This window comes from Dromaius novaehollandiae, chromosome 16, assembly GCF_036370855.1.
Source record: "Dromaius novaehollandiae isolate bDroNov1 chromosome 16, bDroNov1.hap1, whole genome shotgun sequence".
In the NCBI taxonomy this organism is placed as follows: Eukaryota; Metazoa; Chordata; class Aves; order Casuariiformes; family Dromaiidae; genus Dromaius; species Dromaius novaehollandiae.
The window spans coordinates 508,795-578,031 of NC_088113.1; positions in this window are offsets into that span (position 1 = coordinate 508,795).

A 69,237-nucleotide genomic window follows, 5' to 3' on the forward strand; every position below is an offset into this window, starting at 1 on the left:
GCCTGCTGGCTGTGCTTGTGAGGTACAGCAGACTTATTGCCTGATAGGTTAGTGGCAGGCCCTTGGCTGCTTGGTGTGCTTGTGAGGTCACAGCAGCCTCAGTGCCTGATAGGCCCGTGGGAGGCCAATGGCTGCTTGGTGTGCTTTTGAGGTCACAGCAGCCTCCGTGCCTCCTAGGCCAGTGGAGGCCCGTAGCTGCTGGCTGTGCTTGTAAGGTCACAGCAGTCCTATTTCCTGATAGGCCTGTGGCAGGCCTCTGTCTGCTGGCTGCCTTTTGAGGTCATATTTGTCTCTGTATCTTATAGGGCAGTGGCAGGATCCTGGCTGCTGGCTGTGCTTGTGAGGTCACAGCAGACTCAGTGCCTCCGAGGCCAGTGGCAGGCTCATGGTTGCTGGCTGTGCTGGTGAGGTCACAGCAGCCTCAGTGCCTCCTAGGCCAGTGGCAGGCTCCTGGCTGCTGGCTGTGTTTGTGAGGTCACAGCAGCCTCCGTGTCTCATAGGGCAGTGTCAGGCTCATGGTTGCTGGCTGTGCTTATGAGTTTACAGCAGCCTGAGTGCCTCCTAGGTCACTGGCTAGCTCATGGCTGCTGGCCGAGCTTGTGAGGTCACAGCAACCTCAGTGCCTTATAAGCCAGTGGCAGGCCCCTGACTGCTGGCTGTGCTTGTGAGGTCACAGCAGCCTCAGTGCCCCTGAGGCCAGTGTCAGGCTCATGGCTGCTTTCTGTGCTTGTGAGGTCACAGCAGCCTCCGTGCCTCAAAGGCCAGTGGCAGGCTCATGGCTGCTTTCTGTGCTTGTCAGGTCACAGCAGCCTCAGTGCTTCTCAGGGCAGTGGCAGGCTCCTGGCTGCTGGCTGTGCTTGTCAGGTGACAGCAGCCTCATTGCCTCCGAGGCCAGTGGCATGCTCCTGGCTGCTCCTGTGCTTGTGAGGTCACAGCAGCCTCCATGCCTCCTTGGCCACTGGCTAGCTTATGGCTGCTGGCGGTGCTTGTGAGGTCACAGCAACCTCAGTGCCTCCTAAGCCAGTGGCAGGCCCCTGACTGCTGGCTGTGCTGGTGAGGTCACAGCAGCCTCAGTGCCTCCTAAGCCAGTGGCAGGCTCATGGCTGCTGGCTGTGCTTGTGAGGTCACAGCAGCCTCAGTGCCTCCTAGGCCAGTGGCAGGCTCTTGGCTGCTGGCTGTGCTTGTGAGGTCACAGCAGCCTCAGGGCCTCATAGGTTAGGGGCAAGCGCCCCCTTCTGTTTGTGCTTGTCAGGTCACAGCTGCCTCCGTGCCTCGTAGGCTAGTGGCAGTCCCCTGGCTGCTGGTTGTGCTTGTGAGGTCACAGCAGCCTCAGTGCCTCCTAGGCCAGTGGCAGGCTCCCGGCTGCTGGCTGTGCTTGTGAGGTCACAGCAGCCTCAGTGCCTCCTATGGCAGTGGCAGGCTCGTGGCTGCTGGCTGTGCTTGTGAGGTCTCAGCAGCCTCATTGCCTCCGAGGCCAGCGGCAGGCTCATGGCTGCTGGCTGTGCTTGTGAGGTCACAGCACCCTCAGTGCCTCCTAGGCCAGTGGCAGGCTCCTGGCTGCTGGCTGTGCTTGTGAGGTCACAGTAGCCTGAGTGCCTCCTAGGCCGGTAGCAGGCTCACAGCTGCTGGCTGTGCTTGTGAGGTCACAGCAGCCTCCGTGCCTCGTAGGCCAGTGGCAGTCCCCTGGCTGCTGGTTGTGCTTTTGAGGTCACAGCAGCCTCAGTGCCTCCAATGGCAATGGCAGGCTCCTGGCTGCTGGCTGTGCTGGTGAGGTCACAGCGGCCTGAGTGCCTCATAAGTTAGTCTACAGCGCCTCCTGCTGGCTGTTACTGTGAGGTCACAGCAGCCTCAGTGCCTCCTAGGCCAGTGGCAGGCTCATGGCTGCTGGCTGAGCTTGGGAGGTCCCAGCAGTCTGAGTGCCTCCTAGGCCAGTAGCAGGCTCCTGGCTGCTAGCTGTGCTTGTGAGGTCACAGCAGCCTCAGTGCCTCCTAGGCCAGTGGCAGGCTCATGGCTGCTGGCTGTGCTTGTGAGGTCACAGCAGCCTCAGTACCTCCTAGGCCAGTCGCAGGCTCCTGGCTGCTGGCTGTGCTTGTGAGGTCACAGCAGCCTCAGTGCCTCCTATGGCAGTGGCAGGCTCGTGGCTGCTGGCTGTGCTGGTGATGTCACAGCAGCCTCAGTGAATCATAAGTTAGTCTACAGTGCCTCCTGCTGGCTGCGCTTGTGAGGTCACAGCAGCCTCAGTGCCTCCGAGGCCAGTGTCAGGCTCATGGCTGCTGGCCGAGCTTGGGAGGTCACAGCAGCCTGAGTGCCTCCTAGGCCAGCGGCAGGCTCCTGGCTGCTGGCTGTGCTTGTGAGGTCACAGCAGCCTCAGTGCCTCCTAGGCCAGTGGCAGGCTCCTGGCTGCTGGCTGTGCTTGGAAGGTCACAGCAGCCTCATTGCCTCCGAGGCCAGCGGCAGGCTCATGGCTGTTGGATGTGCTTGTGAGGTCTCAGCAGCCTCAGTGCCTCCGAGGCCAGCGGCAGGCTCATGGCTGCTGGCTGTGCTTGTGAGGTCACAGCAGCCTCAGTGCCTCCTAGGCCAGTGGCAGGCTCATGGCTGCTGGCTGTGCTTGTGAGGTCACAGTAGCCTGAGTGCCTCCTAGGCCGGTAGCAGGCTCACAGCTGCTGGCTGTGCTTGTGAGGTCACAGCAGCCTCAGTGCCTCCTAGGCCAGTGGCAGGCTCATGGCTGCTGGATGTGCTTGTGAGGTCACAGCAGCCTGAGTGCCTCCTAGGCCAGTGGCAGGCTCCTGGCTGCTGGCTGTGACTGTGAGGTCACAGCACCCTCACTGCCTCCTACGCCAGTGTCAGGCTCCTGGCTGCTGGCTGTGCTTGTGAGGTCACAGCAGCCTCACTGCCTCCTAGGCCAGTGGCAGGCCCATAGCTGCTGGCTGTGCTTGTCAGGTCACAGCAGTCCTATTCCTGATAGGCCCGTGGGAGGCCTCTGTCTGCTGGCTGCCTTTTGAGGTCACATTTGTCTCTGTACCTTATAGGGCAGTGGGAGGCCGCTGGCTACTCGCTGTGCTTGTGAGGTCACATCAGCCTCCTTTTCCTGTAGGCCAGTGGCAGACCCACAGCTGCTGGCTTTGCTTGTGACGTCACAGCAGCCTCAGTGTCTTACAGGCAGTGGCAGGCTCATGGCTGCTGGCTGTGCTTGTGAGGTCACAGCAGCCTGAGTGCCTCCTAGGCCAGTGGCAGGCTCCTGGCTGCTGGCTGTGACTGTGAGGTCAGATCAGTGTCAGCGCCTCATCGGGCAGTGGAAGGCCAATGGCTGCTGGCTGTGTTTGTGAGGTCACATCAGCCTCCGTTCCCTATAGGCCAGTGGCAGGCCCTTCACTGCTGGCTGTGCTTGTGAGCTCACAGCAGTGTCAGCGCCTCATCAGGCAGTGGAAGGCCCCTGGCTGCTGGCTGTGCTTGTGAGCTCACAGCAGTCCTATTGCCTGATAGGTCTGTGGCAGGCCAATGGCTGCTGGCTGTGCTTGGGAGGTCACAGCAGTCTGAGTGACTGATAGGCCAGTGGCAGGCCTCTGGGTGCTGGCTGATTTTGTGAGGTCACAGCAGCCTCAGTGCCTCATATGCCAGTGCGATGCCCTGGCTGCTGGCTGCTGGCTGTGCTTGTGAGGTCACAGCAGTCCTGTTGCCTGATAGGCCAGTGGCAGGCCCATGGCTGCTGGCTGCGTTTTGAGGTCACCTTTGTCTTAGTGCCTCATTGGCCAGTGGGATGCCCATGGCTGCTGGCTGTACTTGTGATGTCACGGAAGTACCAGTGCCTGATAGGGCAGTGACAGCTCCATGCCTGCTGGCTGCGTTATGAGGTCACTTTTGTCTCGGGGCCTCATAGGGCAGTTGGATGCCCATGCCTGCTGGCCGTGCTTGTGAGGTCACAGCAGTCCTGTTGCCTGATAGGCCAGTTCAAGGCCAATGACTGCTGTGAGGTCAGAGAAGCCTCAGTGCCCTATAGGCCAGTGGGAGGCCCATAGCTGCTGGCTGTGCTTGTAAGGTCACAGCAGCCTCCGTGCCCTTTATGGCAGTGGCTGGCCCGTGACAATGTGCTGTGCTTGTGAATAATTTGTAGTACAGAGGATCTGACAATGAAGGATAATCCTCTTTTTGCGAATCTGAAGGGCTATAAAGCCCTGCTCTCTCTTGGCATGGCTCGGGCAACAGTTTGTGGTGTTTTAGGGGCGGCACTAATTGCTGCCCGGTGGGGGAGGCAAGGTGATAAAAAGACCATTGAGTCCTTGGGAGAACACATAAGAAACTCCCAGAGTCGAGCCAAAGAGACAATCGAGTTCTTGCAAGACTCCCGGAGTCGAGCCAAAGAGACAGTTGAGTCTTTGCAAGAACAGGTAAGAAACTTGCAAAGTCAACTCACTGCGGAGCGCAACCATACTCAGCGGCTTCACATAATCTTATCGGACTCACTAGACCGAGAGAGAATCCTGCGGTCTGAATTGGAAGAAAACAGGCGGGGGGTTAATGAGGGTGAACCGGGATTCTCGAATTTGGCCGAACTAGACGGAAAACAGGCATCTGATCTAAAATCCATATATCCAATTAAAGAATTAGAAGACAGCAGGAACTGCTTTTATCCTGGAGATGGGAATGTAGTAATGAGACCCTTGATTAAAACGGAAACCACTGATAATGGTCAGGGGGGTATTCAACGACGTACCACGCGTATTATCCCCTATTCCCCTCAGGACTTGGCTAAAATACAGGAAAAATACTCCCGGGGCTCCCGGGAAACTGAAACTGAGTATGTGTGGAGAGTCTCCCTCACCGGGGGGGATCGCATTCTGCTGAGCGAAGATGAAGCTAGAGGATATTGGGGACCCAGAGTCTTTCTAACCGCAAATGATAACAGGGAACCATGGTCCTTGACCCAGAGGGTAGCCTACTGGGCAGGAGGATTAGACCCAATGGAAAGAGGAGACCCTTTTTCTATTAAAACACCCACAGCGGGCCACATTCTGGAAAGCGTGCAGAAAACTGCTTGCCTCCAATTGATGCATGACCGTTTGCTGCTTCCGCAGCAGCCCTCCCCCATGCAGTGTGTGGCAGACCCCGAGAGGTTACATCCTCTGATCAGGGGACTTCCTGATGCTGTTCAGCTGCAAGACCGATTACGAACTCCCCGACCAAGACGAAGGGGAGGCCCCCCCGACATGACTTGGGGGGAGGTGGCACAGGAGCTAATTAATTACGGAAGGCGTATGGGATTCACTGGCCAGGGGGAAACAAAGCATAAAGCAAAAATAAGAAGAGTTGAGGAAAGTGGGAGGCAATATAAATCACTGCAACACCCACATCCTGGGAAACCGGTACGGGTGTTGGATAGCAGGAGACAATTATTATGGGCAGAAGGCATTTCAAAGGGAATTCCCAGAGAAGTCATGGATAGGTTACCAACTCCCAACCTGGAAGGTTTGGTAAGAAGTTGGGACAGGATAAGGGGAACCCCATCTTCCTCAAACCCCAAAGTTCCTCCTCCCTTATCCCAAGACCCCGTCTGCACCCCAGGACTCTTAAAACGAACCCTGAGACCGCACAATCCCGGATGGGCGCGACGAATATCTGATGCAGTAACTAAAGTCAATGGACGATGGGGAGTAAATGGCTGCCCCAGACTCGCTGCTTTTTGCCCTAATCCTCCATCCCTCTTACCTGGGACTGGGGAGAATAAGAAACCGAGGAATCCCTTGTATTACCCGGGACAACCGGTTCTAGTGGACTTACCCACTGTGGGACAAATACCTCTAGTACTAAAAGCTTCAAAAAATCTGTATGCATGGGTAGCTACTGATGCCCATGGGAAAGATCATAGAATCCATGCCAGGTGGATCCTCCCTTCCTTTTAGGTCAACAATGTAAAAGGAAGAGGGCACTGGGGAAGAAGACTTGTCTTATGTTGAGCTTGAGTGTCCTCAACGATACTACCTGTGGTAGTTATAACAGTTATTTTTATCATTTTTTGTAATTGTGTGCTGCGATCATAATTAGCTTTATTGTTGAAAACACAACAGCCAAGAATGGCATTCTTAACCTGTGTTGGAAAGATACTTCTTGTCTTAATGTGCTTATATGTGCTATGGCAAACCTACCACCAGAATACACTTCTGGGGCTTGGTATTGTACCGGCCGAATAGGTGATGGGGCAACCACCTTCTTCAGCCCTCTGGGCAACAGAGGTGCAACTTACTTTCAATTCCCACCAGGGATAAACGGGCCATTTGCTCAGGGCATTGGAGCTAAGAAGGGGCATTACTGGATATGCAGGCACACAGCATATACATTTTTACCCACGGGGTGGTTGGGAATTTGTTATATAGGGATTATCAGACCTTTGTTTTTCCTTTTGCCAGAAACAAGTGGACCTCGGTTAGGCATAAAGGTATATGATAACCTTGGAGACAGAAGTGTTGCCTGTAAGACGCGATCCATTAAGGGAAATTTGGGCGGGACGCAAAAATGGGGAAATAATCAGACTACAAGCGGCTCTAGAAATTATTACCAACAAAACCGCTGACACGATAGATCTTCTAACTTGGCAATCCCAACAGATGCGCACGGCAATCCTTCAGCACCACATGGTTTTTAGATTACCTGTTAGCTGAAGAGGGAGAAGTGTGTGGGAAATTAAATATTCCTAACTGTTGTTTGGAAATAGATGATGTAGGCGAAGTAGTTCTCCAGTTAACCAAAGATATCAGAAAAATAGCCCACGTCCTCGTCCAAACCTGGAATGGCTGGAGTGGCGATTTGTAGTCCTGGTTACTGGGGGCACCGTGGGTGAAACAGTTAATATTGTATTTGTTAGGTGCAGTTGCCGCCTTAATGTTCTTGTATAATTCCTTGCTTTGTTCAATTAATCGGACATGTTGTGTCAAATATGCAATTTGTTCCTACCACCTTGCTGGACGGCATAAAGAAAATCCGTGCCATCCATTGGCCGTGGCCAACCACAGTACCCATCATTTCCCAGTTTCTCCTGAAGGAGGAAATTGCATATTGACATCCACAGCGCATTTGCCAGCTGTTTTATGCCTATTGTAACAATCCTACCTCATTAACTCAGTTTTGATGTCTGTTTTGTAAAGTTAAATGTTGTTGAAGTTGTTAAAGAATAAGCTTGCATTGAGCAAGACCTCTGTTTAATCACTGTTAAGCACTTTATTTTTTACCCAAACCCATGTTGTTCCCACGACTTCCCCCCCGTCCCTAATTCTCTCTCCTTTCCTTGCTTGCTTGCTTGCTTTCTTTCTCTCTCTCTCTCTCCTGCTGCCAAGCTGCAATGTTGAGACACGGGGTGGTGTAGAGGACCGGTACTAAATGCGGTTTTGTCTTGACATTGCTGCTGCTGCTGCAAAGCTGCTGCTGCCAAGGTGTGTCGGGCAATGCCGCGCTGGCGCCCCCGGGAGCCGTCTGCGAAGTAAACAACCTCGTGCACCTGCACAGGGTAAAAAGGGTGCGAAAAGGGCAGAAGGGCGTCTCTAGGGCACGAACCGCACGTACTCATTTGCCATCTGCGCATGAGCAGGAGACCCCCAGATACCCCAGCCCATTTCTGGAAGGTTCCGAGAGGGCGGACTGCGCATGACGGTTAATCTGCATGGGAAGCGAGGAAGCACCTCCCAGAGGCCGGGCAAGAACCTATAAAAACTGCAGACTGTGTGAATGGGGGGGCTTGCTTGCGACGACTGAAGAACTCGAGCAGAGTCAGCGGAACCAGACGGGAGCTTCCCCCCTCTGCCCCCCCGCCCCGCCGCAAGGACTCCCAAAAGAAGAGGACCAACGGGACGCCGCTGGATCCACGGGTGGTGATATCTTTCTCTCTCTCTCTTCCCCTTTTCCTCTCTTTTTCCCTAAACGTGTGACGCGGGACATGTCTCGTTAGTTGATTCCATTTTGCCTTAATAAATCTTAAACTGGTTGGCTGGTGTCGTTTTCACCTTAATTGAGTGCAAGGGCATCACGAACTTGGTCGTTGGTCCTAAGGGGAGGGAGGTCGTCCTGAACGACTCCTTTCGGGCCGCGACACGTGTCTGATAGGTCACTGGCAGGCCCATAGCTGCTGGCTGTGCTTGTGAGGTCACAGCAGTCCTACAGCCTGATAGGCCAGTGGCAGACCCACAGCTGCTGGCTTTGCTTGTGAGGTCACAGCAGCCTCAGTGTCTTATAGGGCAGTGGCAGGCCCCTGTCTGCTGGCTGTGCTTGTGAGGTCACAGCAGCCTCAGTGTCTCATAGGGCAGTGGCAGGCACGTGGCTGCTGGCTGTGCTTTTCAGGTTACAGAAGCTTCAGTGCCAGGTATGCCAGTTCGAGGCCAATGACTGCTGGGTGGACTTGTGAGGTCAGAGAAGCCTCAGTGCCCTATAGGGCAGTGGCAGGCCCATAGCTGCTCACTGGGCTTCTGAGGTCACAGCAGCCTCCATGCCCTTTAGGGCAGTGGCAGGCCCCTGACTATTTACTGTGCTTCTGAGTTGACAGCAGCGTCAGCGCCTCATCAGGCAGTTGGAGGCCAATGGCTGCTGGCTGTGCTTGTGAGGTCACAGCAGCCTCAGTGCCTGACAGGCCCATGGGAGGCCAATGTCTGCTTGGTGTGCTTTTGAGGTCACAGCAGCCTCCGTGCCTCCTAGGCCAGTGGCAGGCCCGAAGCTGCTGGCTGTGCTTGTAACGTCACAGCAGTCCTATTTCCTGATAGGCTTGTGGCAGGCCTCTGTCTGCTGGCTGCCTTTTGAGGTCACATTTGTCTCTGTACCTTATGGGGCAGTGGGAGGCCTCTGGCTCCTCGCTGTGCTTGTGAGGTCCCATCAGCCTCCTTTTCCTGTAGGCCAGAGGGAGGCCAATGGCTGCTTGGTGTGCTGGTGAGGTCAGAGCAAACTCAGTGCCTGTTTGGACAGTGGCAGGCCAATGGCTGCTGGCTGTGCTTGTGAGGTCACAGCAGCCTCCGTTCCCTATAGGCCAGTGGCAGGCCCATAGCTGCTGGCTGTGCTTGTGAGGTCACAGCAGTCCTATTTCCTGATGGGGCCGTGGAAGGCCCCTGTGTGCTGGATGCCTTTTGAGGTCACATTTGTCTCTGTACCTTATAGGTCAGTGGGAGGCCCCTGGCTACTCGCTGTGCTTGTGAGGTCACATCAGCCTCCTTTTCTTGTAGGCCAGTGGCAGACCAATTGCTGCTGGCTGTGCTTGTCAGGTCACAACACTCCTACAGCCTGATTGGCCAGCAGCAGGCCCCTGGCTGCTGGCTGTGCTTGTGAGGTCACAGCAGCCTCAGTGCCTCATAGCACAGTGGCAGGCCCATAGCTGCTGGCTGTGCTTGTGAGGTCACAGCAGCCTCAGTGCCCTATAGGGCAGTGGCAGGCCCTTGGCTGCTGCCTGGGCTCGTGAGGTCACAGCAGCCTCCGTTCCCTTTAGGCCAGTGGCAGGCCCCTGGCTACTGGCTGTGCTTGTCAGGTCACAGCAGTCCTATTGCCTGATAGGCAAGTGGCAGAACCACAGCTGCTGGCTTTGCTTGTGAGGTCACAGCAGCCTCAGTGTCTTATAGGGCAGTGGTAGGCCCCTGTCTGCTGTCTGTGCTTGTGAGGTCACAGCAGCCTCCATGCCTCCTAGGCCAGTGACAGACCCACAGCTCAGTGCTCCTGAGGCCAGTTGTAGGCTCCTAGCTGCTGGCTGTGCTGGTGAGGTCACAGCAGCCTCAATGCCTCCTAGGCCAGTGTCAGGCTCATGGCTGCTTTCTGTGCTTGTGAGGTCACAGCAGCCTCCGTGCCTCAAAGGCCAGTGGCAGGCTCATGGCTGCTTTCTGTGCTTGTCAGGTCACAGCAGCCTCAGTGCTTCTCAGGGCAGTGGCAGGCTCCTGGCTGCTGGCTGTGCTTGTCAGGTGACAGCAGCCTGAGTGCCTCCTAGGCCAGTGGCATGCTCCTGGCTGCTCCTGTGCTTGTGAGGTCACAGCAGCCTCCATGCCTCCTTGGCCACTGGCTAGCTCATGGCTGCTGGCGGTGCTTGTGAGGTCACAGCAACCTCAGTGCCTCCTAAGCCAGTGGCAGGCCCCTGACTGCTGGCTGTGCTGGTGAGGTCACAGCAGCCTCAGTGCCTCCGAGGCCAGTGGCAGGCTCATGGCTGCTGGCTGTGTTTGTGAGGTCACAGCAGCCTCAGTGCCTCCTAGGCCAGTGGCAGGCTCTTGGCTGCTGGCTGTGCTTGTGAGGTCACAGCACCCTCAGTGCCCCATAGGGCAGTGGCAGGCTCATGGCTGCTGGCTGTGCTTGTGAGGTCACAGCAGCCTCAGGGCCTCATAGGTTAGGGGCAAGCGCCCCCTTCTATTTGTGCTTGTGAGGTCACAGCAGCCTCCGTGCCTCGTAGGCCAGTGGCAGTCCCCTGGCTGCTGGTTGTGCTTTTGAGGTCACAGCAGCCTCAGTGCCTCCTAGGCCAGTGGCAGGCTCCTGGCTGCTGGCTGTGCTTGGAAGGTCACAGCAGCCTCATTGCCTCCGAGGCCAGCGGCAGGCTCATGGCTGTTGGATGTGCTTGTGAGGTCTCAGCAGCCTCAGTGCCTCCGAGGCCAGCGGCAGGCTCATGGCTGCTGGCTGTGCTTGTGAGGTCACAGCAGCCTCAGTGCCTCCTAGGCCAGTGGCAGGCTCATGGCTGCTGGCTGTGCTTGTGAGGTCACAGTAGCCTGAGTGCCTCCTAGGCCGGTAGCAGGCTCACAGCTGCTGGCTGTGCTTGTGAGGTCACAGCAGCCTCAGTGCCTCCTAGGCCAGTGGCAGGCTCCTGGCTGCTGGATGTGCTTGTGAGGTCACAGCAGCCTGAGTGCCTCCTAGGCCAGTGGCAGGCTCCTGGCTGCTGGCTGTGACTGTGAGGTCACAGCACCCTCACTGCCTCCTACGCCAGTGTCAGGCTCCTGGCTGCTGGCTGTGCTTGTGAGGTCACAGCAGCCTCACTGCCTCCTAGGCCAGTGGCAGGCCCATAGCTGCTGGCTGTGCTTGTCAGGTCACAGCAGTCCTATTCCTGATAGGCCCGTGGGAGGCCTCTGTCTGCTGGCTGCCTTTTGAGGTCACATTTGTCTCTGTACCTTATAGGGCAGTGGGAGGCCGCTGGCTACTCGCTGTGCTTGTGAGGTCACATCAGCCTCCTTTTCCTGTAGGCCAGTGGCAGACCCACAGCTGCTGGCTTTGCTTGTGACGTCACAGCAGCCTCAGTGTCTTACAGGCAGTGGCAGGCTCATGGCTGCTGGCTGTGCTTGTGAGGTCACAGCAGCCTGAGTGCCTCCTAGGCCAGTGGCAGGCTCCTGGCTGCTGGCTGTGACTGTGAGGTCAGATCAGTGTCAGCGCCTCATCGGGCAGTGGAAGGCCAATGGCTGCTGGCTGTGTTTGTGAGGTCACATCAGCCTCCGTTCCCTATAGGCCAGTGGCAGGCCCTTCACTGCTGGCTGTGCTTGTGAGCTCACAGCAGTGTCAGCGCCTCATCAGGCAGTGGAAGGCCCCTGGCTGCTGGCTGTGCTTGTGAGCTCACAGCAGTCCTATTGCCTGATAGGTCTGTGGCAGGCCAATGGCTGCTGGCTGTGCTTGGGAGGTCACAGCAGTCTGAGTGACTGATAGGCCAGTGGCAGGCCTCTGGGTGCTGGCTGATTTTGTGAGGTCACAGCAGCCTCAGTGCCTCATATGCCAGTGCGATGCCCTGGCTGCTGGCTGCTGGCTGTGCTTGTGAGGTCACAGCAGTCCTGTTGCCTGATAGGCCAGTGGCAGGCCCATGGCTGCTGGCTGCGTTTTGAGGTCACCTTTGTCTTAGTGCCTCATTGGCCAGTGGGATGCCCATGGCTGCTGGCTGTACTTGTGATGTCACGGAAGTACCAGTGCCTGATAGGGCAGTGACAGCTCCATGCCTGCTGGCTGCGTTATGAGGTCACTTTTGTCTCGGGGCCTCATAGGGCAGTTGGATGCCCATGCCTGCTGGCCGTGCTTGTGAGGTCACAGCAGTCCTGTTGCCTGATAGGCCAGTTCAAGGCCAATGACTGCTGTGAGGTCAGAGAAGCCTCAGTGCCCTATAGGCCAGTGGGAGGCCCATAGCTGCTGGCTGTGCTTGTAAGGTCACAGCAGCCTCCGTGCCCTTTATGGCAGTGGCTGGCCCGTGACAATGTGCTGTGCTTGTGAATAATTTGTAGTACAGAGGATCTGACAATGAAGGATAATCCTCTTTTTGCGAATCTGAAGGGCTATAAAGCCCTGCTCTCTCTTGGCATGGCTCGGGCAACAGTTTGTGGTGTTTTAGGGGCGGCACTAATTGCTGCCCGGTGGGGGAGGCAAGGTGATAAAAAGACCATTGAGTCCTTGGGAGAACACATAAGAAACTCCCAGAGTCGAGCCAAAGAGACAATCGAGTTCTTGCAAGACTCCCGGAGTCGAGCCAAAGAGACAGTTGAGTCTTTGCAAGAACAGGTAAGAAACTTGCAAAGTCAACTCACTGCGGAGCGCAACCATACTCAGCGGCTTCACATAATCTTATCGGACTCACTAGACCGAGAGAGAATCCTGCGGTCTGAATTGGAAGAAAACAGGCGGGGGGTTAATGAGGGTGAACCGGGATTCTCGAATTTGGCCGAACTAGACGGAAAACAGGCATCTGATCTAAAATCCATATATCCAATTAAAGAATTAGAAGACAGCAGGAACTGCTTTTATCCTGGAGATGGGAATGTAGTAATGAGACCCTTGATTAAAACGGAAACCACTGATAATGGTCAGGGGGGTATTCAACGACGTACCACGCGTATTATCCCCTATTCCCCTCAGGACTTGGCTAAAATACAGGAAAAATACTCCCGGGGCTCCCGGGAAACTGAAACTGAGTATGTGTGGAGAGTCTCCCTCACCGGGGGGGATCGCATTCTGCTGAGCGAAGATGAAGCTAGAGGATATTGGGGACCCAGAGTCTTTCTAACCACAAATGATAACAGGGAACCATGGTCCTTGACCCAGAGGGTAGCCTACTGGGCAGGAGGATTAGACCCAATGGAAAGAGGAGACCCTTTTTCTATTAAAACACCCACAGCGGGCCACATTCTGGAAAGCGTGCAGAAAACTGCTTGCCTCCAATTGATGCATGACCGTTTGCTGCTTCCGCAGCAGCCCTCCCCCATGCAGTGTGTGGCAGACCCCGAGAGGTTACATCCTCTGATCAGGGGACTTCCTGATGCTGTTCAGCTGCAAGACCGATTACGAACTCCCCGACCGAGACGAAGGGGAGGCCCCCCCGACATGACTTGGGGGGAGGTGGCACAGGAGCTAATTAATTACGGAAGGCGTATGGGATTCACTGGCCAGGGGGAAACAAAGCATAAAGCAAAAATAAGAAGAGTTGAGGAAAGTGGGAGGCAATATAAATCACTGCAACACCCACATCCTGGGAAACCGGTACGGGTGTTGGATAGCAGGAGACAATTATTATGGGCAGAAGGCATTTCAAAGGGAATTCCCAGAGAAGTCATGGATAGGTTACCAACTCCCAACCTGGAAGGTTTGGTAAGAAGTTGGGACAGGATAAGGGGAACCCCATCTTCCTCAAACCCCAAAGTTCCTCCTCCCTTATCCCAAGACCCCGTCTGCACCCCAGGACTCTTAAAACGAACCCTGAGACCGCACAATCCCGGATGGGCGCGACGAATATCTGATGCAGTAACTAAAGTCAATGGACGATGGGGAGTAAATGGCTGCCCCAGACTCGCTGCTTTTTGCCCTAATCCTCCATCCCTCTTACCTGGGACTGGGGAGAATAAGAAACCGAGGAATCCCTTGTATTACCCGGGACAACCGGTTCTAGTGGACTTACCCACTGTGGGACAAATACCTCTAGTACTAAAAGCTTCAAAAAATCTGTATGCATGGGTAGCTACTGATGCCCATGGGAAAGATCATAGAATCCATGCCAGGTGGATCCTCCCTTCCTTTTAGGTCAACAATGTAAAAGGAAGAGGGCACTGGGGAAGAAGACTTGTCTTATGTTGAGCTTGAGTGTCCTCAACGATACTACCTGTGGTAGTTATAACAGTTATTTTTATCATTTTTTGTAATTGTGTGCTGCGATCATAATTAGCTTTATTGTTGAAAACACAACAGCCAAGAATGGCATTCTTAACCTGTGTTGGAAAGATACTTCTTGTCTTAATGTGCTTATATGTGCTATGGCAAACCTACCACCAGAATACACTTCTGGGGCTTGGTATTGTACCGGCCGAATAGGTGATGGGGCAACCACCTTCTTCAGCCCTCTGGGCAACAGAGGTGCAACTTACTTTCAATTCCCACCAGGGATAAACGGGCCATTTGCTCAGGGCATTGGAGCTAAGAAGGGGCATTACTGGATATGCAGGCACACAGCATATACATTTTTACCCACGGGGTGGTTGGGAATTTGTTATATAGGGGTTATCAGACCTTTGTTTTTCCTTTTGCCAGAAACAAGTGGACCTCGGTTAGGCATAAAGGTATATGATAACCTTGGAGACAGAAGTGTTGCCTGTAAAACGCGATCCATTAAGGGAAATTTGGGCGGGACGCAAAAATGGGGAAATAATCAGACTACAAGCGGCTCTAGAAATTATTACCAACAAAACCGCTGACACGATAGATCTTCTAACTTGGCAATCCCAACAGATGCGCACGGCAATCCTTCAGCACCACATGGTTTTTAGATTACCTGTTAGCTGAAGAGGGAGAAGTGTGTGGGAAATTAAATATTCCTAACTGTTGTTTGGAAATAGATGATGTAGGCGAAGTAGTTCTCCAGTTAACCAAAGATATCAGAAAAATAGCCCACGTCCTCGTCCAAACCTGGAATGGCTGGAGTGGCGATTTGTAGTCCTGGTTACTGGGGGCACCGTGGGTGAAACAGTTAATATTGTATTTGTTAGGTGCAGTTGCCGCCTTAATGTTCTTGTATAATTCCTTGCTTTGTTCAATTAATCGGACATGTTGTGTCAAATATGCAATTTGTTCCTACCACCTTGCTGGACGGCATAAAGAAAATCCGTGCCATCCATTGGCCGTGGCCAACCACAGTACCCATCATTTCCCAGTTTCTCCTGAAGGAGGAAATTGCATATTGACATCCACAGCGCATTTGCCAGCTGTTTTATGCCTATTGTAACAATCCTACCTCATTAACTCAGTTTTGATGTCTGTTTTGTAAAGTTAAATGTTGTTGAAGTTGTTAAAGAATAAGCTTGCATTGAGCAAGACCTCTGTTTAATCACTGTTAAGCACTTTATTTTTTACCCAAACCCATGTTGTTCCCACGACTTCCCCCCCGTCCCTAATTCTCTCTCCTTTCCTTGCTTGCTTGCTTGCTTTCTTTCTCTCTCTCTCTCTCCTGCTGCCAAGCTGCAATGTTGAGACACGGGGTGGTGTAGAGGACCGGTACTAAATGCGGTTTTGTCTTGACATTGCTGCTGCTGCTGCAAAGCTGCCGCTGCCAAGGTGTGTCGGGCAATGCCGCGCTGGCGCCCCCGGGAGCCGTCTGCGAAGTAAACAACCTCGTGCACCTGCACGGGGTAAAAAGGGTGCGAAAAGGGCAGAAGGGCGTCTCTAGGGCACGAACCGCACGTACTCATTTGCCATCTGCGCATGAGCAGGAGACCCCCAGATACCCCAGCCCATTTCTGGAAGGTTCCGAGAGGGCGGACTGCGCATGACGGTTAATCTGCATGGGAAGCGAGGAAGCACCTCCCAGAGGCCGGGCAAGAACCTATAAAAACTGCAGACTGTGTGAATGGGGGGGCTTGCTTGCGACGACTGAAGAACTCGAGCAGAGTCAGCGGAACCAGACGGGAGCTTCCCCCCTCTGCCCCCCCGCCCCGCCGCAAGGACTCCCAAAAGAAGAGGACCAACGGGACGCCGCTGGATCCACGGGTGGTGATATCTTTCTCTCTCTCTCTTCCCCTTTTCCTCTCTTTTTCCCTAAACGTGTGACGCGGGACATGTCTCGTTAGTTGATTCCATTTTGCCTTAATAAATCTTAAACTGGTTGGCTGGTGTCGTTTTCACCTTAATTGAGTGCAAGGGCATCACGAACTTGGTCGTTGGTCCTAAGGGGAGGGAGGTCGTCCTGAACGACTCCTTTCGGGCCGCGACACGTGTCTGATAGGTCACTGGCAGGCCCATAGCTGCTGGCTGTGCTTGTGAGGTCACAGCAGTCCTACAGCCTGATAGGCCAGTGGCAGACCCACAGCTGCTGGCTTTGCTTGTGAGGTCACAGCAGCCTCAGTGTCTTATAGGGCAGTGGCAGGCCCCTGTCTGCTGGCTGTGCTTGTGAGGTCACAGCAGCCTCAGTGTCTCATAGGGCAGTGGCAGGCACGTGGCTGCTGGCTGTGCTTTTCAGGTTACAGAAGCTTCAGTGCCAGGTATGCCAGTTCGAGGCCAATGACTGCTGGGTGGACTTGTGAGGTCAGAGAAGCCTCAGTGCCCTATAGGGCAGTGGCAGGCCCATAGCTGCTCACTGGGCTTCTGAGGTCACAGCAGCCTCCATGCCCTTTAGGGCAGTGGCAGGCCCCTGACTATTTACTGTGCTTCTGAGTTGACAGCAGCGTCAGCGCCTCATCAGGCAGTTGGAGGCCAATGGCTGCTGGCTGTGCTTGTGAGGTCACAGCAGCCTCAGTGCCTGACAGGCCCATGGGAGGCCAATGTCTGCTTGGTGTGCTTTTGAGGTCACAGCAGCCTCCGTGCCTCCTAGGCCAGTGGCAGGCCCGAAGCTGCTGGCTGTGCTTGTAACGTCACAGCAGTCCTATTTCCTGATAGGCTTGTGGCAGGCCTCTGTCTGCTGGCTGCCTTTTGAGGTCACATTTGTCTCTGTACCTTATGGGGCAGTGGGAGGCCTCTGGCTCCTCGCTGTGCTTGTGAGGTCCCATCAGCCTCCTTTTCCTGTAGGCCAGAGGGAGGCCAATGGCTGCTTGGTGTGCTGGTGAGGTCAGAGCAAACTCAGTGCCTGTTTGGACAGTGGCAGGCCAATGGCTGCTGGCTGTGCTTGTGAGGTCACAGCAGCCTCCGTTCCCTATAGGCCAGTGGCAGGCCCATAGCTGCTGGCTGTGCTTGTGAGGTCACAGCAGTCCTATTTCCTGATGGGGCCGTGGAAGGCCCCTGTGTGCTGGATGCCTTTTGAGGTCACATTTGTCTCTGTACCTTATAGGTCAGTGGGAGGCCCCTGGCTACTCGCTGTGCTTGTGAGGTCACATCAGCCTCCTTTTCTTGTAGGCCAGTGGCAGACCAATTGCTGCTGGCTGTGCTTGTCAGGTCACAACACTCCTACAGCCTGATTGGCCAGCAGCAGGCCCCTGGCTGCTGGCTGTGCTTGTGAGGTCACAGCAGCCTCAGTGCCTCATAGCACAGTGGCAGGCCCATAGCTGCTGGCTGTGCTTGTGAGGTCACAGCAGCCTCAGTGCCCTATAGGGCAGTGGCAGGCCCTTGGCTGCTGCCTGGGCTCGTGAGGTCACAGCAGCCTCCGTTCCCTTTAGGCCAGTGGCAGGCCCCTGGCTACTGGCTGTGCTTGTCAGGTCACAGCAGTCCTATTGCCTGATAGGCAAGTGGCAGAACCACAGCTGCTGGCTTTGCTTGTGAGGTCACAGCAGCCTCAGTGTCTTATAGGGCAGTGGTAGGCCCCTGTCTGCTGTCTGTGCTTGTGAGGTCACAGCAGCCTCCATGCCTCCTAGGCCAGTGACAGACCCACAGCTCAGTGCTCCTGAGGCCAGTTGTAGGCTCCTAGCTGCTGGCTGTGCTGGTGAGGTCACAGCAGCCTCAATGCCTCCTAGGCCAGTGTCAGGCTCATGGCTGCTTTCTGTGCTTGTGAGGTCACAGCAGCCTCCGTGCCTCAAAGGCCAGTGGCAGGCTCATGGCTGCTTTCTGTGCTTGTCAGGTCACAGCAGCCTCAGTGCTTCTCAGGGCAGTGGCAGGCTCCTGGCTGCTGGCTGTGCTTGTCAGGTGACAGCAGCCTGAGTGCCTCCTAGGCCAGTGGCATGCTCCTGGCTGCTCCTGTGCTTGTGAGGTCACAGCAGCCTCCATGCCTCCTTGGCCACTGGCTAGCTCATGGCTGCTGGCGGTGCTTGTGAGGTCACAGCAACCTCAGTGCCTCCTAAGCCAGTGGCAGGCCCCTGACTGCTGGCTGTGCTGGTGAGGTCACAGCAGCCTCAGTGCCTCCGAGGCCAGTGGCAGGCTCATGGCTGCTGGCTGTGTTTGTGAGGTCACAGCAGCCTCAGTGCCTCCTAGGCCAGTGGCAGGCTCTTGGCTGCTGGCTGTGCTTGTGAGGTCACAGCACCCTCAGTGCCCCATAGGGCAGTGGCAGGCTCATGGCTGCTGGCTGTGCTTGTGAGGTCACAGCAGCCTCAGGGCCTCATAGGTTAGGGGCAAGCGCCCCCTTCTATTTGTGCTTGTGAGGTCACAGCAGCCTCCGTGCCTCGTAGGCCAGTGGCAGTCCCCTGGCTGCTGGTTGTGCTTTTGAGGTCACAGCAGCCTCAGTGCCTCCTATGGCAGTGGCAGGCTGCTGGCTGCTGGCTGTGCTGGTGAGGTCACAGCAGCCTGAGTGCCTCATAAGTTAGTCTACAGCGCCTCCTGCTGGCTGTGCTTGTGAGGTCACAGCAGCCTCAGTGCCTCCTAGGCCAGTGGCAGGCTCATGGCTGCTGGCTGAGCTTGGGAGGTCACAGCAGTCTGAGTGCCTCCTAGGCCAGTCGCAGGCTTCTGGCTGCTGGCTGTGCTTGTGAGGTCACAGCAGCCTCAGTGCCTCCTATGGCAGTGGCAGGCTCCTGGCTGCTGGCTGTGCTGGTGAGGTCACAGCAGCCTCAGTGCCTCATAAGTAAGTCTACAGCGCCTCCTGCTGGCTGTGCTTGTTAGGTCACAGCAGCCTCAGTGCCTCCGAGGCCAGTGTCAGGCTCATGGCTGCTGGCTGAGCTTGGGAGGTCACAGCAGTCTCAGTGCCTCCTAGGCCAGTAGCAGGCTCCTGGCTGCTGGCTGTGCTTGGGAGGTCACAGCAGCCTGAGTGCCTCCTAGGCCAGTGGCAGGCTCATGGATGTTGGATGTGCTTGTGAGGTCACAGCAGCCTCAGTGCCTCATAGCACAGTGGCATGCCCATAGCTGCTGGCTGTGCTTGTGAGGTCACAGCAGCCTCAGTGCCCTATAGGGCAGTGGCAGGCCCTTGGCTGCTGCCTGGGCTCGTGAGGTCACAGCAGCCTCCGTTCCCTTTAGGCCAGTGGCAGGCCCCTGGCTACTGGCTGTGCTTGTCAGGTCACAGCAGTCCTATTGCCTGATAGGCAAGTGGCAGAACCACAGCTGCTGGCTTTGCTTGTGAGGTCACAGCAGCCTCAGTGTCTTATAGGGCAGTGGCAGGCCCCTGTCTGCTGTCTGTGCTTGTGAGGTCACAGCAGCCTCCATGCCTCCTAGGCCAGTGACAGACCCACAGCTCAGTGCTCCTGAGGCCAGTTGTAGGCTCCTAGCTGCTGGCTGTGCTGGTGAGGTCACAGCAGCCTCAATGCCTCCTAGGCCAGTGTCAGGCTCATGGCTGCTTTCTGTGCTTGTGAGGTCACAGCAGCCTCCGTGCCTCAAAGGCCAGTGGCAGGCTCATGGCTGCTTTCTGTGCTTGTCAGGTCACAGCAGCCTGAGTGCCTCCTAGGCCAGTGGCATGCTCCTGGCTGCTCCTGTGCTTGTGAGGTCACAGCAGCCTCCATGCCTCCTTGGCCACTGGCTAGCTCATGGCTGCTGGCGGTGCTTGTGAGGTCACAGCAACCTCAGTGCCTCCTAAGCCAGTGGCAGGCCCCTGACTGCTACCTCTGCTGGTGAGGTCACAGCAGCCTCAGTGCCTCCAAGGCCAGTGGCAGGCTCTTGGCTGCTGGCTGTGCTTGTGAGGTCACAGCACCCTCAGTGCCTCATAGGGCAGTGGCAGGCTCATGGCTGCTGGCTGTGCTTGTGAGGTCACAGCAGCCTCAGTGCCTCCCAGGCGACTGGCAAGCTCATGGCTGCTGGCTGTGCTTGGGAGGTCACAGCAGCCTCCGTGCCTGATAAGCCACTGGTAGGCTAATGGTTGCTAGGTGTGCTTGTGAGGTCACAGTAGCCTCAGTACCTCCTAGGGCAGTGTCAAGCCCCTGTCTGCTGGCTGTGCTTGTGAGGTCACAGCAGCCTCAGTGCCTCCTAGGCCAGTGGCAGGCTCATGGCTGCTGGCTGTGCTTGTGAGGTCACAGCAGCCTCAGGGCCTCATAGGTTAGGGGCAAGCGCCCCCTTCTGTTTGTGCTTGTCAGGTCACAGCAGCCTGAATGCCTCCTAGGCCAGTGACAGACCCAAAGCTGCTGGCTGTGCTTGTGACGTCACAGCAGTCCTATTGCCTGATAGGTCAGTGGCAGGCCAATGGCTGCTGGCTGTCCTGTTGACGTCACAGCAGTCTGAGTGACTGATAGGCCAGTGGCAGGCCTCTGGGTGCTGGCTGTTTTTGTGACGTCACAGCAGCCTCAGTGCCTCATAGGCCAGTGGTATGCCCTTGCTGCTGGCTGCTGGCTGTGCTTGTGAGGTCATAGCAGGTCTGTTGCCTGATAGGCCACTGGCACGCCTCTGTCTGCTAGCTGCATTTTGAGGTCACCTTTGTCATAGTGCCTCACTGGGCAGTGAGAGCTCCATGCCTGCTGGCTGCGTTATGAGGTCACGTTTGTCTTGGGGCCTCATAGGGCAGTTGGATGCCCATGCCTGCTGGCTGTGCTTGTGAGGTACAGCAGCCTCAGTGCTTCACAGGCCAATGGCAGGCCCCTGTCTGCTGCCTGTGCTTGTGAGGTGACAGCAGCCTCCGTGCCCTTTATGGCAGTGGCAGGCCCGTGACAGTGTGCTGTGCTTGTGAGGTCACAGCAGTGTCAGCGCCTCATCAGGCAGTGGCAGGCCCCTGGCTGCTGGCTGTGTGTTGTGAGGTCACAGAGGCCTCCATGCCTCCTAGGCCAGTGACAGACCCACAGCTCAGTGCTCCTGAGGCCAGTTGTAGGCTCCTAGCTGCTGGCTGTGCTGGTGAGGTCACAGCAGCCTCAATGCCTCCTAGGCCAGTGTCAGGCTCATGGCTGCTTTCTGTGCTTGTGAGGTCACAGCAGCCTCCGTGCCTCAAAGGCCAGTGGCAGGCTCATGGCTGCTGGCTGTGCTGGTGAGGTCACAGCAGCCTCAGTGCCTCCTAGGCCAGTGTCAGGCTCATGACTGCTTTCTGTGCTTGTGAGGTCACAGCAGCCTCCGTGCCTCAAAGGCCAGTGGCAGGCTCATGGCTGCTTTCTGTGCTTGTGAGGTCACAGCAGCCTCAGTGCTTCTCAGGGCAGTGGCAGGCTCCTGGCTGCTGGCTGTGCTTGTCAGGTGACAGCAGCCTGAGTGCCTCCTAGGCCAGTGGCATGCTCCTGGCTGCTCCTGTGCTTGTGAGGTCACAGCAGCCTCCATGCCTCCTTGGCCACTGGCTAGCTCATGGCTGCTGGCGGTGCTTGTGAGGTCACAGCAACCTCAGTGCCTCCTAAGCCAGTGGCAGGCCCCTGACTGCTGGCTGTGCTGGTGAGGTCACAGCAGCCTCAGTGCCTCCGAGGCCAGTGGCAGGCTCATGGCTGCTGGCTGTGTTTGTGAGGTCACAGCAGCCTCAGTGCCTACAAGGCCAGTGGCAGGCTCTTGGCTGCTGGCTGTGCTTGTGAGGTCACAGCACCCTCAGTGCCTCATAGGGCAGTGGCAGGCTCATGGCTGCTGGCTGTGCTTGTGAGGTCACAGCAGCCTCAGTGCCTCCCAGGCGACTGGCAAGCTCATGGCTGCTGGCTGGGCTTGTGATGTCACAGCAGCCTCTGTGCCTGATAAGCCACTGGTAGGCTAATGGTTGCTAGGTGTGCTTGTGAGGTCACAGTAGCCTCAGTGCCTCCTAGGGCAGTGGCAGGCTCACAGCTGCTGGCTGTGCTTGTGAGGTCACAGCAGCCTCAGGGCCTCATAGGTTAGGGGCAAGCGCCCCCTTCTGTTTGTGCTTGTCAGGTCACAGCAGCCTCCGTGCCTCCTAGGCCAGTGACAGACCCACAGCTGCTGGCTGTGCTTGTGACGTCACAGCAGTCCTATTGCCTGATAGGTCAGTGGCAGGCCAATGGCTGCTGGCTGTCCTGTTGACGTCACAGCAGTCTGAGTGACTGATAGGCCAGTGGCAGGCCTCTGGGTGCTGGCTGTTTTTGTGACGTCACAGCAGCCTCAGTGCCTCATAGGCCAGTGGTATGCCCTTGCTGCTGGCTGCTGGCTGTGCTTGTGAGGTCATAGCAGGTCTGTTGCCTGATAGGCCACTGGCACGCCTCTGTCTGCTAGCTGCATTTTGAGGTCACCTTTGTCATAGTGCCTCACTGGGCAGTGAGAGCTCCATGCCTGCTGGCTGCGTTATGAGGTCACGTTTGTCTTGGGGCCTCATAGGGCAGTTGGATGCCCATGCCTGCTGGCTGTGCTTGTGAGGTACAGCAGACTTATTGCCTGATAGGTTAGTGGCAGGCCCTTGGCTGCTTGGTGTGCTTGTGAGGTCACAGCAGCCTCAGTGCCTGATAGGCCCGTGGGAGGCCAATGGCTGCTTGGTGTGCTTTTGAGGTCACAGCAGCCTCCGTGCCTCCTAGGCCAGTGGAGGCCCGTAGCTGCTGGCTGTGCTTGTAAGGTCACAGCAGTCCTATTTCCTGATAGGCCTGTGGCAGGCCTCTGTCTGCTGGCTGCCTTTTGAGGTCATATTTGTCTCTGTATCTTATAGGGCAGTGGCAGGATCCTGGCTGCTGGCTGTGCTTGTGAGGTCACAGCAGACTCAGTGCCTCCGAGGCCAGTGGCAGGCTCATGGTTGCTGGCTGTGCTGGTGAGGTCACAGCAGCCTCAGTGCCTCCTAGGCCAGTGGCAGGCTCCTGGCTGCTGGCTGTGTTTGTGAGGTCACAGCAGCCTCCGTGTCTCATAGGGCAGTGTCAGGCTCATGGTTGCTGGCTGTGCTTATGAGGTTACAGCAGCCTGAGTGCCTCCTAGGTCACTGGCTAGCTCATGGCTGCTGGCCGAGCTTGTGAGGTCACAGCAACCTCAGTGCCTTATAAGCCAGTGGCAGGCCCCTGACTGCTGGCTGTGCTTGTGAGGTCACAGCAGCCTCAGTGCCCCTGAGGCCAGTGTCAGGCTCATGGCTGCTTTCTGTGCTTGTGAGGTCACAGCAGCCTCCGTGCCTCAAAGGCCAGTGGCAGGCTCATGGCTGCTTTCTGTGCTTGTCAGGTCACAGCAGCCTCAGTGCTTCTCAGGGCAGTGGCAGGCTCCTGGCTGCTGGCTGTGCTTGTCAGGTGACAGCAGCCTCATTGCCTCCGAGGCCAGTGGCATGCTCCTGGCTGCTCCTGTGCTTGTGAGGTCACAGCAGCCTCCATGCCTCCTTGGCCACTGGCTAGCTCATGGCTGCTGGCGGTGCTTGTGAGGTCACAGCAACCTCAGTGCCTCCTAAGCCAGTGGCAGGCCCCTGACTGCTGGCTGTGCTGGTGAGGTCACAGCAGCCTCAGTGCCTCCTAAGCCAGTGGCAGGCTCATGGCTGCTGGCTGTGCTTGTGAGGTCACAGCAGCCTCAGGGCCTCATAGGTTAGGGGCAAGCGCCCCCTTCTGTTTGTGCTTGTCAGGTCACAGCAGCCTGAATGCCTCCTAGGCCAGTGACAGACCCACAGCTGCTGGCTGTGCTTGTGACGTCACAGCAGTCCAATTGCCTGATAGGTCAGTGGCAGGCCAATGGCTGCTGGCTGTCCTGTTGACGTCACAGCAGTCTGAGTGACTGATAGGCCAGTGGCAGGCCTCTGGGTGCTGGCTGTTTTTGTGACGTCACAGCAGCCTCAGTGCCTCATAGGCCAGTGGTATGCCCTTGCTGCTGGCTGCTGGCTGTGCTTGTGAGGTCATAGCAGGTCTGTTGCCTGATAGGCCACTGGCACGCCTCTGTCTGCTAGCTGCATTTTGAGGTCACCTTTGTCATAGTGCCTCACTGGGCAGTGAGAGCTCCATGCCTGCTGGCTGCGTTATGAGGTCACGTTTGTCTTGGGGCCTCATAGGGCAGTTGGATGCCCATGCCTGCTGGCTGTGCTTGTGAGGTACAGCAGCCTCAGTGCTTCACAGGCCAATGGCAGGCCCCTGTCTGCTGCCTGTGCTTGTGAGGTGACAGCAGCCTCCGTGCCCTTTATGGCAGTGGCAGGCCCGTGACAGTGTGCTGTGCTTGTGAGGTCACAGCAGTGTCAGCGCCTCATCAGGCAGTGGCAGGCCCCTGGCTGCTGGCTGTGTGTTGTGAGGTCACAGAGGCCTCCATGCCTCCTAGGCCAGTGACAGACCCACAGCTCAGTGCTCCTGAGGCCAGTTGTAGGCTCCTAGCTGCTGGCTGTGCTGGTGAGGTCACAGCAGCCTCAATGCCTCCTAGGCCAGTGTCAGGCTCATGGCTGCTTTCTGTGCTTGTGAGTTCACAGCAGCCTCCGTGCCTCAAAGGCCAGTGGCAGGCTCATGGCTGCTGGCTGTGCTGGTGAGGTCACAGCAGCCTCAGTGCCTCCTAGGCCAGTGTCAGGCTCATGACTGCTTTCTGTGCTTGTGAGGTCACAGCAGCCTCCGTGCCTCAAAGGCCAGTGGCAGGCTCATGGCTGCTTTCTGTGCTTGTGAGGTCACAGCAGCCTCAGTGCTTCTCAGGGCAGTGGCAGGCTCCTGGCTGCTGGCTGTGCTTGTCAGGTGACAGCAGCCTGAGTGCCTCCTAGGCCAGTGGCATGCTCCTGGCTGCTCCTGTGCTTGTGAGGTCACAGCAGCCTCCATGCCTCCTTGGCCACTGGCTAGCTCATGGCTGCTGGCGGTGCTTGTGAGGTCACAGCAACCTCAGTGCCTCCTAAGCCAGTGGCAGGCCCCTGACTGCTGGCTGTGTTTGTGAGGTCACAGCAGCCTCAGTGCCTACAAGGCCAGTGGCAGGCTCTTGGCTGCTGGCTGTGCTTGTGAGGTCACAGCACCCTCAGTGCCTCATAGGGCAGTGGCAGGCTCATGGCTGCTGGCTGTGCTTGTGAGGTCACAGCAGCCTCAGTGCCTCCCAGGCGACTGGCAAGCTCATGGCTGCTGGGTGGGCTTGTGATGTCACAGCAGCCTCTGTGCCTGATAAGCCACTGGTAGGCTAATGGTTGCTAGGTGTGCTTGTGAGGTCACAGTAGCCTCAGTGCCTCCTAGGGCAGTGGCAGGCTCACAGCTGCTGGCTGTGCTTGTGAGGTCACAGCAGCCTCAGGGCCTCATAGGTTAGGGGCAAGCGCCCCCTTCTATTTGTGCTTGTCAGGTCACAGCAGCCTCCGTGCCTCCTAGGCCAGTGACAGACCCACAGCTGCTGGCTGTGCTTGTGACGTCACAGCAGTCCTATTGCCTGATAGGTCAGTGGCAGGCCAATGGCTGCTGGCTGTCCTGTTGACGTCACAGCAGTCTGAGTGACTGATAGGCCAGTGGCAGGCCTCTGGGTGCTGGCTGTTTTTGTGACGTCACAGCAGCCTCAGTGCCTCATAGGCCAGTGGTATGCCCTTGCTGCTGGCTGCTGGCTGTGCTTGTGAGGTCATAGCAGGTCTGTTGCCTGATAGGCCACTGGCACGCCTCTGTCTGCTAGCTGCATTTTGAGGTCACCTTTGTCATAGTGCCTCACTGGGCAGTGAGAGCTCCATGCCTGCTGGCTGCGTTATGAGGTCACGTTTGTCTTGGGGCCTCATAGGGCAGTTGGATGCCCATGCCTGCTGGCTGTGCTTGTGAGGTACAGCAGACTTATTGCCTGATAGGTTAGTGGCAGGCCCTTGGCTGCTTGGTGTGCTTGTGAGGTCACAGCAGCCTCAGTGCCTGATAGGCCCGTGGGAGGCCAATGGCTGCTTGGTGTGCTTTTGAGGTCACAGCAGCCTCCGTGCCTCCTAGGCCAGTGGAGGCCCGTAGCTGCTGGCTGTGCTTGTAAGGTCACAGCAGTCCTATTGCCTGATAGGCCTGTGGCAGGCCTCTGTCTGCTGGCTGCCTTTTGAGGTCATATTTGTCTCTGTATCTTATAGGGCAGTGGCAGGATCCTGGCTGCTGGCTGTGCTTGTGAGGTCACAGCAGACTCAGTGCCTCCGAGGCCAGTGGCAGGCTCATGGTTGCTGGCTGTGCTGGTGAGGTCACAGCAGCCTCAGTGCCTCCTAGGCCAGTGGCAGGCTCCTGGCTGCTGGCTGTGTTTGTGAGGTCACAGCAGCCTCCGTGTCTCATAGGGCAGTGTCAGGCTCATGGTTGCTGGCTGTGCTTATGAGGTTACAGCAGCCTGAGTGCCTCCTAGGTCACTGGCTAGCTCATGGCTGCTGGCCGAGCTTGTGAGGTCACAGCAACCTCAGTGCCTTATAAGCCAGTGGCAGGCCCCTGACTGCTGGCTGTGCTTGTGAGGTCACAGCAGCCTCAGTGCCCCTGAGGCCAGTGTCAGGCTCATGGCTGCTTTCTGTGCTTGTGAGGTCACAGCAGCCTCCGTGCCTCAAAGGCCAGTGGCAGGCTCATGGCTGCTTTCTGTGCTTGTCAGGTCACAGCAGCCTCAGTGCTTCTCAGGGCAGTGGCAGGCTCCTGGCTGCTGGCTGTGCTTGTCAGGTGACAGCAGCCTCATTGCCTCCGAGGCCAGTGGCATGCTCCTGGCTGCTCCTGTGCTTGTGAGGTCACAGCAGCCTCCATGCCTCCTTGGCCACTGGCTAGCTTATGGCTGCTGGCGGTGCTTGTGAGGTCACAGCAGCCTCAGTGCCTCCTAGGCCAGTGGCAGGCTCCTGGCTGCTGGCTGTGTTTGTGAGGTCACAGCAGCCTCCGTGTCTCATAGGGCAGTGTCAGGCTCATGGTTGCTGGCTGTGCTTATGAGGTTACAGCAGCCTGAGTGCCTCCTAGGTCACTGGCTAGCTCATGGCTGCTGGCCGAGCTTGTGAGGTCACAGCAACCTCAGTGCCTTATAAGCCAGTGGCAGGCCCCTGACTGCTGGCTGTGCTTGTGAGGTCACAGCAGCCTCAGTGCCCCTGAGGCCAGTGTCAGGCTCATGGCTGCTTTCTGTGCTTGTGAGGTCACAGCAGCCTCCGTGCCTCAAAGGCCAGTGGCAGGCTCATGGCTGCTTTCTGTGCTTGTCAGGTCACAGCAGCCTCAGTGCTTCTCAGGGCAGTGGCAGGCTCCTGGCTGCTGGCTGTGCTTGTCAGGTGACAGCAGCCTCATTGCCTCCGAGGCCAGTGGCATGCTCCTGGCTGCTCCTGTGCTTGTGAGGTCACAGCAGCCTCCATGCCTCCTTGGCCACTGGCTAGCTCATGGCTGCTGGCGGTGCTTGTGAGGTCACAGCAACCTCAGTGCCTCCTAAGCCAGTGGCAGGCCCCTGACTGCTGGCTGTGCTGGTGAGGTCACAGCAGCCTCAGTGCCTCCTAAGCCAGTGGCAGGCTCATGGCTGCTGGCTGTGCTTGTGAGGTCACAGCAGCCTCAGTGCCTCCTAGGCCAGTGGCAGGCTCTTGGCTGCTGGCTGTGCTTGTGAGGTCACAGCAGCCTCAGGGCCTCATAGGTTAGGGGCAAGCGCCCCCTTCTGTTTGTGCTTGTCAGGTCACAGCTGCCTCCGTGCCTCGTAGGCTAGTGGCAGTCCCCTGGCTGCTGGTTGTGCTTTTGAGGTCACAGCAGCCTCAGTGCCTCCTATGGCAATGGCAGGCTCCTGGCTGCTGGCTGTGTTGGTGAGGTCACAGCGGCCTCAGGGCCTCATAAGTTAGTCTACAGCGCCTCCTGCTGGCTGTGCTTGTGAGGTCACAGCAGCCTCAGTGCCTCCTAGGCCAGTGGCAGGCTCATGGCTGCTGGCTGAGCTTGGGAGGTCACAGCAGTCTGAGTGCCTCCTAGGCCAGTAGCAGGCCCCTGGCTGCTAGCTGTGCTTGTGAGGTCACAGCAGCCTCAGTGCCTCCTAGGCCAGTGGCAGGCTCATGGCTGCTGGCTGTGCTTGTGAGGTCACAGCAGCCTCAGTGCCTCCTAGGCCAGTGGCAGGCTCCCGGCTGCTGGCTGTGCTTGTGAGGTCACAGCAGCCTCAGTGCCTCCTATGGCAGTGGCAGGCTCGTGGCTGCTGGCTGTGCTTGTGAGGTCTCAGCAGCCTCATTGCCTCCGAGGCCAGCGGCAGGCTCATGGCTGCTGGCTGTGCTTGTGAGGTCACAGCACCCTCAGTGCCTCCTAGGCCAGTGGCAGGCTCCTGGCTGCTGGCTGTGCTTGTGAGGTCACAGTAGCCTGAGTGCCTCCTAGGCCGGTAGCAGGCTCACAGCTGCTGGCTGTGCTTGTGAGGTCACAGCAGCCTCCGTGCCTCGTAGGCCAGTGGCAGTCCCCTGGCTGCTGGTTGTGCTTTTGAGGTCACAGCAGCCTCAGTGCCTCCTAGGCCAGTGGCAGGCTCATGGCTGCTGGCTGTGCTTGTGAGGTCACAGCAGCCTCAGTGCCTCCTAGGCCAGTGGCAGGCTCCCGGCTGCTGGCTGTGCTTGTGAGGTCACAGCAGCCTCAGTGCCTCCTATGGCAGTGGCAGGCTCGTGGCTGCTGGCTGTGCTTGTGAGGTCTCAGCAGCCTCATTGCCTCCGAGGCCAGCGGCAGGCTCATGGCTGCTGGCTGTGCTTGTGAGGTCACAGCACCCTCAGTGCCTCCTAGGCCAGTGGCAGGCTCCTGGCTGCTGGCTGTGCTTGTGAGGTCACAGTAGCCTGAGTGCCTCCTAGGCCGGTAGCAGGCTCACAGCTGCTGGCTGTGCTTGTGAGGTCACAGCAGCCTCCGTGCCTCGTAGGCCAGTGGCAGTCCCCTGGCTGCTGGTTGTGCTTTTGAGGTCACAGCAGCCTCAGTGCCTCCAATGGCAATGGCAGGCTCCTGGCTGCTGGCTGTGCTGGTGAGGTCACAGCGGCCTGAGTGCCTCATGAGTTAGTCTACAGCGCCTCCTGCTGGCTGTTACTGTGAGGTCACAGCAGCCTCAGTGCCTCCTAGGCCAGTGGCAGGCTCATGGCTGCTGGCTGAGCTTGGGAGGTCCCAGCAGTCTGAGTGCCTCCTAGGCCAGTAGCAGGCTCCTGGCTGCTAGCTGTGCTTGTGAGGTCACAGCAGCCTCAGTGCCTCCTAGGCCAGTGGCAGGCTCATGGCTGCTGGCTGTGCTTGTGAGGTCACAGCAGCCTCAGTACCTCCTAGGCCAGTCGCAGGCTCCTGGCTGCTGGCTGTGCTTGTGAGGTCACAGCAGCCTCAGTGCCTCCTATGGCAGTGGCAGGCTCGTGGCTGCTGGCTGTGCTGGTGATGTCACAGCAGCCTCAGTGAATCATAAGTTAGTCTACAGTGCCTCCTGCTGGCTGCGCTTGTGAGGTCACAGCAGCCTCAGTGCCTCCGAGGCCAGTGTCAGGCTCATGGCTGCTGGCCGAGCTTGGGAGGTCACAGCAGCCTGAGTGCCTCCTAGGCCAGTGGCAGGCTCCTGGCTGCTGGCTGTGCTTGTGAGGTCACAGCAGCCTCAGTGCCTCCTAGGCCAGTGGCAGGCTCCTGGCTGCTGGCTGTGCTTGGAAGGTCACAGCAGCCTCATTGCCTCCGAGGCCAGCGGCAGGCTCATGGCTGTTGGATGTGCTTGTGAGGTCTCAGCAGCCTCAGTGCCTCCGAGGCCAGCGGCAGGCTCATGGCTGCTGGCTGTGCTTGTGAGGTCACAGCAGCCTCAGTGCCTCCTAGGCCAGTGGCAGGCTCATGGCTGCTGGCTGTGCTTGTGAGGTCACAGTAGCCTGAGTGCCTCCTAGGCCGGTAGCAGGCTCACAGCTGCTGGCTGTGCTTGTGAGGTCACAGCAGCCTCAGTGCCTCCTAGGCCAGTGGCAGGCTCATGGCTGCTGGATGTGCTTGTGAGGTCACAGCAGCCTGAGTGCCTCCTAGGCCAGTGGCAGGCTCCTGGCTGCTGGCTGTGACTGTGAGGTCACAGCACCCTCACTGCCTCCTACGCCAGTGTCAGGCTCCTGGCTGCTGGCTGTGCTTGTGAGGTCACAGCAGCCTCAGTGCCTCCTAGGCCAGTGGCAGGCCCATAGCTGCTGGCTGTGCTTGTCAGGTCACAGCAGTCCTATTCCTGATAGGCCCGTGGGAGGCCTCTGTCTGCTGGCTGCCTTTTGAGGTCACATTTGTCTCTGTACCTTATAGGGCAGTGGGAGGCCGCTGGCTACTCGCTGTGCTTGTGAGGTCACATCAGCCTCCTTTTCCTGTAGGCCAGTGGCAGACCCACAGCTGCTGGCTTTGCTTGTGACGTCACAGCAGCCTCAGTGTCTTACAGGCAGTGGCAGGCTCATGGCTGCTGGCTGTGCTTGTGAGGTCACAGCAGCCTGAGTGCCTCCTAGGCCAGTGGCAGGCTCCTGGCTGCTGGCTGTGACTGTGAGGTCAGATCAGTGTCAGCGCCTCATCGGGCAGTGGAAGGCCAATGGCTGCTGGCTGTGTTTGTGAGGTCACATCAGCCTCCGTTCCCTATAGGCCAGTGGCAGGCCCTTCACTGCTGGCTGTGCTTGTGAGCTCACAGCAGTGTCAGCGCCTCATCAGGCAGTGGAAGGCCCCTGGCTGCTGGCTGTGCTTGTGAGCTCACAGCAGTCCTATTGCCTGATAGGTCTGTGGCAGGCCAATGGCTGCTGGCTGTGCTTGTGAGGTCACAGCAGTCTGTGTGACTGATAGGCCAGTGGCAGGCCTCTGGGTGCTGGCTGATTTTGTGAGGTCACAGCAGCCTCAGTGCCTCATATGCCAGTGCGATGCCCTGGCTGCTGGCTGCTGGCTGTGCTTGTGAGGTCACAGCAGTCCTGTTGCCTGATAGGCCAGTGGCAGGCCCATGGCTGCTGGCTGCGTTTTGAGGTCACCTTTGTCTTAGTGCCTCATTGGCCAGTGGGATGCCCATGGCTGCTGGCTGTACTTGTGATGTCACGGAAGTACCAGTGCCTTATAGGGCATTGACAGCTCCATGCCTGCTGGCTGCGTTATGAGGTCACTTTTGTCTCGGGGCCTCATAGGGCAGTTGGATGCCCATGCCTGCTGGCCGTGCTTGTGAGGTCACAGCAGTCCTGTTGCCTGATAGGCCAGTTCAAGGCCAATGACTGCTGTGAGGTCAGAGAAGCCTCCGTGCCCTATAGGCCAGTGGGAGGCCCATAGCTGCTGGCTGTGCTTGTAAGGTCACAGCAGCCTCAGTGCCCTATAGGGCAGTGGGAGGCCCATACATGCTGGCTGTGCTTGTGAGGTCACAGCAGCCTCAGTGCTTCACAGGCCAATGGCAGGCCCCTGGCTGCTGGCTGTGCTTGTGAGGTCACAGCAGCCTCCGTGCCCTTTATGGCAGTGGCAGGCCCGTGACAGTGTGCTGTGCTTGTGAATAATTTGTAGTACAGAGGATCTGACAATGAAGGATAATCCTCTTTTTGCGAATCTGAAGGGCTATAAAGCCCTGCTCTCTCTTGGCATGGCTCGGGCAACAGTTTGTGGTGTTTTAGGGGCGGCACTAATTGCTGCCCGGTGGGGGAGGCAAGGTGATAAAAAGACCATTGAGTCCTTGGGAGAACACATAAGAAACTCCCAGAGTCGAGCCAAAGAGACAATCGAGTTCTTGCAAGACTCCCGGAGTCGAGCCAAAGAGACAGTTGAGTCTTTGCAAGAACAGGTAAGAAACTTGCAAAGTCAACTCACTGCGGAGCGCCACCATACTCAGCGGCTTCACATAATCTTATCGGACTCACTAGACCGAGAGAGAATCCTGCGGTCTGAATTGGAAGAAAACAGGCGGGGGGTTAATGATAGTGAACCGGGATTCTCGAATTTGGCCGAACTAGACGGAAAACAGGCATCTGATCTAAAATCCATATATCCAATTAAAGAATTAGAAGACAGCAGGAACTGCTTTTATCCTGGAGATGGGAATGTAGTAATGAGACCCTTGATTAAAACGGAAACCACTGACAATGGTCAGGGGGGTATTCAACGACGTACCACGCGTATTATCCCCTATTCCCCTCAGGACTTGGCTAAAATACAGGAAAAATACTCCCGGGGCTCCCGGGAAACTGAAACTGAGTATGTGTGGAGAGTCTCCCTCACCGGGGGGGATCGCATTCTGCTGAGCGAAGATGAAGCTAGAGGATATTGGGGACCCAGAGTCTTTCTAACCACAAATGATAACAGGGAACCATGGTCCTTGACCCAGAGGGTAGCCTACTGGGCAGGAGGATTAGACCCAATGGAAAGAGGAGACCCTTTTTCTATTAAAACACCCACAGCGGGCCACATTCTGGAAAGCGTGCAGAAAACTGCTTGCCTCCAATTGATGCATGACCGTTTGCTGCTTCCGCAGCAGCCCTCCCCCATGCAGTGTGTGGCAGACCCCGAGAGGTTACATCCTCTGATCAGGGGACTTCCTGATGCTGTTCAGCTGCAAGACCGATTACGAACTCCCCGACCGAGACGAAGGGGAGGCCCCCCCGACATGACTTGGGGGGAGGTGGCACAGGAGCTAATTAATTACGGAAGGCGTATGGGATTCACTGGCCAGGGGGAAACAAAGCATAAAGCAAAAATAAGAAGAGTTGAGGAAAGTGGGAGGCAATATAAATCACTGCAACACCCACATCCTGGGAAACCGGTACGGGTGTTGGATAGCAGGAGACAATTATTATGGGCAGAAGGCATTTCAAAGGGAATTCCCAGAGAAGTCATGGATAGGTTACCAACTCCCAACCTGGAAGGTTTGGTAAGAAGTTGGGACAGGATAAGGGGAACCCCATCTTCCTCAAACCCCAAAGTTCCTCCTCCCTTATCCCAAGACCCCGTCTGCACCCCAGGACTCTTAAAACGAACCCTGAGACCGCACAATCCCGGATGGGCGCGACGAATATCTGATGCAGTAACTAAAGTCAATGGACGATGGGGAGTAAATGGCTGCCCCAGACTCGCTGCTTTTTGCCCTAATCCTCCATCCCTCTTACCTGGGACTGGGGAGAATAAGAAACCGAGGAATCCCTTGTATTACCCGGGACAACCGGTTCTAGTGGACTTACCCACTGTGGGACAAATACCTCTAGTACTAAAAGCTTCAAAAAATCTGTATGCATGGGTAGCTACTGATGCCCATGGGAAAGATCATAGAATCCATGCCAGGTGGATCCTCCCTTCCTTTTAGGTCAACAATGTAAAAGGAAGAGGGCACTGGGGAAGAAGACTTGTCTTATGTTGAGCTTGAGTGTCCTCAACGATACTACCTGTGGTAGTTATAACAGTTATTTTTATCATTTTTTGTAATTGTGTGCTGCGATCATAATTAGCTTTATTGTTGAAAACACAACAGCCAAGAATGGCATTCTTAACCTGTGTTGGAAAGATACTTCTTGTCTTAATGTGCTTATATGTGCTATGGCAAACCTACCACCAGAATACACTTCTGGGGCTTGGTATTGTACCGGCCAAATAGGTGATGGGGCAACCACCTTCTTCAGCCCTCTGGGCAACAGAGGTGCAACTTACTTTCAATTCCCACCAGGGATAAACGGGCCATTTGCTCAGGGCATTGGAGCTAAGAAGGGGCATTACTGGATATGCAGGCACACAGCATATACATTTTTACCCACGGGGTGGTTGGGAATTTGTTATATAGGGGTTATCAGACCTTTGTTTTTCCTTTTGCCAGAAACAAGTGGACCTCGGTTAGGCATAAAGGTATATGATAACCTTGGAGACAGAAGTGTTGCCTGTAAGACGCGATCCATTAAGGGAAATTTGGGCGGGACGCAAAAATGGGGAAATAATCAGACTACAAGCGGCTCTAGAAATTATTACCAACAAAACCGCTGACACGATAGATCTTCTAACTTGGCAATCCCAACAGATGCGCACGGCAATCCTTCAGCACCACATGGTTTTTAGATTACCTGTTAGCTGAAGAGGGAGAAGTGTGTGGGAAATTAAATATTCCTAACTGTTGTTTGGAAATAGATGATGTAGGCGAAGTAGTTCTCCAGTTAACCAAAGATATCAGAAAAATAGCCCACGTCCTCGTCCAAACCTGGAATGGCTGGAGTGGCGATTTGTAGTCCTGGTTACTGGGGGCACCGTGGGTGAAACAGTTAATATTGTATTTGTTAGGTGCAGTTGCCGCCTTAATGTTCTTGTATAATTCCTTGCTTTGTTCAATTAATCGGACATGTTGTGTCAAATATGCAATTTGTTCCTACCACCTTGCCGGACGGCATAAAGAAAATCCGTGCCATCCATTGGCCGTGGCCAACCACAGTACCCATCATTTCCCAGTTTCTCCTGAAGGAGGAAATTGCATATTGACATCCACAGCGCATTTGCCAGCTGTTTTATGCCTATTGTAACAATCCTACCTCATTAACTCAGTTTTGATGTCTGTTTTGTAAAGTTAAATGTTGTTGAAGTTGTTAAAGAATAAGCTTGCATTGAGCAAGACCTCTGTTTAATCACTGTTAAGCACTTTATTTTTTACCCAAACCCATGTTGTTCCCACGACTTCCCCCCCGTCCCTAATTCTCTCTCCTTTCCTTGCTTGCTTGCTTGCTTTCTTTCTCTCTCTCTCTCTCCTGCTGCCAAGCTGCAATGTTGAGACACGGGGTGGTGTAGAGGACCGGTACTAAATGCGGTTTTGTCTTGACATTGCTGCTGCTGCTGCAAAGCTGCCGCTGCCAAGGTGTGTCGGGCAATGCCGCGCTGGCGCCCCCGGGAGCCGTCTGCGAAGTAAACAACCTCGTGCACCTGCACGGGGTAAAAAGGGTGCGAAAAGGGCAGAAGGGCGTCTCTAGGGCACGAACCGCACGTACTCATTTGCCATCTGCGCATGAGCAGGAGACCCCCAGATACCCCAGCCCATTTCTGGAAGGTTCCGAGAGGGCGGACTGCGCATGACGGTTAATCTGCATGGGAAGCGAGGAAGCACCTCCCAGAGGCCGGGCAAGAACCTATAAAAACTGCAGACTGTGTGAATGGGGGGGCTTGCTTGCGACGACTGAAGAACTCGAGCAGAGTCAGCGGAACCAGACGGGAGCTTCCCCCCTCTGCCCCCCCGCCCCGCCGCAAGGACTCCCAAAAGAAGAGGACCAACGGGACGCCGCTGGATCCACGGGTGGTGATATCTTTCTCTCTCTCTCTTCCCCTTTTCCTCTCTTTTTCCCTAAACGTGTGACGCGGGACATGTCTCGTTAGTTGATTCCATTTTGCCTTAATAAATCTTAAACTGGTTGGCTGGTGTCGTTTTCACCTTAATTGAGTGCAAGGGCATCACGAACTTGGTCGTTGGTCCTAAGGGGAGGGAGGTCGTCCTGAACGACTCCTTTCGGGCCGCGACACGTGTCTGATAGGTCACTGGCAGGCCCATAGCTGCTGGCTGTGCTTGTGAGGTCACAGCAGTCCTACAGCCTGATAGGCCAGTGGCAGACCCACAGCTGCTGGCTTTGCTTGTGAGGTCACAGCAGCCTCAGTGTCTTATAGGGCAGTGGCAGGCCCCTGTCTGCTGGCTGTGCTTGTGAGGTCACAGCAGCCTCAGTGTCTCATAGGGCAGTGGCAGGCACGTGGCTGCTGGCTGTGCTTTTCAGGTTACAGAAGCTTCAGTGCCAGGTATGCCAGTTCGAGGCCAATGACTGCTGGGTGGACTTGTGAGGTCAGAGAAGCCTCAGTGCCCTATAGGGCAGTGGCAGGCCCATAGCTGCTCACTGGGCTTCTGAGGTCACAGCAGCCTCCATGCCCTTTAGGGCAGTGGCAGGCCCCTGACTATTTACTGTGCTTCTGAGTTGACAGCAGCGTCAGCGCCTCATCAGGCAGTTGGAGGCCAATGGCTGCTGGCTGTGCTTGTGAGGTCACAGCAGCCTCAGTGCCTGACAGGCCCATGGGAGGCCAATGTCTGCTTGGTGTGCTTTTGAGGTCACAGCAGCCTCCGTGCCTCCTAGGCCAGTGGCAGGCCCGAAGCTGCTGGCTGTGCTTGTAACGTCACAGCAGTCCTATTTCCTGATAGGCTTGTGGCAGGCCTCTGTCTGCTGGCTGCCTTTTGAGGTCACATTTGTCTCTGTACCTTATGGGGCAGTGGGAGGCCTCTGGCTCCTCGCTGTGCTTGTGAGGTCCCATCAGCCTCCTTTTCCTGTAGGCCAGAGGGAGGCCAATGGCTGCTTGGTGTGCTGGTGAGGTCAGAGCAAACTCAGTGCCTGTTTGGACAGTGGCAGGCCAATGGCTGCTGGCTGTGCTTGTGAGGTCACAGCAGCCTCCGTTCCCTATAGGCCAGTGGCAGGCCCATAGCTGCTGGCTGTGCTTGTGAGGTCACAGCAGTCCTATTTCCTGATGGGGCCGTGGAAGGCCCCTGTGTGCTGGATGCCTTTTGAGGTCACATTTGTCTCTGTACCTTATAGGTCAGTGGGAGGCCCCTGGCTACTCGCTGTGCTTGTGAGGTCACATCAGCCTCCTTTTCTTGTAGGCCAGTGGCAGACCAATTGCTGCTGGCTGTGCTTGTCAGGTCACAACACTCCTACAGCCTGATTGGCCAGCAGCAGGCCCCTGGCTGCTGGCTGTGCTTGTGAGGTCACAGCAGCCTCAGTGCCTCATAGCACAGTGGCAGGCCCATAGCTGCTGGCTGTGCTTGTGAGGTCACAGCAGCCTCAGTGCCCTATAGGGCAGTGGCAGGCCCTTGGCTGCTGCCTGGGCTCGTGAGGTCACAGCAGCCTCCGTTCCCTTTAGGCCAGTGGCAGGCCCCTGGCTACTGGCTGTGCTTGTCAGGTCACAGCAGTCCTATTGCCTGATAGGCAAGTGGCAGAACCACAGCTGCTGGCTTTGCTTGTGAGGTCACAGCAGCCTCAGTGTCTTATAGGGCAGTGGTAGGCCCCTGTCTGCTGTCTGTGCTTGTGAGGTCACAGCAGCCTCCATGCCTCCTAGGCCAGTGACAGACCCACAGCTCAGTGCTCCTGAGGCCAGTTGTAGGCTCCTAGCTGCTGGCTGTGCTGGTGAGGTCACAGCAGCCTCAATGCCTCCTAGGCCAGTGTCAGGCTCATGGCTGCTTTCTGTGCTTGTGAGGTCACAGCAGCCTCCGTGCCTCAAAGGCCAGTGGCAGGCTCATGGCTGCTTTCTGTGCTTGTCAGGTCACAGCAGCCTCAGTGCTTCTCAGGGCAGTGGCAGGCTCCTGGCTGCTGGCTGTGCTTGTCAGGTGACAGCAGCCTGAGTGCCTCCTAGGCCAGTGGCATGCTCCTGACTGCTCCTGTGCTTGTGAGGTCACAGCAGCCTCCATGCCTCCTTGGCCACTGGCTAGCTCATGGCTGCTGGCGGTGCTTGTGAGGTCACAGCAACCTCAGTGCCTCCTAAGCCAGTGGCAGGCCCCTGACTGCTGGCTGTGCTGGTGAGGTCACAGCAGCCTCAGTGCCTCCGAGGCCAGTGGCAGGCTCATGGCTGCTGGCTGTGTTTGTGAGGTCACAGCAGCCTCAGTGCCTCCTAGGCCAGTGGCAGGCTCTTGGCTGCTGGCTGTGCTTGTGAGGTCACAGCACCCTCAGTGCCCCATAGGGCAGTGGCAGGCTCATGGCTGCTGGCTGTGCTTGTGAGGTCACAGCAGCCTCAGGGCCTCATAGGTTAGGGGCAAGCGCCCCCTTCTATTTGTGCTTGTGAGGTCACAGCAGCCTCCGTGCCTCGTAGGCCAGTGGCAGTCCCCTGGCTGCTGGTTGTGCTTTTGAGGTCACAGCAGCCTCAGTGCCTCCTAGGCCAGTGGCAGGCTCCTGGCTGCTGGCTGTGCTTGGAAGGTCACAGCAGCCTCATTGCCTCCGAGGCCAGCGGCAGGCTCATGGCTGTTGGATGTGCTTGTGAGGTCTCAGCAGCCTCAGTGCCTCCGAGGCCAGCGGCAGGCTCATGGCTGCTGGCTGTGCTTGTGAGGTCACAGCAGCCTCAGTGCCTCCTAGGCCAGTGGCAGGCTCATGGCTGCTGGCTGTGCTTGTGAGGTCACAGTAGCCTGAGTGCCTCCTAGGCCGGTAGCAGGCTCACAGCTGCTGGCTGTGCTTGTGAGGTCACAGCAGCCTCAGTGCCTCCTAGGCCAGTGGCAGGCTCATGGCTGCTGGATGTGCTTGTGAGGTCACAGCAGCCTGAGTGCCTCCTAGGCCAGTGGCAGGCTCCTGGCTGCTGGCTGTGACTGTGAGGTCACAGCACCCTCACTGCCTCCTACGCCAGTGTCAGGCTCCTGGCTGCTGGCTGTGCTTGTGAGGTCACAGCAGCCTCACTGCCTCCTAGGCCAGTGGCAGGCCCATAGCTGCTGGCTGTGCTTGTCAGGTCACAGCAGTCCTATTCCTGATAGGCCCGTGGGAGGCCTCTGTCTGCTGGCTGCCTTTTGAGGTCACATTTGTCTCTGTACCTTATAGGGCAGTGGGAGGCCGCTGGCTACTCGCTGTGCTTGTGAGGTCACATCAGCCTCCTTTTCCTGTAGGCCAGTGGCAGACCCACAGCTGCTGGCTTTGCTTGTGACGTCACAGCAGCCTCAGTGTCTTACAGGCAGTGGCAGGCTCATGGCTGCTGGCTGTGCTTGTGAGGTCACAGCAGCCTGAGTGCCTCCTAGGCCAGTGGCAGGCTCCTGGCTGCTGGCTGTGACTGTGAGGTCAGATCAGTGTCAGCGCCTCATCGGGCAGTGGAAGGCCAATGGCTGCTGGCTGTGTTTGTGAGGTCACATCAGCCTCCGTTCCCTATAGGCCAGTGGCAGGCCCTTCACTGCTGGCTGTGCTTGTGAGCTCACAGCAGTGTCAGCGCCTCATCAGGCAGTGGAAGGCCCCTGGCTGCTGGCTGTGCTTGTGAGCTCACAGCAGTCCTATTGCCTGATAGGTCTGTGGCAGGCCAATGGCTGCTGGCTGTGCTTGGGAGGTCACAGCAGTCTGAGTGACTGATAGGCCAGTGGCAGGCCTCTGGGTGCTGGCTGATTTTGTGAGGTCACAGCAGCCTCAGTGCCTCATATGCCAGTGCGATGCCCTGGCTGCTGGCTGCTGGCTGTGCTTGTGAGGTCACAGCAGTCCTGTTGCCTGATAGGCCAGTGGCAGGCCCATGGCTGCTGGCTGCGTTTTGAGGTCACCTTTGTCTTAGTGCCTCATTGGCCAGTGGGATGCCCATGGCTGCTGGCTGTACTTGTGATGTCACGGAAGTACCAGTGCCTGATAGGGCAGTGACAGCTCCATGCCTGCTGGCTGCGTTATGAGGTCACTTTTGTCTCGGGGCCTCATAGGGCAGTTGGATGCCCATGCCTGCTGGCCGTGCTTGTGAGGTCACAGCAGTCCTGTTGCCTGATAGGCCAGTTCAAGGCCAATGACTGCTGTGAGGTCAGAGAAGCCTCAGTGCCCTATAGGCCAGTGGGAGGCCCATAGCTGCTGGCTGTGCTTGTAAGGTCACAGCAGCCTCCGTGCCCTTTATGGCAGTGGCTGGCCCGTGACAATGTGCTGTGCTTGTGAATAATTTGTAGTACAGAGGATCTGACAATGAAGGATAATCCTCTTTTTGCGAATCTGAAGGGCTATAAAGCCCTGCTCTCTCTTGGCATGGCTCGGGCAACAGTTTGTGGTGTTTTAGGGGCGGCACTAATTGCTGCCCGGTGGGGGAGGCAAGGTGATAAAAAGACCATTGAGTCCTTGGGAGAACACATAAGAAACTCCCAGAGTCGAGCCAAAGAGACAATCGAGTTCTTGCAAGACTCCCGGAGTCGAGCCAAAGAGACAGTTGAGTCTTTGCAAGAACAGGTAAGAAACTTGCAAAGTCAACTCACTGCGGAGCGCAACCATACTCAGCGGCTTCACATAATCTTATCGGACTCACTAGACCGAGAGAGAATCCTGCGGTCTGAATTGGAAGAAAACAGGCGGGGGGTTAATGAGGGTGAACCGGGATTCTCGAATTTGGCCGAACTAGACGGAAAACAGGCATCTGATCTAAAATCCATATATCCAATTAAAGAATTAGAAGACAGCAGGAACTGCTTTTATCCTGGAGATGGGAATGTAGTAATGAGACCCTTGATTAAAACGGAAACCACTGATAATGGTCAGGGGGGTATTCAACGACGTACCACGCGTATTATCCCCTATTCCCCTCAGGACTTGGCTAAAATACAGGAAAAATACTCCCGGGGCTCCCGGGAAACTGAAACTGAGTATGTGTGGAGAGTCTCCCTCACCGGGGGGGATCGCATTCTGCTGAGCGAAGATGAAGCTAGAGGATATTGGGGACCCAGAGTCTTTCTAACCACAAATGATAACAGGGAACCATGGTCCTTGACCCAGAGGGTAGCCTACTGGGCAGGAGGATTAGACCCAATGGAAAGAGGAGACCCTTTTTCTATTAAAACACCCACAGCGGGCCACATTCTGGAAAGCGTGCAGAAAACTGCTTGCCTCCAATTGATGCATGACCGTTTGCTGCTTCCGCAGCAGCCCTCCCCCATGCAGTGTGTGGCAGACCCCGAGAGGTTACATCCTCTGATCAGGGGACTTCCTGATGCTGTTCAGCTGCAAGACCGATTACGAACTCCCCGACCGAGACGAAGGGGAGGCCCCCCCGACATGACTTGGGGGGAGGTGGCACAGGAGCTAATTAATTACGGAAGGCGTATGGGATTCACTGGCCAGGGGGAAACAAAGCATAAAGCAAAAATAAGAAGAGTTGAGGAAAGTGGGAGGCAATATAAATCACTGCAACACCCACATCCTGGGAAACCGGTACGGGTGTTGGATAGCAGGAGACAATTATTATGGGCAGAAGGCATTTCAAAGGGAATTCCCAGAGAAGTCATGGATAGGTTACCAACTCCCAACCTGGAAGGTTTGGTAAGAAGTTGGGACAGGATAAGGGGAACCCCATCTTCCTCAAACCCCAAAGTTCCTCCTCCCTTATCCCAAGACCCCGTCTGCACCCCAGGACTCTTAAAACGAACCCTGAGACCGCACAATCCCGGATGGGCGCGACGAATATCTGATGCAGTAACTAAAGTCAATGGACGATGGGGAGTAAATGGCTGCCCCAGACTCGCTGCTTTTTGCCCTAATCCTCCATCCCTCTTACCTGGGACTGGGGAGAATAAGAAACCGAGGAATCCCTTGTATTACCCGGGACAACCGGTTCTAGTGGACTTACCCACTGTGGGACAAATACCTCTAGTACTAAAAGCTTCAAAAAATCTGTATGCATGGGTAGCTACTGATGCCCATGGGAAAGATCATAGAATCCATGCCAGGTGGATCCTCCCTTCCTTTTAGGTCAACAATGTAAAAGGAAGAGGGCACTGGGGAAGAAGACTTGTCTTATGTTGAGCTTGAGTGTCCTCAACGATACTACCTGTGGTAGTTATAACAGTTATTTTTATCATTTTTTGTAATTGTGTGCTGCGATCATAATTAGCTTTATTGTTGAAAACACAACAGCCAAGAATGGCATTCTTAACCTGTGTTGGAAAGATACTTCTTGTCTTAATGTGCTTATATGTGCTATGGCAAACCTACCACCAGAATACACTTCTGGGGCTTGGTATTGTACCGGCCGAATAGGTGATGGGGCAACCACCTTCTTCAGCCCTCTGGGCAACAGAGGTGCAACTTACTTTCAATTCCCACCAGGGATAAACGGGCCATTTGCTCAGGGCATTGGAGCTAAGAAGGGGCATTACTGGATATGCAGGCACACAGCATATACATTTTTACCCACGGGGTGGTTGGGAATTTGTTATATAGGGGTTATCAGACCTTTGTTTTTCCTTTTGCCAGAAACAAGTGGACCTCGGTTAGGCATAAAGGTATATGATAACCTTGGAGACAGAAGTGTTGCCTGTAAAACGCGATCCATTAAGGGAAATTTGGGCGGGACGCAAAAATGGGGAAATAATCAGACTACAAGCGGCTCTAGAAATTATTACCAACAAAACCGCTGACACGATAGATCTTCTAACTTGGCAATCCCAACAGATGCGCACGGCAATCCTTCAGCACCACATGGTTTTTAGATTACCTGTTAGCTGAAGAGGGAGAAGTGTGTGGGAAATTAAATATTCCTAACTGTTGTTTGGAAATAGATGATGTAGGCGAAGTAGTTCTCCAGTTAACCAAAGATATCAGAAAAATAGCCCACGTCCTCGTCCAAACCTGGAATGGCTGGAGTGGCGATTTGTAGTCCTGGTTACTGGGGGCACCGTGGGTGAAACAGTTAATATTGTATTTGTTAGGTGCAGTTGCCGCCTTAATGTTCTTGTATAATTCCTTGCTTTGTTCAATTAATCGGACATGTTGTGTCAAATATGCAATTTGTTCCTACCACCTTGCTGGACGGCATAAAGAAAATCCGTGCCATCCATTGGCCGTGGCCAACCACAGTACCCATCATTTCCCAGTTTCTCCTGAAGGAGGAAATTGCATATTGACATCCACAGCGCATTTGCCAGCTGTTTTATGCCTATTGTAACAATCCTACCTCATTAACTCAGTTTTGATGTCTGTTTTGTAAAGTTAAATGTTGTTGAAGTTGTTAAAGAATAAGCTTGCATTGAGCAAGACCTCTGTTTAATCACTGTTAAGCACTTTATTTTTTACCCAAACCCATGTTGTTCCCACGACTTCCCCCCCGTCCCTAATTCTCTCTCCTTTCCTTGCTTGCTTGCTTGCTTTCTTTCTCTCTCTCTCTCTCCTGCTGCCAAGCTGCAATGTTGAGACACGGGGTGGTGTAGAGGACCGGTACTAAATGCGGTTTTGTCTTGACATTGCTGCTGCTGCTGCAAAGCTGCTGCTGCCAAGGTGTGTCGGGCAATGCCGCGCTGGCGCCCCCGGGAGCCGTCTGCGAAGTAAACAACCTCGTGCACCTGCACAGGGTAAAAAGGGTGCGAAAAGGGCAGAAGGGCGTCTCTAGGGCACGAACCGCACGTACTCATTTGCCATCTGCGCATGAGCAGGAGACCCCCAGATACCCCAGCCCATTTCTGGAAGGTTCCGAGAGGGCGGACTGCGCATGACGGTTAATCTGCATGGGAAGCGAGGAAGCACCTCCCAGAGGCCGGGCAAGAACCTATAAAAACTGCAGACTGTGTGAATGGGGGGGCTTGCTTGCGACGACTGAAGAACTCGAGCAGAGTCAGCGGAACCAGACGGGAGCTTCCCCCCTCTGCCCCCCCGCCCCGCCGCAAGGACTCCCAAAAGAAGAGGACCAACGGGACGCCGCTGGATCCACGGGTGGTGATATCTTTCTCTCTCTCTCTTCCCCTTTTCCTCTCTTTTTCCCTAAACGTGTGACGCGGGACATGTCTCGTTAGTTGATTCCATTTTGCCTTAATAAATCTTAAACTGGTTGGCTGGTGTCGTTTTCACCTTAATTGAGTGCAAGGGCATCACGAACTTGGTCGTTGGTCCTAAGGGGAGGGAGGTCGTCCTGAACGACTCCTTTCGGGCCGCGACACGTGTCTGATAGGTCACTGGCAGGCCCATAGCTGCTGGCTGTGCTTGTGAGGTCACAGCAGTCCTACAGCCTGATAGGCCAGTGGCAGACCCACAGCTGCTGGCTTTGCTTGTGAGGTCACAGCAGCCTCAGTGTCTTATAGGGCAGTGGCAGGCCCCTGTCTGCTGGCTGTGCTTGTGAGGTCACAGCAGCCTCAGTGTCTCATAGGGCAGTGGCAGGCACGTGGCTGCTGGCTGTGCTTTTCAGGTTACAGAAGCTTCAGTGCCAGGTATGCCAGTTCGAGGCCAATGACTGCTGGGTGGACTTGTGAGGTCAGAGAAGCCTCAGTGCCCTATAGGGCAGTGGCAGGCCCATAGCTGCTCACTGGGCTTCTGAGGTCACAGCAGCCTCCATGCCCTTTAGGGCAGTGGCAGGCCCCTGACTATTTACTGTGCTTCTGAGTTGACAGCAGCGTCAGCGCCTCATCAGGCAGTTGGAGGCCAATGGCTGCTGGCTGTGCTTGTGAGGTCACAGCAGCCTCAGTGCCTGACAGGCCCATGGGAGGCCAATGTCTGCTTGGTGTGCTTTTGAGGTCACAGCAGCCTCCGTGCCTCCTAGGCCAGTGGCAGGCCCGAAGCTGCTGGCTGTGCTTGTAACGTCACAGCAGTCCTATTTCCTGATAGGCTTGTGGCAGGCCTCTGTCTGCTGGCTGCCTTTTGAGGTCACATTTGTCTCTGTACCTTATGGGGCAGTGGGAGGCCTCTGGCTCCTCGCTGTGCTTGTGAGGTCCCATCAGCCTCCTTTTCCTGTAGGCCAGAGGGAGGCCAATGGCTGCTTGGTGTGCTGGTGAGGTCAGAGCAAACTCAGTGCCTGTTTGGACAGTGGCAGGCCAATGGCTGCTGGCTGTGCTTGTGAGGTCACAGCAGCCTCCGTTCCCTATAGGCCAGTGGCAGGCCCATAGCTGCTGGCTGTGCTTGTGAGGTCACAGCAGTCCTATTTCCTGATGGGGCCGTGGAAGGCCCCTGTGTGCTGGATGCCTTTTGAGGTCACATTTGTCTCTGTACCTTATAGGTCAGTGGGAGGCCCCTGGCTACTCGCTGTGCTTGTGAGGTCACATCAGCCTCCTTTTCTTGTAGGCCAGTGGCAGACCAATTGCTGCTGGCTGTGCTTGTCAGGTCACAACACTCCTACAGCCTGATTGGCCAGCAGCAGGCCCCTGGCTGCTGGCTGTGCTTGTGAGGTCACAGCAGCCTCAGTGCCTCATAGCACAGTGGCAGGCCCATAGCTGCTGGCTGTGCTTGTGAGGTCACAGCAGCCTCAGTGCCCTATAGGGCAGTGGCAGGCCCTTGGCTGCTGCCTGGGCTCGTGAGGTCACAGCAGCCTCCGTTCCCTTTAGGCCAGTGGCAGGCCCCTGGCTACTGGCTGTGCTTGTCAGGTCACAGCAGTCCTATTGCCTGATAGGCAAGTGGCAGAACCACAGCTGCTGGCTTTGCTTGTGAGGTCACAGCAGCCTCAGTGTCTTATAGGGCAGTGGTAGGCCCCTGTCTGCTGTCTGTGCTTGTGAGGTCACAGCAGCCTCCATGCCTCCTAGGCCAGTGACAGACCCACAGCTCAGTGCTCCTGAGGCCAGTTGTAGGCTCCTAGCTGCTGGCTGTGCTGGTGAGGTCACAGCAGCCTCAATGCCTCCTAGGCCAGTGTCAGGCTCATGGCTGCTTTCTGTGCTTGTGAGGTCACAGCAGCCTCCGTGCCTCAAAGGCCAGTGGCAGGCTCATGGCTGCTTTCTGTGCTTGTCAGGTCACAGCAGCCTCAGTGCTTCTCAGGGCAGTGGCAGGCTCCTGGCTGCTGGCTGTGCTTGTCAGGTGACAGCAGCCTGAGTGCCTCCTAGGCCAGTGGCATGCTCCTGGCTGCTCCTGTGCTTGTGAGGTCACAGCAGCCTCCATGCCTCCTTGGCCACTGGCTAGCTCATGGCTGCTGGCGGTGCTTGTGAGGTCACAGCAACCTCAGTGCCTCCTAAGCCAGTGGCAGGCCCCTGACTGCTGGCTGTGCTGGTGAGGTCACAGCAGCCTCAGTGCCTCCGAGGCCAGTGGCAGGCTCATGGCTGCTGGCTGTGTTTGTGAGGTCACAGCAGCCTCAGTGCCTCCTAGGCCAGTGGCAGGCTCTTGGCTGCTGGCTGTGCTTGTGAGGTCACAGCACCCTCAGTGCCCCATAGGGCAGTGGCAGGCTCATGGCTGCTGGCTGTGCTTGTGAGGTCACAGCAGCCTCAGGGCCTCATAGGTTAGGGGCAAGCGCCCCCTTCTATTTGTGCTTGTGAGGTCACAGCAGCCTCCGTGCCTCGTAGGCCAGTGGCAGTCCCCTGGCTGCTGGTTGTGCTTTTGAGGTCACAGCAGCCTCAGTGCCTCCTATGGCAGTGGCAGGCTGCTGGCTGCTGGCTGTGCTGGTGAGGTCACAGCAGCCTGAGTGCCTCATAAGTTAGTCTACAGCGCCTCCTGCTGGCTGTGCTTGTGAGGTCACAGCAGCCTCAGTGCCTCCTAGGCCAGTGGCAGGCTCATGGCTGCTGGCTGAGCTTGGGAGGTCACAGCAGTCTGAGTGCCTCCTAGGCCAGTCGCAGGCTTCTGGCTGCTGGCTGTGCTTGTGAGGTCACAGCAGCCTCAGTGCCTCCTATGGCAGTGGCAGGCTCCTGGCTGCTGGCTGTGCTGGTGAGGTCACAGCAGCCTCAGTGCCTCATAAGTAAGTCTACAGCGCCTCCTGCTGGCTGTGCTTGTTAGGTCACAGCAGCCTCAGTGCCTCCGAGGCCAGTGTCAGGCTCATGGCTGCTGGCTGAGCTTGGGAGGTCACAGCAGTCTCAGTGCCTCCTAGGCCAGTAGCAGGCTCCTGGCTGCTGGCTGTGCTTGGGAGGTCACAGCAGTCTGAGTGCCTCCTAGGCCAGTGGCAGGCTCATGGATGTTGGATGTGCTTGTGAGGTCACAGCAGCCTCAGTGCCTCATAGCACAGTGGCATGCCCATAGCTGCTGGCTGTGCTTGTGAGGTCACAGCAGCCTCAGTGCCCTATAGGGCAGTGGCAGGCCCTTGGCTGCTGCCTGGGCTCGTGAGGTCACAGCAGCCTCCGTTCCCTTTAGGCCAGTGGCAGGCCCCTGGCTACTGGCTGTGCTTGTCAGGTCACAGCAGTCCTATTGCCTGATAGGCAAGTGGCAGAACCACAGCTGCTGGCTTTGCTTGTGAGGTCACAGCAGCCTCAGTGTCTTATAGGGCAGTGGCAGGCCCCTGTCTGCTGTCTGTGCTTGTGAGGTCACAGCAGCCTCCATGCCTCCTAGGCCAGTGACAGACCCACAGCTCAGTGCTCCTGAGGCCAGTTGTAGGCTCCTAGCTGCTGGCTGTGCTGGTGAGGTCACAGCAGCCTCAATGCCTCCTAGGCCAGTGTCAGGCTCATGGCTGCTTTCTGTGCTTGTGAGGTCACAGCAGCCTCCGTGCCTCAAAGGCCAGTGGCAGGCTCATGGCTGCTTTCTGTGCTTGTCAGGTCACAGCAGCCTGAGTGCCTCCTAGGCCAGTGGCATGCTCATGGCTGCTCCTGTGCTTGTGAGGTCACAGCAGCCTCCATGCCTCCTTGGCCACTGGCTAGCTCATGGCTGCTGGCGGTGCTTGTGAGGTCACAGCAACCTCAGTGCCTCCTAAGCCAGTGGCAGGCCCCTGACTGCTACCTCTGCTGGTGAGGTCACAGCAGCCTCAGTGCCTCCAAGGCCAGTGGCAGGCTCTTGGCTGCTGGCTGTGCTTGTGAGGTCACAGCACCCTCAGTGCCTCATAGGGCAGTGGCAGGCTCATGGCTGCTGGCTGTGCTTGTGAGGTCACAGCAGCCTCAGTGCCTCCCAGGCGACTGGCAAGCTCATGGCTGCTGGCTGTGCTTGGGAGGTCACAGCAGCCTCCGTGCCTGATAAGCCACTGGTAGGCTAATGGTTGCTAGGTGTGCTTGTGAGGTCACAGTAGCCTCAGTACCTCCTAGGGCAGTGTCAAGCCCCTGTCTGCTGGCTGTGCTTGTGAGGTCACAGCAGCCTCAGTGCCTCCTAGGCCAGTGGCAGGCTCATGGCTGCTGGCTGTGCTTGTGAGGTCACAGCAGCCTCAGGGCCTCATAGGTTAGGGGCAAGCGCCCCCTTCTGTTTGTGCTTGTCAGGTCACAGCAGCCTGAATGCCTCCTAGGCCAGTGACAGACCCAAAGCTGCTGGCTGTGCTTGTGACGTCACAGCAGTCCTATTGCCTGATAGGTCAGTGGCAGGCCAATGGCTGCTGGCTGTCCTGTTGACGTCACAGCAGTCTGAGTGACTGATAGGCCAGTGGCAGGCCTCTGGGTGCTGGCTGTTTTTGTGACGTCACAGCAGCCTCAGTGCCTCATAGGCCAGTGGTATGCCCTTGCTGCTGGCTGCTGGCTGTGCTTGTGAGGTCATAGCAGGTCTGTTGCCTGATAGGCCACTGGCACGCCTCTGTCTGCTAGCTGCATTTTGAGGTCACCTTTGTCATAGTGCCTCACTGGGCAGTGAGAGCTCCATGCCTGCTGGCTGCGTTATGAGGTCACGTTTGTCTTGGGGCCTCATAGGGCAGTTGGATGCCCATGCCTGCTGGCTGTGCTTGTGAGGTACAGCAGCCTCAGTGCTTCACAGGCCAATGGCAGGCCCCTGTCTGCTGCCTGTGCTTGTGAGGTGACAGCAGCCTCCGTGCCCTTTATGGCAGTGGCAGGCCCGTGACAGTGTGCTGTGCTTGTGAGGTCACAGCAGTGTCAGCGCCTCATCAGGCAGTGGCAGGCCCCTGGCTGCTGGCTGTGTGTTGTGAGGTCACAGAGGCCTCCATGCCTCCTAGGCCAGTGACAGACCCACAGCTCAGTGCTCCTGAGGCCAGTTGTAGGCTCCTAGCTGCTGGCTGTGCTGGTGAGGTCACAGCAGCCTCAATGCCTCCTAGGCCAGTGTCAGGCTCATGGCTGCTTTCTGTGCTTGTGAGGTCACAGCAGCCTCCGTGCCTCAAAGGCCAGTGGCAGGCTCATGGCTGCTGGCTGTGCTGGTGAGGTCACAGCAGCCTCAGTGCCTCCTAGGCCAGTGTCAGGCTCATGACTGCTTTCTGTGCTTGTGAGGTCACAGCAGCCTCCGTGCCTCAAAGGCCAGTGGCAGGCTCATGGCTGCTTTCTGTGCTTGTGAGGTCACAGCAGCCTCAGTGCTTCTCAGGGCAGTGGCAGGCTCCTGGCTGCTGGCTGTGCTTGTCAGGTGACAGCAGCCTGAGTGCCTCCTAGGCCAGTGGCATGCTCCTGGCTGCTCCTGTGCTTGTGAGGTCACAGCAGCCTCCATGCCTCCTTGGCCACTGGCTAGCTCATGGCTGCTGGCGGTGCTTGTGAGGTCACAGCAACCTCAGTGCCTCCTAAGCCAGTGGCAGGCCCCTGACTGCTGGCTGTGCTGGTGAGGTCACAGCAGCCTCAGTGCCTCCGAGGCCAGTGGCAGGCTCATGGCTGCTGGCTGTGTTTGTGAGGTCACAGCAGCCTCAGTGCCTACAAGGCCAGTGGCAGGCTCTTGGCTGCTGGCTGTGCTTGTGAGGTCACAGCACCCTCAGTGCCTCATAGGGCAGTGGCAGGCTCATGGCTGCTGGCTGTGCTTGTGAGGTCACAGCAGCCTCAGTGCCTCCCAGGCGACTGGCAAGCTCATGGCTGCTGGCTGGGCTTGTGATGTCACAGCAGCCTCTGTGCCTGATAAGCCACTGGTAGGCTAATGGTTGCTAGGTGTGCTTGTGAGGTCACAGTAGCCTCAGTGCCTCCTAGGGCAGTGGCAGGCTCACAGCTGCTGGCTGTGCTTGTGAGGTCACAGCAGCCTCAGGGCCTCATAGGTTAGGGGCAAGCGCCCCCTTCTGTTTGTGCTTGTCAGGTCACAGCAGCCTCCGTGCCTCCTAGGCCAGTGACAGACCCACAGCTGCTGGCTGTGCTTGTGACGTCACAGCAGTCCTATTGCCTGATAGGTCAGTGGCAGGCCAATGGCTGCTGGCTGTCCTGTTGACGTCACAGCAGTCTGAGTGACTGATAGGCCAGTGGCAGGCCTCTGGGTGCTGGCTGTTTTTGTGACGTCACAGCAGCCTCAGTGCCTCATAGGCCAGTGGTATGCCCTTGCTGCTGGCTGCTGGCTGTGCTTGTGAGGTCATAGCAGGTCTGTTGCCTGATAGGCCACTGGCACGCCTCTGTCTGCTAGCTGCATTTTGAGGTCACCTTTGTCATAGTGCCTCACTGGGCAGTGAGAGCTCCATGCCTGCTGGCTGCGTTATGAGGTCACGTTTGTCTTGGGGCCTCATAGGGCAGTTGGATGCCCATGCCTGCTGGCTGTGCTTGTGAGGTACAGCAGACTTATTGCCTGATAGGTTAGTGGCAGGCCCTTGGCTGCTTGGTGTGCTTGTGAGGTCACAGCAGCCTCAGTGCCTGATAGGCCCGTGGGAGGCCAATGGCTGCTTGGTGTGCTTTTGAGGTCACAGCAGCCTCCGTGCCTCCTAGGCCAGTGGAGGCCCGTAGCTGCTGGCTGTGCTTGTAAGGTCACAGCAGTCCTATTTCCTGATAGGCCTGTGGCAGGCCTCTGTCTGCTGGCTGCCTTTTGAGGTCATATTTGTCTCTGTATCTTATAGGGCAGTGGCAGGATCCTGGCTGCTGGCTGTGCTTGTGAGGTCACAGCAGACTCAGTGCCTCCGAGGCCAGTGGCAGGCTCATGGTTGCTGGCTGTGCTGGTGAGGTCACAGCAGCCTCAGTGCCTCCTAGGCCAGTGGCAGGCTCCTGGCTGCTGGCTGTGTTTGTGAGGTCACAGCAGCCTCCGTGTCTCATAGGGCAGTGTCAGGCTCATGGTTGCTGGCTGTGCTTATGAGGTTACAGCAGCCTGAGTGCCTCCTAGGTCACTGGCTAGCTCATGGCTGCTGGCCGAGCTTGTGAGGTCACAGCAACCTCAGTGCCTTATAAGCCAGTGGCAGGCCCCTGACTGCTGGCTGTGCTTGTGAGGTCACAGCAGCCTCAGTGCCCCTGAGGCCAGTGTCAGGCTCATGGCTGCTTTCTGTGCTTGTGAGGTCACAGCAGCCTCCGTGCCTCAAAGGCCAGTGGCAGGCTCATGGCTGCTTTCTGTGCTTGTCAGGTCACAGCAGCCTCAGTGCTTCTCAGGGCAGTGGCAGGCTCCTGGCTGCTGGCTGTGCTTGTCAGGTGACAGCAGCCTCATTGCCTCCGAGGCCAGTGGCATGCTCCTGGCTGCTCCTGTGCTTGTGAGGTCACAGCAGCCTCCATGCCTCCTTGGCCACTGGCTAGCTCATGGCTGCTGGCGGTGCTTGTGAGGTCACAGCAACCTCAGTGCCTCCTAAGCCAGTGGCAGGCCCCTGACTGCTGGCTGTGCTGGTGAGGTCACAGCAGCCTCAGTGCCTCCTAAGCCAGTGGCAGGCTCATGGCTGCTGGCTGTGCTTGTGAGGTCACAGCAGCCTCAGGGCCTCATAGGTTAGGGGCAAGCGCCCCCTTCTGTTTGTGCTTGTCAGGTCACAGCAGCCTGAATGCCTCCTAGGCCAGTGACAGACCCACAGCTGCTGGCTGTGCTTGTGACGTCACAGCAGTCCAATTGCCTGATAGGTCAGTGGCAGGCCAATGGCTGCTGGCTGTCCTGTTGACGTCACAGCAGTCTGAGTGACTGATAGGCCAGTGGCAGGCCTCTGGGTGCTGGCTGTTTTTGTGACGTCACAGCAGCCTCAGTGCCTCATAGGCCAGTGGTATGCCCTTGCTGCTGGCTGCTGGCTGTGCTTGTGAGGTCATAGCAGGTCTGTTGCCTGATAGGCCACTGGCACGCCTCTGTCTGCTAGCTGCATTTTGAGGTCACCTTTGTCATAGTGCCTCACTGGGCAGTGAGAGCTCCATGCCTGCTGGCTGCGTTATGAGGTCACGTTTGTCTTGGGGCCTCATAGGGCAGTTGGATGCCCATGCCTGCTGGCTGTGCTTGTGAGGTACAGCAGCCTCAGTGCTTCACAGGCCAATGGCAGGCCCCTGTCTGCTGCCTGTGCTTGTGAGGTGACAGCAGCCTCCGTGCCCTTTATGGCAGTGGCAGGCCCGTGACAGTGTGCTGTGCTTGTGAGGTCACAGCAGTGTCAGCGCCTCATCAGGCAGTGGCAGGCCCCTGGCTGCTGGCTGTGTGTTGTGAGGTCACAGAGGCCTCCATGCCTCCTAGGCCAGTGACAGACCCACAGCTCAGTGCTCCTGAGGCCAGTTGTAGGCTCCTAGCTGCTGGCTGTGCTGGTGAGGTCACAGCAGCCTCAATGCCTCCTAGGCCAGTGTCAGGCTCATGGCTGCTTTCTGTGCTTGTGAGTTCACAGCAGCCTCCGTGCCTCAAAGGCCAGTGGCAGGCTCATGGCTGCTGGCTGTGCTGGTGAGGTCACAGCAGCCTCAGTGCCTCCTAGGCCAGTGTCAGGCTCATGACTGCTTTCTGTGCTTGTGAGGTCACAGCAGCCTCCGTGCCTCAAAGGCCAGTGGCAGGCTCATGGCTGCTTTCTGTGCTTGTGAGGTCACAGCAGCCTCAGTGCTTCTCAGGGCAGTGGCAGGCTCCTGGCTGCTGGCTGTGCTTGTCAGGTGACAGCAGCCTGAGTGCCTCCTAGGCCAGTGGCATGCTCCTGGCTGCTCCTGTGCTTGTGAGGTCACAGCAGCCTCCATGCCTCCTTGGCCACTGGCTAGCTCATGGCTGCTGGCGGTGCTTGTGAGGTCACAGCAACCTCAGTGCCTCCTAAGCCAGTGGCAGGCCCCTGACTGCTGGCTGTGTTTGTGAGGTCACAGCAGCCTCAGTGCCTACAAGGCCAGTGGCAGGCTCTTGGCTGCTGGCTGTGCTTGTGAGGTCACAGCACCCTCAGTGCCTCATAGGGCAGTGGCAGGCTCATGGCTGCTGGCTGTGCTTGTGAGGTCACAGCAGCCTCAGTGCCTCCCAGGCGACTGGCAAGCTCATGGCTGCTGGGTGGGCTTGTGATGTCACAGCAGCCTCTGTGCCTGATAAGCCACTGGTAGGCTAATGGTTGCTAGGTGTGCTTGTGAGGTCACAGTAGCCTCAGTGCCTCCTAGGGCAGTGGCAGGCTCACAGCTGCTGGCTGTGCTTGTGAGGTCACAGCAGCCTCAGGGCCTCATAGGTTAGGGGCAAGCGCCCCCTTCTATTTGTGCTTGTCAGGTCACAGCAGCCTCCGTGCCTCCTAGGCCAGTGACAGACCCACAGCTGCTGGCTGTGCTTGTGACGTCACAGCAGTCCTATTGCCTGATAGGTCAGTGGCAGGCCAATGGCTGCTGGCTGTCCTGTTGACGTCACAGCAGTCTGAGTGACTGATAGGCCAGTGGCAGGCCTCTGGGTGCTGGCTGTTTTTGTGACGTCACAGCAGCCTCAGTGCCTCATAGGCCAGTGGTATGCCCTTGCTGCTGGCTGCTGGCTGTGCTTGTGAGGTCATAGCAGGTCTGTTGCCTGATAGGCCACTGGCACGCCTCTGTCTGCTAGCTGCATTTTGAGGTCACCTTTGTCATAGTGCCTCACTGGGCAGTGAGAGCTCCATGCCTGCTGGCTGCGTTATGAGGTCACGTTTGTCTTGGGGCCTCATAGGGCAGTTGGATGCCCATGCCTGCTGGCTGTGCTTGTGAGGTACAGCAGACTTATTGCCTGATAGGTTAGTGGCAGGCCCTTGGCTGCTTGGTGTGCTTGTGAGGTCACAGCAGCCTCAGTGCCTGATAGGCCCGTGGGAGGCCAATGGCTGCTTGGTGTGCTTTTGAGGTCACAGCAGCCTCCGTGCCTCCTAGGCCAGTGGAGGCCCGTAGCTGCTGGCTGTGCTTGTAAGGTCACAGCAGTCCTATTGCCTGATAGGCCTGTGGCAGGCCTCTGTCTGCTGGCTGCCTTTTGAGGTCATATTTGTCTCTGTATCTTATAGGGCAGTGGCAGGATCCTGGCTGCTGGCTGTGCTTGTGAGGTCACAGCAGACTCAGTGCCTCCGAGGCCAGTGGCAGGCTCATGGTTGCTGGCTGTGCTGGTGAGGTCACAGCAGCCTCAGTGCCTCCTAGGCCAGTGGCAGGCTCCTGGCTGCTGGCTGTGTTTGTGAGGTCACAGCAGCCTCCGTGTCTCATAGGGCAGTGTCAGGCTCATGGTTGCTGGCTGTGCTTATGAGGTTACAGCAGCCTGAGTGCCTCCTAGGTCACTGGCTAGCTCATGGCTGCTGGCCGAGCTTGTGAGGTCACAGCAACCTCAGTGCCTTATAAGCCAGTGGCAGGCCCCTGACTGCTGGCTGTGCTTGTGAGGTCACAGCAGCCTCAGTGCCCCTGAGGCCAGTGTCAGGCTCATGGCTGCTTTCTGTGCTTGTGAGGTCACAGCAGCCTCCGTGCCTCAAAGGCCAGTGGCAGGCTCATGGCTGCTTTCTGTGCTTGTCAGGTCACAGCAGCCTCAGTGCTTCTCAGGGCAGTGGCAGGCTCCTGGCTGCTGGCTGTGCTTGTCAGGTGACAGCAGCCTCATTGCCTCCGAGGCCAGTGGCATGCTCCTGGCTGCTCCTGTGCTTGTGAGGTCACAGCAGCCTCCATGCCTCCTTGGCCACTGGCTAGCTCATGGCTGCTGGCGGTGCTTGTGAGGTCACAGCAACCTCAGTGCCTCCTAAGCCAGTGGCAGGCCCCTGACTGCTGGCTGTGCTGGTGAGGTCACAGCAGCCTCAGTGCCTCCTAAGCCAGTGGCAGGCTCATGGCTGCTGGCTGTGCTTGTGAGGTCACAGCAGCCTCAGTGCCTCCTAGGCCAGTGGCAGGCTCTTGGCTGCTGGCTGTGCTTGTGAGGTCACAGCAGCCTCAGGGCCTCATAGGTTAGGGGCAAGCGCCCCCTTCTGTTTGTGCTTGTCAGGTCACAGCTGCCTCCGTGCCTCGTAGGCTAGTGGCAGTCCCCTGGCTGCTGGTTGTGCTTTTGAGGTCACAGCAGCCTCAGTGCCTCCTATGGCAATGGCAGGCTCCTGGCTGCTGGCTGTGTTGGTGAGGTCACAGCGGCCTCAGGGCCTCATAAGTTAGTCTACAGCGCCTCCTGCTGGCTGTGCTTGTGAGGTCACAGCAGCCTCAGTGCCTCCTAGGCCAGTGGCAGGCTCATGGCTGCTGGCTGAGCTTGGGAGGTCACAGCAGTCTGAGTGCCTCCTAGGCCAGTAGCAGGCCCCTGGCTGCTAGCTGTGCTTGTGAGGTCACAGCAGCCTCAGTGCCTCCTAGGCCAGTGGCAGGCTCATGGCTGCTGGCTGTGCTTGTGAGGTCACAGCAGCCTCAGTGCCTCCTAGGCCAGTGGCAGGCTCCCGGCTGCTGGCTGTGCTTGTGAGGTCACAGCAGCCTCAGTGCCTCCTATGGCAGTGGCAGGCTCGTGGCTGCTGGCTGTGCTTGTGAGGTCTCAGCAGCCTCATTGCCTCCGAGGCCAGCGGCAGGCTCATGGCTGCTGGCTGTGCTTGTGAGGTCACAGCACCCTCAGTGCCTCCTAGGCCAGTGGCAGGCTCCTGGCTGCTGGCTGTGCTTGTGAGGTCACAGTAGCCTGAGTGCCTCCTAGGCCGGTAGCAGGCTCACAGCTGCTGGCTGTGCTTGTGAGGTCACAGCAGCCTCCGTGCCTCGTAGGCCAGTGGCAGTCCCCTGGCTGCTGGTTGTGCTTTTGAGGTCACAGCAGCCTCAGTGCCTCCTAGGCCAGTGGCAGGCTCATGGCTGCTGGCTGTGCTTGTGAGGTCACAGCAGCCTCAGTGCCTCCTAGGCCAGTGGCAGGCTCCCGGCTGCTGGCTGTGCTTGTGAGGTCACAGCAGCCTCAGTGCCTCCTATGGCAGTGGCAGGCTCGTGGCTGCTGGCTGTGCTTGTGAGGTCTCAGCAGCCTCATTGCCTCCGAGGCCAGCGGCAGGCTCATGGCTGCTGGCTGTGCTTGTGAGGTCACAGCACCCTCAGTGCCTCCTAGGCCAGTGGCAGGCTCCTGGCTGCTGGCTGTGCTTGTGAGGTCACAGTAGCCTGAGTGCCTCCTAGGCCGGTAGCAGGCTCACAGCTGCTGGCTGTGCTTGTGAGGTCACAGCAGCCTCCGTGCCTCGTAGGCCAGTGGCAGTCCCCTGGCTGCTGGTTGTGCTTTTGAGGTCACAGCAGCCTCAGTGCCTCCAATGGCAATGGCAGGCTCCTGGCTGCTGGCTGTGCTGGTGAGGTCACAGCGGCCTGAGTGCCTCATAAGTTAGTCTACAGCGCCTCCTGCTGGCTGTTACTGTGAGGTCACAGCAGCCTCAGTGCCTCCTAGGCCAGTGGCAGGCTCATGGCTGCTGGCTGAGCTTGGGAGGTCCCAGCAGTCTGAGTGCCTCCTAGGCCAGTAGCAGGCTCCTGGCTGCTAGCTGTGCTTGTGAGGTCACAGCAGCCTCAGTGCCTCCTAGGCCAGTGGCAGGCTCATGGCTGCTGGCTGTGCTTGTGAGGTCACAGCAGCCTCAGTACCTCCTAGGCCAGTCGCAGGCTCCTGGCTGCTGGCTGTGCTTGTGAGGTCACAGCAGCCTCAGTGCCTCCTATGGCAGTGGCAGGCTCGTGGCTGCTGGCTGTGCTGGTGATGTCACAGCAGCCTCAGTGAATCATAAGTTAGTCTACAGTGCCTCCTGCTGGCTGCGCTTGTGAGGTCACAGCAGCCTCAGTGCCTCCGAGGCCAGTGTCAGGCTCATGGCTGCTGGCCGAGCTTGGGAGGTCACAGCAGCCTGAGTGCCTCCTAGGCCAGTGGCAGGCTCCTGGCTGCTGGCTGTGCTTGTGAGGTCACAGCAGCCTCAGTGCCTCCTAGGCCAGTGGCAGGCTCCTGGCTGCTGGCTGTGCTTGGAAGGTCACAGCAGCCTCATTGCCTCCGAGGCCAGCGGCAGGCTCATGGCTGTTGGATGTGCTTGTGAGGTCTCAGCAGCCTCAGTGCCTCCGAGGCCAGCGGCAGGCTCATGGCTGCTGGCTGTGCTTGTGAGGTCACAGCAGCCTCAGTGCCTCCTAGGCCAGTGGCAGGCTCATGGCTGCTGGCTGTGCTTGTGAGGTCACAGTAGCCTGAGTGCCTCCTAGGCCGGTAGCAGGCTCACAGCTGCTGGCTGTGCTTGTGAGGTCACAGCAGCCTCAGTGCCTCCTAGGCCAGTGGCAGGCTCATGGCTGCTGGATGTGCTTGTGAGGTCACAGCAGCCTGAGTGCCTCCTAGGCCAGTGGCAGGCTCCTGGCTGCTGGCTGTGACTGTGAGGTCACAGCACCCTCACTGCCTCCTACGCCAGTGTCAGGCTCCTGGCTGCTGGCTGTGCTTGTGAGGTCACAGCAGCCTCAGTGCCTCCTAGGCCAGTGGCAGGCCCATAGCTGCTGGCTGTGCTTGTCAGGTCACAGCAGTCCTATTCCTGATAGGCCCGTGGGAGGCCTCTGTCTGCTGGCTGCCTTTTGAGGTCACATTTGTCTCTGTACCTTATAGGGCAGTGGGAGGCCGCTGGCTACTCGCTGTGCTTGTGAGGTCACATCAGCCTCCTTTTCCTGTAGGCCAGTGGCAGACCCACAGCTGCTGGCTTTGCTTGTGACGTCACAGCAGCCTCAGTGTCTTACAGGCAGTGGCAGGCTCATGGCTGCTGGCTGTGCTTGTGAGGTCACAGCAGCCTGAGTGCCTCCTAGGCCAGTGGCAGGCTCCTGGCTGCTGGCTGTGACTGTGAGGTCAGATCAGTGTCAGCGCCTCATCGGGCAGTGGAAGGCCAATGGCTGCTGGCTGTGTTTGTGAGGTCACATCAGCCTCCGTTCCCTATAGGCCAGTGGCAGGCCCTTCACTGCTGGCTGTGCTTGTGAGCTCACAGCAGTGTCAGCGCCTCATCAGGCAGTGGAAGGCCCCTGGCTGCTGGCTGTGCTTGTGAGCTCACAGCAGTCCTATTGCCTGATAGGTCTGTGGCAGGCCAATGGCTGCTGGCTGTGCTTGTGAGGTCACAGCAGTCTGTGTGACTGATAGGCCAGTGGCAGGCCTCTGGGTGCTGGCTGATTTTGTGAGGTCACAGCAGCCTCAGTGCCTCATATGCCAGTGCGATGCCCTGGCTGCTGGCTGCTGGCTGTGCTTGTGAGGTCACAGCAGTCCTGTTGCCTGATAGGCCAGTGGCAGGCCCATGGCTGCTGGCTGCGTTTTGAGGTCACCTTTGTCTTAGTGCCTCATTGGCCAGTGGGATGCCCATGGCTGCTGGCTGTACTTGTGATGTCACGGAAGTACCAGTGCCTTATAGGGCATTGACAGCTCCATGCCTGCTGGCTGCGTTATGAGGTCACTTTTGTCTCGGGGCCTCATAGGGCAGTTGGATGCCCATGCCTGCTGGCCGTGCTTGTGAGGTCACAGCAGTCCTGTTGCCTGATAGGCCAGTTCAAGGCCAATGACTGCTGTGAGGTCAGAGAAGCCTCCGTGCCCTATAGGCCAGTGGGAGGCCCATAGCTGCTGGCTGTGCTTGTAAGGTCACAGCAGCCTCAGTGCCCTATAGGGCAGTGGGAGGCCCATACATGCTGGCTGTGCTTGTGAGGTCACAGCAGCCTCAGTGCTTCACAGGCCAATGGCAGGCCCCTGGCTGCTGGCTGTGCTTGTGAGGTCACAGCAGCCTCCGTGCCCTTTATGGCAGTGGCAGGCCCGTGACAGTGTGCTGTGCTTGTGAATAATTTGTAGTACAGAGGATCTGACAATGAAGGATAATCCTCTTTTTGCGAATCTGAAGGGCTATAAAGCCCTGCTCTCTCTTGGCATGGCTCGGGCAACAGTTTGTGGTGTTTTAGGGGCGGCACTAATTGCTGCCCGGTGGGGGAGGCAAGGTGATAAAAAGACCATTGAGTCCTTGGGAGAACACATAAGAAACTCCCAGAGTCGAGCCAAAGAGACAATCGAGTTCTTGCAAGACTCCCGGAGTCGAGCCAAAGAGACAGTTGAGTCTTTGCAAGAACAGGTAAGAAACTTGCAAAGTCAACTCACTGCGGAGCGCCACCATACTCAGCGGCTTCACATAATCTTATCGGACTCACTAGACCGAGAGAGAATCCTGCGGTCTGAATTGGAAGAAAACAGGCGGGGGGTTAATGATAGTGAACCGGGATTCTCGAATTTGGCCGAACTAGACGGAAAACAGGCATCTGATCTAAAATCCATATATCCAATTAAAGAATTAGAAGACAGCAGGAACTGCTTTTATCCTGGAGATGGGAATGTAGTAATGAGACCCTTGATTAAAACGGAAACCACTGACAATGGTCAGGGGGGTATTCAACGACGTACCACGCGTATTATCCCCTATTCCCCTCAGGACTTGGCTAAAATACAGGAAAAATACTCCCGGGGCTCCCGGGAAACTGAAACTGAGTATGTGTGGAGAGTCTCCCTCACCGGGGGGGATCGCATTCTGCTGAGCGAAGATGAAGCTAGAGGATATTGGGGACCCAGAGTCTTTCTAACCACAAATGATAACAGGGAACCATGGTCCTTGACCCAGAGGGTAGCCTACTGGGCAGGAGGATTAGACCCAATGGAAAGAGGAGACCCTTTTTCTATTAAAACACCCACAGCGGGCCACATTCTGGAAAGCGTGCAGAAAACTGCTTGCCTCCAATTGATGCATGACCGTTTGCTGCTTCCGCAGCAGCCCTCCCCCATGCAGTGTGTGGCAGACCCCGAGAGGTTACATCCTCTGATCAGGGGACTTCCTGATGCTGTTCAGCTGCAAGACCGATTACGAACTCCCCGACTGAGACGAAGGGGAGGCCCCCCCGACATGACTTGGGGGGAGGTGGCACAGGAGCTAATTAATTACGGAAGGCGTATGGGATTCACTGGCCAGGGGGAAACAAAGCATAAAGCAGAAATAAGAAGAGTTGAGGAAAGTGGGAGGCAATATAAATCACTGCAACACCCACATCCTGGGAAACCGGTACGGGTGTTGGATAGCAGGAGACAATTATTATGGGCAGAAGGCATTTCAAAGGGAATTCCCAGAGAAGTCATGGATAGGTTACCAACTCCCAACCTGGAAGGTTTGGTAAGAAGTTGGGACAGGATAAGGGGAACCCCATCTTCCTCAAACCCCAAAGTTCCTCCTCCCTTATCCCAAGACCCCGTCTGCACCCCAGGACTCTTAAAAAGAACCCTGAGACCGCACAATCCCGGATGGGCGTGACGAATATCTGATGCAGTAACTAAAGTCAATGGACGATGGGGAGTAAATGGCTGCCCCAGACTCGCTGCTTTTTGCCCTAATCCTCCATCCCTCTTACCTGGGACTGGGGAGAATAAGAAACCGAGGAATCCCTTGTATTACCCGGGACAACCGGTTCTAGTGGACTTACCCACTGTGGGACAAATACCTCTAGTACTAAAAGCTTCAAAAAATCTGTATGCATGGGTAGCTACTGATGCCCATGGGAAAGATCATAGAATCCATGCCAGGTGGATCCTCCCTTCCTTTTAGGTCAACAATGTAAAAGGAAGAGGGCACTGGGGAAGAAGACTTGTCTTATGTTGAGCTTGAGTGTCCTCAACGATACTACCTGTGGTAGTTATAACAGTTATTTTTATCATTTTTTGTAATTGTGTGCTGCGATCATAATTAGCTTTATTGTTGAAAACACAACAGCCAAGAATGGCATTCTTAACCTGTGTTGGAAAGATACTTCTTGTCTTAATGTGCTTATATGTGCTATGGCAAACCTACCACCAGAATACACTTCTGGGGCTTGGTATTGTACCGGCCAAATAGGTGATGGGGCAACCACCTTCTTCAGCCCTCTGGGCAACAGAGGTGCAACTTACTTTCAATTCCCACCAGGGATAAACGGGCCATTTGCTCAGGGCATTGGAGCTAAGAAGGGGCATTACTGGATATGCAGGCACACAGCATATACATTTTTACCCACGGGGTGGTTGGGAATTTGTTATATAGGGGTTATCAGACCTTTGTTTTTCCTTTTGCCAGAAACAAGTGGACCTCGGTTAGGCATAAAGGTATATGATAACCTTGGAGACAGAAGTGTTGCCTGTAAGACGCGATCCATTAAGGGAAATTTGGGCGGGACGCAAAAATGGGGAAATAATCAGACTACAAGCGGCTCTAGAAATTATTACCAACAAAACCGCTGACACGATAGATCTTCTAACTTGGCAATCCCAACAGATGCGCACGGCAATCCTTCAGCACCACATGGTTTTTAGATTACCTGTTAGCTGAAGAGGGAGAAGTGTGTGGGAAATTAAATATTCCTAACTGTTGTTTGGAAATAGATGATGTAGGCGAAGTAGTTCTCCAGTTAACCAAAGATATCAGAAAAATAGCCCACGTCCTCGTCCAAACCTGGAATGGCTGGAGTGGCGATTTGTAGTCCTGGTTACTGGGGGCACCGTGGGTGAAACAGTTAATATTGTATTTGTTAGGTGCAGTTGCCGCCTTAATGTTCTTGTATAATTCCTTGCTTTGTTCAATTAATCGGACATGTTGTGTCAAATATGCAATTTGTTCCTACCACCTTGCCGGACGGCATAAAGAAAATCCGTGCCATCCATTGGCCGTGGCCAACCACAGTACCCATCATTTCCCAGTTTCTCCTGAAGGAGGAAATTGCATATTGACATCCACAGCGCATTTGCCAGCTGTTTTATGCCTATTGTAACAATCCTACCTCATTAACTCAGTTTTGATGTCTGTTTTGTAAAGTTAAATGTTGTTGAAGTTGTTAAAGAATAAGCTTGCATTGAGCAAGACCTCTGTTTAATCACTGTTAAGCACTTTATTTTTTACCCAAACCCATGTTGTTCCCACGACTTCCCCCCCGTCCCTAATTCTCTCTCCTTTCCTTGCTTGCTTTCTTTCTCTCTCTCTCTCTCCTGCTGCCAAGCTGCAATGTTGAGACACGGGGTGGTGTAGAGGACCGGTACTAAATGCGGTTTTGTCTTGACATTGCTGCTGCTGCTGCAAAGCTGCCGCTGCCAAGGTGTGTCGGGCAATGCCGCGCTGGCGCCCCCGGGAGCCGTCTGCGAAGTAAACAACCTCGTGCACCTGCACAGGGTAAAAAGGGTGCGAAAAGGGCAGAAGGGCGTCTCTAGGGCACGAACCGCACGTACTCATTTGCCATCTGCGCATGAGCAGGAGACCCCCAGATACCCCAGCCCATTTCTGGAAGGTTCCGAGAGGGCGGACTGCGCATGACGGTTAATCTGCATGGGAAGCGAGGAAGCACCTCCCAGAGGCCGGGCAAGAACCTATAAAAACTGCAGACTGTGTGAATGGGGGGGCTTGCTTGCGACGACTGAAGAACTCGAGCAGAGTCAGCGGAACCAGACGGGAGCTTCCCCCCTCTGCCCCCCCGCCCCGCCGCAAGGACTCCCAAAAGAAGAGGACCAACGGGACGCCGCTGGATCCACGGGTGGTGATATCTTTCTCTCTCTCTCTTCCCCTTTTCCTCTCTTTTTCCCTAAACGTGTGACGCGGGACATGTCTTGTTAGTTGATTCCATTTTGCCTTAATAAATCTTAAACTGGTTGGCTGGTGTCGTTTTCACCTTAATTGAGTGCAAGGGCATCACGAACTTGGTCGTTGGTCCTAAGGGGAGGGAGGTCGTCCTGAACGACTCCTTTCGGGCCGCGACACGTGTCTGATAGGTCACTGGCAGGCCCATAGCTGCTGGCTGTGCTTGTGAGGTCACAGCAGTCCTACAGCCTGATAGGCCAGTGGCAGACCCACAGCTGCTGGCTTTGCTTGTGAGGTCACAGCAGCCTCAGTGTCTTATAGGGCAGTGGCAGGCCCCTGTCTGCTGGCTGTGCTTGTGAGGTCACAGCAGCCTCAGTGTCTCATAGGGCAGTGGCAGGCACGTGGCTGCTGGCTGTGCTTTTCAGGTTACAGAAGCTTCAGTGCCAGGTATGCCAGTTCGAGGCCAATGACTGCTGGGTGGACTTGTGAGGTCAGAGAAGCCACAGTGCCCTATAGGGCAGTGGCAGGCCCATAGCTGCTCACTGGGCTTCTGAGGTCACAGCAGCCTCCATGCCCTTTAGGGCAGTGGCAGGCCCCTGACTATTTACTGTGCTTCTGAGTTGACAGCAGCGTCAGCGCCTCATCAGGCAGTTGGAGGCCAATGTCTGCTTGGTGTGCTTGTGAGGTCACAGCAGCCTCAGTGCCTGACAGGCCCATGGGAGGCCAATGTCTGCTTGGTGTGCTTTTGAGGTCACAGCAGCCTCCGTGCCTCCTAGGCCAGTGGCCGGCCCGAAGCTGCTGGCTGTGCTTGTAACGTCACAGCAGTCCTATTTCCTGATAGGCTTGTGGCAGGCCTCTGTCTGCTGGCTGCCTTTTGAGGTCACATTTGTCTCTGTACCTTATAGGGCAGTGGGAGGCCTCTGGCTCCTCGCTGTGCTTGTGAGGTCCCATCAGCCTCCTTTTCCTGTAGGCCAGAGGGAGGCCAATGGCTGCTTGGTGTGCTGGTGAGGTCAGAGCAAACTCAGTGCCTGTTTGGACAGTGGCAGGCCAATGGCTGCTGGCTGTGCTTGTGAGGTCACAGCAGCCTCCGTTCCCTATAGGCCAGTGGCAGGCCCATAGCTGCTGGCTGTGCTTGTGAGGTCACAGCAGTCCTATTTCCTGATGGGGCCGTGGAAGGCCCCTGTGTGCTGGATGCCTTTTGAGGTCACATTTGTCTCTGTACCTTATAGGTCAGTGGGAGGCCCCTGGCTACTCGCTGTGCTTGTGAGGTCACATCAGCCTCCTTTTCTTGTAGGCCAGTGGCAGACCAATTGCTGCTGGCTGTGCTTGTCAGGTCACAACACTCCTACAGCCTGATTGGCCAGCAGCAGGCCCCTGGCTGCTGGCTGTGCTTGTGAGGTCACAGCAGCCTCAGTGCCTCATAGCACAGTGGCAGGCCCATAGCTGCTGGCTGTGCTTGTGAGGTCACAGCAGCCTCAGTGCCCTATAGGGCAGTGGCAGGCCCTTGGCTGCTGCCTGGGCTCGTGAGGTCACAGCAGCCTCCGTTCCCTTTAGGCCAGTGGCAGGCCCCTGGCTACTGGCTGTGCTTGTCAGGTCACAGCAGTCCTATTGCCTGATAGGCAAGTGGCAGAACCACAGCTGCTGGCTTTGCTTGTGAGGTCACAGCAGCCTCAGTGTCTTATAGGGCAGTGGTAGGCCCCTGTCTGCTGTCTGTGCTTGTGAGGTCACAGCAGCCTCCATGCCTCCTAGGCCAGTGACAGACCCACAGCTCAGTGCTCCTGAGGCCAGTTGTAGGCTCCTAGCTGCTGGCTGTGCTGGTGAGGTCACAGCAGCCTCAATGCCTCCTAGGCCAGTGTCAGGCTCATGGCTGCTTTCTGTGCTTGTGAGGTCACAGCAGCCTCCGTGCCTCAAAGGCCAGTGGCAGGCTCATGGCTGCTTTCTGTGCTTGTCAGGTCACAGCAGCCTCAGTGCTTCTCAGGGCAGTGGCAGGCTCCTGGCTGCTGGCTGTGCTTGTCAGGTGACAGCAGCCTGAGTGCCTCCTAGGCCAGTGGCATGCTCCTGGCTGCTCCTGTGCTTGTGAGGTCACAGCAGCCTCCATGCCTCCTTGGCCACTGGCTAGCTCATGGCTGCTGGCGGTGCTTGTGAGGTCACAGCAACCTCAGTGCCTCCTAAGCCAGTGGCAGGCCCCTGACTGCTGGCTGTGCTGGTGAGGTCACAGCAGCCTCAGTGCCTCCTAAGCCAGTGGCAGGCTCATGGCTGCTGGCTGTGTTTGTGAGGTCACAGTAGCCTCAGTGCCTCCTAGGCCAGTGGCAGGCTCTTGGCTGCTGGCTGTGCTTGTGAGGTCACAGCACCCTCAGTGCCCCATAGGGCAGTGGCAGGCTCATGGCTGCTGGCTGTGCTTGTGAGGTCACAGCAGCCTCAGGGCCTCATAGGTTAGGGGCAAGCGCCCCCTTCTGTTTGTGCTTGTCAGGTCACAGCAGCCTCCGTGCCTCGTAGGCCAGTGGCAGTCCCCTGGCTGCTGGTTGTGCTTTTGAGGTCACAGCAGCCTCAGTGCCTCCGATGGCAGTGGCAGGCTCCTGGCTGCTGGCTGTGCTGGTGAGGTCACAACAGCCTGAGTGCCTCATAAGTTAGTCTACAGCGCCTCCTGCTGGCTGTGCTTGTGAGGTCACAGCAGCCTCAGTGCCTCCTAGGCCAGTGGCAGGCTCATGGCTGCTGGCTGAGCTTGGGAGGTCACAGCAGTCTGAGTGCCTCCTAGGCCAGTAGCAGGCTCCTGGCTGCTGGCTGTGCTTGTGAGGTCACAGCAGCCTCAGTGCCTCCTATGGCAGTGGCAGGCTCCTGGCTGCTGGCTGTGCTTTTGAGGTCACAGCAGCCTCAGTGCCTCCGATGGCAGTGGCAGGCTCCTGGCTGCTGGCTGTGCTGGTGAGGTCACAGCAGCCTCAGTGCCTCATAAGTTAGTCTACAGCGCCTCCTGCTGGCTGTGCTTGTTAGGCCACAGCAGCCTCAGTGCCTCCGAGGCCAGTGGCAGGCTCATGGCTGCTGGCTGTGCTGCTGAGGTCACAGCAGTCTGAGTGCCTCCTAGGCCAGTAGCAGGCTCCTGGCTGCTGGCTGTGCTTGGGAGGTCACAGCAGCCTGAGTGCCTCCTAGGCCAGTGGCAGGCTCATGGATGTTGGATGTGCTTGTGAGGTCACAGCAGCCTCAGTGCCCTATAGGGCAGTGGCAGGCCCTTGGCTGCTGCCTGGGCTCGTGAGGTCACAGCAGCCTCCGTTCCCTTTAGGCCAGTGGCAGGCCCCTGGCTACTGGCTGTGCTTGTCAGGTCACAGCAGTCCTATTGCCTGATTGGCAAGTGGCAGACCCACAGCTGCTGGCTTTGCTTGTGAGGTCACAGCAACCTCAGTGTCTTATAGGGCAGTGGCAGGCCCCTGTCTGCTGTCTGTGCTTGTGAGGTCACAGCAGCCTCCATGCCTCCTAGGCCAGTGACAGACCCACAGCTCAGTGCTCCTGAGGCCAGTTGTAGGCTCCTAGCTGCTGGCTGTGCTTGTGAGGTCACAGCAGCCTCCATGCCTCCTTGGCCACTGGCTAGCTCATGGCTGCTGGCGGTGCTTGTGAGGTCACAGCAACCTCAGTGCCTCCTAAGCCAGTGGCAGGCCCCTGACTGCTGGCTGTGCTGGTGAGGTCACAGCAGCCTCAGTGCCTCCTAGGCCAGTGGCAGGCTCATGGCGGCTGGCTGTGTTTGTGAGGTCACAGCAGCCTCAGTGCCTCCAAGGCCAGTGGCAGGCTCTTGGCTGCTGGCTGTGCTTGTGAGGTCACAGCACCCTCAGTGCCTCATAGGGCAGTGGCAGGCTCATGGCTGCTGGCTGTGCTTGTGAGGTCACAGCAGCCTCAGTGCCTCCCAGGCGACTGGCAAGCTCCTGGCTGCTGGCTGTGCTTGGGAGGTCACAGCAGCCTCCGTGCCTGATAAGCCACTGGTAGGCTAATGGTTGCTAGGTGTGCTTGTGAGGTCACAGTAGCCTCAGTACCTCCTAGGGCAGTGTCAAGCCCCTGTCTGCTGGCTGTGCTTGTGAGGTCACAGCAGCCTCAGTGCCTCCTAGGCCAGTGGCAGGCTCATGGCTGCTGGCTGTGCTTGTGAGGTCACAGCAGCCTCAGGGCCTCATAGGTTAGGGGCAAGCGCCCCCTTCTGTTTGTGCTTGTCAGGTCACAGCAGCCTGAATGCCTCCTAGGCCAGTGACAGACCCACAGCTGCTGGCTGTGCTTGTGACGTCACAGCAGTCCAATTGCCTGATAGGTCAGTGGCAGGCCAATGGCTGCTGGCTGTCCTGTTGACGTCACAGCAGTCTGAGTGACTGATAGGCCAGTGGCAGGCCTCTGGGTGCTGGCTGTTTTTGTGACGTCACAGCAGCCTCAGTGCCTCATAGGCCAGTGGTATGCCCTTGCTGCTGGCTGCTGGCTGTGCTTGTGAGGTCATAGCAGGTCTGTTGCCTGATAGGCCACTGGCACGCCTCTGTCTGCTAGCTGCATTTTGAGGTCACCTTTGTCATAGTGCCTCACTGGGCAGTGAGAGCTCCATGCCTGCTGGCTGCGTTATGAGGTCACGTTTGTCTTGGGGCCTCACAGGGCAGTTGGATGCCCATGCCTGCTGGCTGTGCTTGTGAGGTACAGCAGACTTATTGCCTGATAGGTTAGTGGCAGGCCCTTGGCTGCTTGGTGTGCTTGTGAGGTCACAGCAGCCTCAGTGCCTGATAGGCCCGTGGGAGGCCAATGGCTGCTTGGTGTGCTTTTGAGGTCACAGCAGCCTCCGTGCCTCCTAGGCCAGTGGAGGCCCGTAGCTGCTGGCTGTGCTTGTAAGGTAACAGCAGTCCTATTTCCTGATAGGCCTGTGGCAGGCCTCTGTCTGCTGGCTGCCTTTTGAGGTCATATTTGTCTCTGTATCTTATAGGGCAGTGGCAGGATCCTGGCTGCTGGCTGTGCTGGTGAGGTCACAGCAGCCTCAGTGCCTCCGAGGCCAGTGGCAGGCTCCTGGCTGCTGGCTGTGTTTGTGAGGTCACAGCAGCCTCAGTGCCTCCTAGGCCAGTGGCAGGCTCATGGCTGCTGGCTGTGCTTGTGAGGTCACAGCAGCCTCAGTGCCTCCTATGGCAGTGGCAGGCTCCTGGCTGCTGGCTGTGCTGGTGAGGTCACAGCAGCCTCAGTGCCTCATAAGTTAGTCTACAGCGCCTCCTGCTGGCTGTGCTTGTGAGGTCACAGCAGCCTCAGTGCCTCCGAGGCCAGTAGCAGGCTCATGGCTGCTGGCCTAGCTTGGGAGGTCACAGCAGCCTGAGTGCCTCCTAGGCCAGTGGCAGGCTCATGGATGTTGGATGTGCTTGTGAGGTCACAGCAGCCTCAGTGCCTCCTAGGCCAGTTGCAGGCTCCTGGCTACTGGCTGTGCTTGTGAGGTCACAGCAGCCTCAGTGCCTCCTAGGCCAGTAGCAGGCGCCTGGCTGCTGGCTGTGCTTGGGAGGTCACAGCAGCCTCATTGCCTCCGAGGCCAGCGGCAGGCTCATGGCTGCTGGCTGTGCTTGTGAGGTCACAGCAGCCTCAGTGCCTCCTAGGCCAGTGGCAGGCTCATGGCTGCTGGCTGTGCTTGTGAGGTCACAGTAGCCTGAGTGCCTCCTAGGCCGGTAGCAGGCTCATGGCTGCTGGCTGTGCTTGTGAGGTCACAGCAGCCTCAGTGCCTCCTAGGCCAGTGGCAGGCTCCTGGCTGCTGGCTGTGACTGTGAGGTCACAGCAGCCTCACTGCCTCCTATGCCAGTGTCAGGCTCCTGTCTGCTGGCTGCGCTTGTGAGGTCACAGCAGCCTCAGTGCCTCCTAGGCCAGTGGCAGGCCCATAGCTGCTGGCTGTGCTTGTCAGGTCACAGCAGTCCTATTCCTGATAGGCCAGTTCAAGGCCAATGACTGCTGTGAGGTCAGAGAAGCCTCAGTGCCCTATAGGCCAGTGGGAGGCCCATAGCTGCTGGCTGTGCTTGTGAGGTCACAGCAGCCTCAGTGCCCTATAGGGCAGTTTCAGGCCCATACATGCTGGCTGTGCTTGTGAGGTCACAGCAGCATCAGTGCTTCACAGGCCAATGGCAGGCCCCTGGCTGCTGGCTGTGCTTGTGAGGTCACAGCAGCCTCCGTGCCCTTTATGGCAGTGGCAGGCCCGTGACAGTGTGCTGTGCTTGTGAATAATTTGTAGTACAGAGGATCCGACAATGAAGGATAATCCTCTTTTTGCGAATCTGAAGGGCTATAAAGCCCTGCTCTCTCTTGGCATGGCTCGGGCAACAGTTTGTGGTGTTTTAGGGGCGGCACTAATTGCTGCCCGGTGGGGGAGGCAAGGTGATAAAAAGACCATTGAGTCCTTGGGAGAACACATAAGAAACTCCCAGAGTCGAGCCAAAGAGACAATCGAGTTCTTGCAAGACTCCCGGAGTCGAGCCAAAGAGACAGTTGAGTCTTTGCAAGAACAGGTAAGAAACTTGCAAAGTCAACTCACTGCGGAGCGCCACCATACTCAGCGGCTTCACATAATCTTATCGGACTCACTAGACCGAGAGAGAATCCTGCGGTCTGAATTGGAAGAAAACAGGCGGGGGGTTAATGATAGTGAACCGGGATTCTCGAATTTGGCCGAACTAGACGGAAAACAGGCATCTGATCTAAAATCCATATATCCAATTAAAGAATTAGAAGACAGCAGGAACTGCTTTTATCCTGGAGATGGGAATGTAGTAATGAGACCCTTGATTAAAACGGAAACCACTGACAATGGTCAGGGGGGTATTCAACGACGTACCACGCGTATTATCCCCTATTCCCCTCAGGACTTGGCTAAAATACAGGAAAAATACTCCCGGGGCTCCCGGGAAACTGAAACTGAGTATGTGTGGAGAGTCTCCCTCACCGGGGGGGATCGCATTCTGCTGAGCGAAGATGAAGCTAGAGGATATTGGGGACCCAGAGTCTTTCTAACCACAAATGATAACAGGGAACCATGGTCCTTGACCCAGAGGGTAGCCTACTGGGCAGGAGGATTAGACCCAATGAAAAGAGGAGACCCTTTTTCTATTAAAACACCCACAGCGGGCCACATTCTGGAAAGCGTGCAGAAAACTGCTTGCCTCCAATTGATGCATGACCGTTTGCTGCTTCCGCAGCAGCCCTCCCCCATGCAGTGTGTGGCAGACCCCGAGAGGTTACATCCTCTGATCAGGGGACTTCCTGATGCTGTTCAGCTGCAAGACCGATTACGAACTCCCCGACTGAGACGAAGGGGAGGCCCCCCCGACATGACTTGGGGGGAGGTGGCACAGGAGCTAATTAATTACGGAAGGCGTATGGGATTCACTGGCCAGGGGGAAACAAAGCATAAAGCAGAAATAAGAAGAGTTGAGGAAAGTGGGAGGCAATATAAATCACTGCAACACCCACATCCTGGGAAACCGGTACGGGT